Below are 55,963 nucleotides of genomic sequence, written 5' to 3' on the forward strand. Positions count from 1 at the left end.
CTTCCGTTTCTAAAAATCCGACTTATCTACCCCTACGTTTAATTTAGCCCGACACAACTACCCCCCCGTTTCTAAAAATCCGACTCACCTACCCCTACGTTAAATTTAGCCCGACACACCTACCCATTTTTTAAAGATTTTTTTATTAGTGTTTTTAGACTGGCTTAACTGTACCTCTGATAAAAAGCAATCGTTTTTAATCATCTTTTGTTGTGTAAGAAGATAACGTAATGAAACAACATGATGTTATTTCCATGTAAGATACCGTGCTGTTTGTATTATTTGATCAGCTTTAACAATATTATGATGCTATGAAGGGCGTTACAAAGACAGACTGGAAAGTATTCAATGAAGAAAGTTACTAGAAAATTCCTGTTCAGGTTACCATTTCACGCTGTGGCTTTCTAATATCAGGTAGTGCCCTGTTCAAAAGAATTCGGTCACTAGCAAGTAGGTTGAATCTGTGTATCCTGAATAAGCTCTGTGACTTGGATTGCTCATGAGGTAGTATGACAACCGGTTTACCCCTTTCTCCTTGTGATGGGTTGGGATCAAAATTGTTCTCGTTTAAAACTTCGTCAGTTGAATTTGGATGAGAAGGGCCAGGCAACGAATTTCCAACATATTGTTCAACAATGTGAATGCCTCGACAGTCTGTATACTCTCTTTGGTTTTTTCCCAACCTGATTAGTATAGCGATATCCTCATTTTCCAAGTTCCATCCTAAATCACCGTGCCTTGCTCTTCGCCTGTCTGCTAGCCATAGAATAAACAAACTTGCAACTACAGCAATCAGTAGTTTAAAACACCGTGCAAACCGCATTTCACGAAGCCTTCTTGAAAAGAGCTTGAGAACAAAGTTTTCGTTTCCAGGATCGACAGTTCCAACTTACTCACATATTCTTAATATTTTCTCTCATTGAAGGGGCAGGAACCTCCAATCTTCAGCGTGAATGGGCAATACTTTACGGTTGATCCATCTATCACAATGATCTCACTTTAGAAATTTTCAAGAGAATATGCATTTCTCAACATCTCAAGGTAAACAGTGCCATAGTCATCATCGTTATGGGTGGAATCCAGCAGAATAATTCCTGTAATAACTTTAAAATATAGTTATATTACATTTATTATCTCTGTGCGCGTAAGATCTTGTACGAGCACACATTTTTCATTTCACCCTACCGTATTTTTCACCATGACAACGCATCTCCATTGGGGTAATTTTATTCTATTAAATTTAGCGTAATACCTCAGTTTGTTGTCAGATAAATTGTGAGTGGCCATTTAGCAAACCAATAATTCTGGGCCCATAATCTGTTGAAAACAAAGATCAGAAGCACTATACAAACATGCACTCATTATCTTATTACTTCCAGAGCTCGTGAATAGATCCATTATATCTAATATAATTATATGTTACATAGCTACAGAACTTTACCACTTGCAGCAACGATTATATAAGTAGAAGTGTGCGACAGAGTTTCTTGCCAATTTACAGTAGCAGACGAAAGGGAGAAAGGGAAAAACAAAAACACCTAGGCTAAAAAGCATTCTTTTGTGTTAGTGCAGTCATAGATAAAGGCGACTGGTTCATTATGTCCATAAGTGAAGTAACAGGGTGTAACGAAGTCATCGAAATACAACATTTAATTATATTTTATCTTGTTTGTTTGTTTTCTTTCTATTCAAACTATATATTCTGTTTGTCGTCCGTTTTCATAAAAGTATACCGTATAAATATAATAATTCAAGTGTCATTGACATTTCCTTGAATTCTATTTTTATGTTGTACTTTACATCCTACTTGTTGCTTATTGGATGAACTTCATGCGTAGAACATCGCGCCATACATTTCCATGAATATGAAATGTTCCTGCGTGAGATATTCAATAACTTATATCCGAAGCTCATCTGTCGGAAATACTATGTTTCCCTCAATTATGTAAAATCTATAAAAGAATGCCCTTTTGTTACCAAAAAGTTAGTTCTCTCTCGCTCTGTCTCGTTCTCTCCAGTTCCAGTTCTAGTTCTCATTCTAGTGTTATCTTATCTACAAGTGCTGTTCAATTCATCTTATTGAGTGAGTTTAATCTATTTTATAACTATTGTGAGTGCTTCTCATCGCTTCTTGTGGGACCGACAAGCCCTGTTGCCTCTATTCTTTTTTCTTACAACGTTTGACATCTTTGTTTCATCTTCGCTACAGCGTTGGCGGCAAGACTAAATTCGCATAATTCCATTTTGTATTTCTGTTTCCATTTATGCCCTATAACTGTGTATTCTTTTATTATCCTTTTGGCCTATTAGAGTAAAATATATTCGGCATTGTGGTAACGCATCACGAGTTCATTACTATTATTATTATTATTATTATTAATATCAATTTGCCTTAACAACGTAAAGTCATTCTTCCCAAAAAAGAATGCTTTACAATGGGAAGCTGACGCAGATATTTTGGGTACCTTTTCTACGAATTTTTCAACATGGTCTCCGCGAGTTGACTCGACCGTTCGTATTCCCAGCGGCACACGATTCTTGCGTTGTGATTGGCTTTCCAACTGTGATGCCAGTAGCCACCCCCACCGAATAAAAGCAGCAATTCAGCTGTTCATGTGTCGTCTGTGTTGCGTCGTCTGCATTGTATGAAATTTCAAAAATTACCCACAAAATAACTTTTAAAAATTACCCTGTTTATTCTACCAATAAAAATTAGGAAAACTGAGCGACAGTGAGCAACAAGAAAAAATAAAGGAATTTCAGAGAGGGGGAATCTACAGAAAAGGTTTGAAATAGCTTAATAGGCTAATGCTGGGGGTATGGAAGAATAATATTTGGTCGTGAATCTATAATTTTAAAATAGTTTTTTAATCCAAAAAGAAAAACACACTAGAACATCTAATCAGTTTCTTAGGTTTGTTTCCTCTGTTTCTGGAGTAAATGTTACTCAATGTCAACCTAACGAGGAGAACCAACCTGATCTGTTTGATGGCTTGAGATGAACAGTAGAACAGTCAATTTAAACTTGCAGTAAGTACATCGGTTCATAATTTGGTGCTATATTTTACATTAATCATTATAATTTTGTAGGAATATATGCCTTAACAGAAAAGTTGAAAAACAATCATTGAAGTAAACTTAATTTCAATGAAGCTACTTGAATCCCAGGCAATGGTTGAAAAAAAGAAGAGTTATGAAATAGGTGCAGATTTCTTCTTGTTGAAGGTAAAACCCAACCTAGTGTTGCAGAAGCAAAAATGAAAAAAGTGAAAATGGAACCAAATCACTTCGTTAAAGGAATTTTCACTTGGCAAACAAACGGAACTGATAGGTTTACAGACAAAGTTTATAACAACTGATGTATCTAATATAAGTTTTTTCTTGTATAAGCTCCTAAACTAAAACGTTATATGTTTTTCTTAATTATAATATCTTGTCGGAATGACTTTCGTGTGATCGACACTTCCTTGTTCTTAAAAAGATTTCAAGCAGAGGTGTTTGGGGCTCCTGTTGAAATATTCGAATAGAAGTACTTGGAAAGTCTAGTATGTCATAAAAAGCCCTGCAATCAAAATTGACATCTTTCACTACAACTCCTTTGGATCGAGGGCAAGCAATTATGCGTTTCCTATGAAATACGATAATATAAGTAGGGGAGACTGGGGTGAGCCGGGCCGGTGGGTGAAGCGGGACAGCTGACAAAAAAACAGTAAACATTGATTAAAAATTTCCAAAAAAATTATATATTATTGGTTTTGGTGTTTCCTATTTAGGGTAAAAGTTTTAAACGAATAAGTAAAAAAATACAAAAGTTATTAAGAAAATAAAAAAAAACGGTATTTTTTCCTAAAATTTTTCGCCGCCATTTAGTGGTTTTCTTCGCAATACTACAAATAGTTAATATTTTATACATACAAACATGTTGTTTATCAATTTCTCTATCGTTTGCAAAAAAAAATTTATTTTAGGACCGATTATTTTGGGACGAAATTGTATTTTTACCAAAAGACTTTTTTGGGGGCTGGTTGGGACAGCAGATGTGCATGAAATGGAACAGTAGTGGGTGTGGTTAAGGGCGGAGCTACAAAAAAAGCACTATATTAATTAGTAAAAAAATTACCTATTATTATATTTATTGTTTTAAATAAAATTTCTTTAATGTTTTTAACGTTACCCACGTCACCTCAGACGTTTTTCACAGAATATTAGAAACCAAATATCGATTTTAGTAATCGATTTCCTAAGCCCGGCCCCTTCATTTTTTTCCCCTATCAGTTTATAAGGAAGCTCTTGTGCTGTAAGGAAAATTATTCATTTAGATCTAAATAGCAAATACAACTTTTCTAAAATAAAGAGTTCATTTAGTAGTATCCTGCTGATCTATTACAATTTTTTAAATGTATTTTATAAGTATACACTGAGGCTGTCCTACATTACCCATCCTGGTGTCCCAGTTCACCTAACACCACAGGCTCCTCCCTCAAATTTTTCAAAACTCTTAAATTCTGTAGACGGCACATAATTTCTTCTAAAATTCTGAAAAAATTTCAAAGCATTGAAGAGAAACAGGCATGGGAAGGTTCTTTGCAAATAGCTGAAGGTGTTAAGGTAAACTTTCTATTTGGCAAAAAAAAATTTAGGATCTTCAAACGTGTTACAATAGGTAAAAGACGACGTGAATTGCTAGCTAAGTCACTTTAAAAACGAGATAAAATCAAATAACAAAGAAAAAAGAAGTGGACGAACACATCGAAGAACAGAAAAAGAGAAAAGCCAGCATTAAGAAAAGGAAAAATGAAAAGAAGGAACCTACACTAATGAAAAAAGGCCAATTTGTCGTATGAATGACCGATACCGATTCTTGGATGAGTTAACTCGTGTTCTATTATGTGATAAACGTTGTGATAGTTAAGTATAAAAATACACTGGCAGGCCTTCCATGATAGTGGAAAATTTGAAGAAAAAAATCTTGGATTCATTTTAAAAGGTTTAGTGACTTAATCATTAACATTAATCACAGACACATCACATTAATCAACTTAACATTAATCACAGACTCTCATAAAAGAAAGGTCTTTCATGGTAGAAAATAATTAAAACTGATTTTTCATAATTAGTAACTTTGTTAGCGTCAAGCTCAAAGCTTCCTCAAATTTCAGTGTAGTATGCGATGTATAATTTGGTAACCAATTGCTCCTTGAAAATGTGCATAAGCGGAAAACAAGACATAAAGCACATCAGAAATCATTTATCAATGCTATTCCTATCAACATTATATATCAAACGATAAAAATAATGAACTAGTCTTCATGTTACCATATCTTCGTTCCCAGAACCAGTGATCAGTCGAATCAATTTGAAATCGGATTGGAATGAAACCCGAATAGAATAACGCTTTCATTTGATTCGAAGAATCAAAAATCAGAATAGATCAAGATTTTTGGTTTAAAATCCCAATCAAAAGTCAAAATCAAGGTAGAAACAGTTAAAGTTAATGTCTGCGTAAGACTGCATTTAGTAAGAGTAGTTATATAACAGAAATTGAAATGAAAGCTAAAGTTCATGCTAGCATTAGCTTTTAGCAAAGTGTAAAGTTTGCTAAAATTTGTGAAAAAATAAAAGTCAGTGACTGGAATCGAATCCGGGACTGCCACATCACAGTCTGATGTTCATCCACAGAACCATTCCGTTATGAGCAAGTTGTAAAACGGTCAAAAGTATAAAAGTTTTCAGCATGGCCAACTATAATAACGGCCTATCAGCGCGCAACACCTCCAACGCCTAAAACTAAAATTGCCAGAGGAGTATAATACCCCAAATCAAATTCCACTTGCCGCAGCTTCATTCCAACCGTTCCGATTTCCTTGGATTCTGCCACTGATTGGTAAAGGAGGCGATATACTACCAGCTAGATACCAGGCTTTATATCAACAGAACGGGCTAGTGGACAAAACTGCGGATTGCTGAGCGAGAGACCCGAGTTCGAAATTAGCCTCAGTCATTTCTTTTTCCCTTTCCTACCGTAAGCTGGCAACGCGCGGCGCTAAGTTCCACTTTCCACTGTTTTTTTCATACATTTCAATTCTGCATAAGTTACCAAATATTTGAAAATGGAACTCGGTTTGGGGTATTATATTATATACGCCCCTCTGGCAATACAGTTTTAGGCGCTGGAGGAATTGCGCGCTCATAGGCCGTTATTATAATAGGCCATAGTTTTCAGATTACAAATGCAGCGCGTCTGGAAATTCTAATTCGTCTGCTATTTAACGGAGTAAACAAACAGCTTTGTGACGTAGCCCACAATATTATTAAACGTTTCCGTGTTGGAAAAAAGAGCTAATAAAAATAATTTACTTGTATAAATTTTGTTTAAAAAACCTACAATCAGAATTTAAAAATCAAACCAAATTCTGGGGGAAAAAATCGCAAGAATCAAGCAAAATTGATTGGAATCGCGGATTCGAATCAAAAGTAGATACGAATCAAAATTGATTCGGGGGATCATTGCCCAGCACCTACCAAATGCCCCGCGGAAATCATTCAATTTTCGTCCTTACCATGAAGCTCTTTCCTTTGTCCGCGAGAGGCACTGCAATCAGAATAGGGATTCAGCTTTTTCTGCGTCAGGAGGGATAGAGCTAAAAGCATAGCCAAGCAAGACCACGAACCAGTGTTCTTTATCACAAAAGGTTATCGATGTTCTTTGCCAAATGATATGATATTTTTGGAAATTTACCTAAAGGCTTGGATTTAAATTCAAACATTAATACGATATGTTGTCAGTTTTACGCCCTACCCGATGAAACATGCTACGCACAATGATTTGGATTCGGCAATAATAGGGTATAGGATTCCGCAAATAAAAAGGGTAAAAGCAACGTTGTGTGCTCAATAAACGATCAAATCGAAACAAATTGTGCGGAATCCTATAAAACATAAGCATGTGACATCGTACAGCTTAGGAACTTTGAACGAGGATTCCGTTGAAGAGTAGGCTACTAGGTAGCAAGCTGTATTACGACACCCTTCCATAAACCAATTTTGGGTTTAATCCCCGGGTCGTTCAACTAAAATGGCGGAGTTTTCCTTGGCAATCATGGCAATATGGTTGGTCGGAATGCAGTCCAGGAAAAATCTGGATAGTCGAGAATTTTCTAATTTTATGAAGGCAACGACGACCCATGGGTTGCAACAGTACTCATTTCATGGTTGGTTATTCATATGAATTTTTTCAATATAATTCGTCGTACAGATAATACCAAAAAGAAAGGCGTAATGCAAATCGGCTTTAGAGATGGATGATATTTCGACAACAGATTCAGAAAGGAATAAAAGAAGTCTTGCCAGGAAAGGGAAACCAACATTCGACAACAGGATGAGTCCCCACCACCTCATCTACCTTCTTTGCCTCTTCCTTCTCGTATAGGTTATTACTAAGTTTCATTCACAAAATATACAAAACAAAACAATCCTTTCTATCAGTTTTCCCAGTTCCGCTTAGAGTTTTAGACTTCATCTTATTTATGGAAACGGGGTAATATGGTATATATAGAAACAGAAAAATCCGGTCATTAATATTTAATGTTTCGTAGCCATTAATTGCAGTTTGGAGACGGTGGACAGGTTGGAAACTAGGCAGGGAAAATCTTCATTGAATATATTGTAATCTACTTCATAGTATTATAAAAATATTTAAGCTGATCAAATAATGAAAACAATAGGGTAAGCGGAATTATCTTGTTTTCTCATCTTATCTTCCGAGCAAAAATATGATTAAAAATGAATGCTGCTTATCAGAGGTAGACTGAATCCAGTCTAAATACATTTTTAAAAAGTCCTGTAACAAAGGGGTAGATGCGTCGGGATTGTAAAGAAGCCGAATACATTACTTTAACTTTTTCTCGCTTTTGCTTCAGTAGTGAACACAATTCTGGACATGTCAATTGCAACATCATATACGCAGTGCAGCTGACCCAAATGAACACCTGCAGCTGACTCACGCAGACGATACGACCTCAACATCACGCCACGTCGAACGGCATCTTTTAATGGGCTGCCGCGTGAACGCACAAGCTCCGCCTACTCACGCCACTTTTGCAACATGCAAAGTTTCGTGATGAACCCAGCAGTTGACGGAAATCAGACAAGTAGTTGCAGCCGTGCCAAGTAGTTGCCTTAAGCCTATCTTCCTTGCCTTAGTGAGTAGTATTGTGCCTTAGTTAATTAAGTTTCCATACTTAACCCTTTGAGTAAAATCTCGTTCTCGTCCCAAGCGCCTGAACTCTTGTCGTATACCGCTTGTGTGGAAGCTGAATTCCAGGTTCGCCTTGTGTCGTTTCTCTTTCATTCTTTCACTCGTGAATTCACGGTAAGACTCAGTTTAGTTGTTCCCTCTTCTAACTAGTTTTCCCAAATGTTCTTTCTCATCTTTTGCTCTCTTGTGTTTTTGATTCTTGTGTCTTAGCTATAATAAACACAAACGTCATTGTGGGTAAAAACGCCTCTGAGTTCAATATCTTTTTATTTGTCTTAATTCCTAAAGTCAGTCTTCCCACACGGGAAGATGCTTTACAGGATCTATTAAACGAAGGGGTAGGTAAGTCGGATATTTCAAAGGAAGGGGTAGGAGTGTCGGACTGTTTTTAAAGAAGGAGTAGGTGTGTCGGAGTGTATTAACCGCAGGGGTAGGTGTGTCGATCAACTTCCAGTGAAGGAGTACGAATGTCGGACTGTATTAATCGAAAGGGTGGGTATGCCGGACTGTATTAATCAAAGGGGTAGGTGTGTCGGACTGTATTATTCGAAAGGGTAGGTATGTCGGGCTGTATTAATCAAAGGGGTAGGTATGTCGGACGGTATGAATCAAAGGGGTAGGTGTGTCGGACTGTAGTAATCGAAAGGGTACGTATGTCGGACTGTATGAATCAAAGGGGTAGGTGTGTCGGACTGTATTAATCGAAAGGGTAGGTATGTTGATCAGTGTTCAGGAAGGGGTAGTTTTTTCGGCCTCAGTTAAACAAATGGGTAGATAAGACGGTTTTTTAAAAATAAATTTTTAAAAGGGTAGCTGTGACGGGAGCGTTTTTAAATTTTTTATTGGGTACATATGTCGGGGTAGCTTTGTCGGGAGATGTTTTTCCATTTTCTGTAAGGGTAGGTCTGTCGGGGTAGGTTTGTCGTTTTGGGGGGTACGTCTGTCGAAACCGCTGGGTACTTATGACGGGGGGTAGCACTGTCTCTATCCCCCCGTGCTCCACGGCTCGCTCTCTTCGGCCGGATTGGCGGCTGACACGGGGTGGAGTAGTATCTTCTTCCTGCTCCATCTCCGGCGCGGGTAGTACTTCCACGTCGTCGGGCTGGTCCTCACGTAATTCCAAGGGGTGTAGGGATTAAATCGCTCGGTTAATCAAGTTCCCGTTAGGGGTCTTGACCGTTACCGATCGAATCAACCCGTCTCTGCTGGAAATAAGTTCTTTCACTACACCGACTGTCCACATAAGCTGTTTTGTGTTGTCATCGTGTATGATGACAACTTCGCCTACTCGGATCTTGCGTCCAGGCCCTCCCTTGCAGTGAAAATTGTCTACTCGGAGCAAGTAGTCATTGACAAATCCCTCGCAGGTGTCCTTGACATATTCTCTGCGTAGACGGTCAATTTCGATGAGTCTTGCGTTGGTTGGGTCGGGAGTCAGTAGGTTAATTGCTGGCTCCTGCGGAGTGCAATTAGATTGTCTGTTGTTCAGAAATTGATTTGGAGTGATTGGAAGTGGATCATCGCTCCCCTCTGCCACATAAATGAGTGGCCTTGCGTTCACAACGCTTTCTGTCTCAATCAGACTAGCTTCCAACTCGTCGTATTCCAGACACGCACTGCCATTGAAACGCCGTAGTAGGTCTTTCATTGTCCTAACCATGCGTTCCCAAAAGCCTCCCCACCATTGGGCTAGGCTGGCGGAGAAGATCCACTCTGTTTTACGCTTGGCTAAGAGGTCAATTTGGATGTTTGTAGTACAAAGGCCCTGCGAAATCCACACCCGTGATTTGGAAGGCTTTCGCTTGTTTCAAGCGATTCAGTGGTAGAGGTGCAGCCACCTCTGTAAATGGCGATGAAGTTAGCCGTTGGCACTTGACGCAGGCATGCCAAACTGACTTAGCCTGTTGACGTCCTTTATTGATCCAAAATCTTTCCCTGAAATCGGAGAGGGTAGTTTTCACTCCGGCGTGTTTAAGTGAGACGTGCCTGTCCGCGATGAGCAATTTAACGACTGGATGATGAGAGGGCAGCAGTATGGCAGGTTCAATGTCCCTGTCTCTTAGTGCCAACTCGACCCTTTCGGTTACTCTGATCACCTTGTCTCTAACATTTCACACGGATCGGAGTTTGGCAATTTTCTCCTTGTGGTGTGGTTGCCTTCCCTCTTGTAGGTTTTGGAACGTGTTTGGAAATGCTTCTTTTTGGAGCTGCCTGTAGATAAGTAGCTCCGCCTTCGTCAGTTCCTCTACTGTTAGATGGCCTACCAGTATTTCCTTTTCGTCTCCTATCTTGATTGGAGTTTTTATTTGCGTTCTTGCTGGGGCGATTCTTAGACATGAACCTAAGCATCCAGGCGGTTCGTCGAAGTAGGCGATTCCATGATGGAATTCGTTCCAGCTGCCATTCCATTGAGGTAGCTGTTTCCACGGTGGCCATCGACATGATGACGGTTTTTGCTTTGGCTTCCGCTTCGATCTTTTCGTAGATGCTCGTCTCTCCTGCATCGGGTGTTGCATCCGGCCATTCTGTTTCTTTGTATAGCCATGGTGGACCATTCCACCATAGCTCGGAGTGTACCAGCGTTGCCGCTGACGCTCCCCGCGAGGCAAGATCCGCAGGATTGTGTATGCCCGAGCAGTGCCGCCACCAACTTACTCCAGACAGCTTTCTGATAGCTTCCACTTGGTTCCTAACAAATGGTTTTCGTCTGTTAGGGTCTCCTCTGATCCACCCAAGTGCTACCAACGAGTCTGTTCAAAGTATGGTTCGCCATGTTGAGTTTAGCCTCCTGGAAGATGGCTTTTGTTTCCTGAATCCTGTTTTTGGCTGTGGGGATGCTGTCGGCGCCACCAAGGTAGTCGTCGACATAAATTTGCTCATTCAGCTGCTTCATTGTAGTGGAGTACAGTGGCTCCATTCCATCCAAATGCTTGTTGAGGGTAACCCTTAGCAAGAATAGGCTGGCACTTAGTCCAAATGGAACTCGTTTCCATTTGTAAGCGACTAAAGGGGAGCCAGGCGTTTCTGGCTCCATTACCCACAGAAATCGTACTGCCTCTGAATCTTTAGCGTGCAGGGCGATATTTAAAAACGCTTTTTCAATATCTATCCATCCATCTATCCAGCTATCCATGCGATTCGATTTAATCGAAATCGTATAAGAACGGCTAGTAGATCTGGATTCAGGTTCGGGCCGGTTTCTAGGACGTCGTTGAGGCTTGGTCCAAATTTGGACTTAGCCGCTCCGTCAAAGATCAATCGAATTTTTGTTGTAGTTTTCTCCTGTCGGATGACAGGATGATGTGGCAGTTAAGTGTGGAGTCCGTCGTAGTTTAGGTCTGCCTTTTCTACGAAATTCTGGACTCTTAGTTCCTCGATCTCCTGATGGGAAGCAGATAGAAGCCCTGGCGTTCTTTTGAGTCTGTTTAAAAGACTCTCCAGTCTTCCTTTTGCCATCAGGAAATTTTTCCCCAACCACCACGTATCCGTTTTCCAGGGGATTGGGGTGCAGCATCACCCATCCTTTTTACGGGTAATTTGTCTCCAAAGGAGCCTAGAGGATCGTCTGGCTCCACTGCATCGCAATGTGTTCCAGTTTCCAAAACAAGGATAGGCCAAAGTCCGTCTGCCGTTTTCATTCTTCTTTTACAATCTTCTTTTTTTCTTTTTTGATTGTGCAGTTAACTATGGAAATTTCTTCTATAGACGTCGAGTTGGGAGATGAAGCTTCCCTTGTCTCCTGTCCATCCGACATTTTCTCCTTTTCTTCGGGGGGGGGGGGGGGGGGGGGGGGGGGGGGTGTAAAAGTGTTGTTTGAATTAAGGCAGGCGGCTGCATATGAAGCTACTGTTTGGGCTGAGAAGCTGCTGCATTGCAGCATTTGCTGGATTAGTGCTTTGCTTTTTTTTCGAATTTTTTTCCTTAGAAGGGCCAGCTATCATCCGTCCAAGCTTTGTGTTGTAGGCCCTTAATCCGCACGGGCTTTGGATAGCTGCTTCGTTGGGGATGATTTCAAACATCTGGTCGACTCCTATCAAAATCCCGACATCCTTTTCTTGGCTGTTTGTCTCAATCCTGTCGTCAGCCATCTTTTCATTGTCCAGTCACAGTCTTCATGCGAATTTTGTGTGGGCATATGGACCAGTGTCTCCAATGTAGTCCGTCTCCAGTGCTGTAATTTTGACGAGTGGGGCACCGTGCCAAGTTCTCCTAAATGTCAGCTCGACTGAATTGGTCTTCTCCACTGGATTGGGTTTTCGTTGTTTGAAAAGTCTGGTACCGATGTTCTCCACTGCTACCACTTTAAGGTCCAACAATTTTGAGATAGATCTTGTGACCCAAGATCTATGGCTGCCGTCGTCGATAAATAAAAATGGCTCTTGTTTGTTTGCCATTTGGGCCTACTACATTTACTGTAGCTGTCTTCCCCACGCGATCACCGGGGGCGGTTGCGCTTGCAGCAGACGCGTAACATTTGTGATTATATTATTAATTAATTAACATTAACAGTTTGGTGCGCGAAGCGTGTCTGCTTTTTGTCGCAGAGAGCTGTGTGGTGGATAGCTTGACAATTCTTGCAAGTGTAGTTTGTGGTGCAGTTCAGAGTTTCGTGATTTGCACTGCACACTGATTGCTTAGCAATGATGGCCTTTTTTTCTTTTAGGTTCATTGGACAAACTGTGGGATAGTGAACTTCCCCGCAAAAAATGCATGGTCTTGTGCATTCTCGCATGATAAAGTTGTCCTGTCTCCTAACAGGTGTATTTGACGGTGGCACAAATTGTCTGGAATTCTTGCTTGTGTGTGGAGCTGGTTGTGACCTGGCTTCAATCGCCAGCTGTGATGCTGTGGCAGCATGTAGTTGTTTTGCTGGACTTGGCGGTGTTGACTGCTGTGGCGTTTTTGTGGTTTCCGATTTCCATCGGCTGTACCTTTCCGCTGCGTCAATTTGATCCCTGATGAAATCCAATAGGGATGTGATGTCCGTGATGTCGTTCACTTCGGAGCTCGACCATTCTTTCTGCAATTCTGCAGGAAGCAATTTCATTAATTTTGTGCCGAGGAGTCCTCCAAATGTTTATTTTCGAACCCCGAGGGTTTCCAAGGCATTAATATGAGACTGGACTGTGAGTTGGAGTTTTCTCAGCGCCGATACATCTGCCATTGTTTTACCAGGAGCGAGGTTGTCAAACTTGCATAAATGAGTTTGAATTAAAGCCTTTGGCTTAGCGTAGACTCTTTTTAGCTCTGCAATGGCAATTTTGTAGTTTGCAGCAGTATGTTCGAGATTTTCCACGCACAAGTACGCTTCCCCCTTCAAGTATTCTTTTAAGTAATCGAATTTTTGAACATCCGACATTGTGGACGAGTGAATGGAGGCATTGAAGCTCTCCCAAAATGATGTCCACTCAAGAATATCTCCTTTAAAGTGTTTGATTTGTCTGTGGGGAAGACGTGTCGCTTGTTGAACTGAAGCTGCTGCTGCTGCTACTTGAACTGGTGCCTGGTTTTCGCCATAATTTGTTGTATTTGTAAGGCGTAGGCTTGCTGCTGTTGGTGGATCTGATTTGCGAAGAGTTGCTGCTGTTGAGTGAGCCGGTCTTGAAGCAATCTGCTTCTGTCCTCTTCTATCTGGCGTTGTTCCTTTCTCTGCAGCTCTTGAAATTCCAAGTCTTGTTGTCTTTTATACTCGTCTTGTTTGTTTTTAACGAAGGCGAGTATAATGCTCATTTCTTCTTCTACTTCGGCTACCGTGGAGTAATCTTGTTCAATTTGCTACTCGGTAGCGTTTGTAGTTTGCAAGGCCCAACGTACTTGGTCCCTTGCTTTAATAAATTTCTGGTAACGTTGCTGAGGAGTTCTGTGTCCGTGACAATGTCGTTATCCAGTTCCGTGGTCATCTTAAGATCCTTGTATCCCTTAATCTTCTACATTGTCCTAGTAAGGTGGCCTTTCATGCCCACTCGTGTTGCTGCAACTGATCGTGACATTTTTTTTTGTTGCTGGAATTGGAAAGTTGATTCTTCTTTACAATCCTCAGCGGGGTTCACTCCTGGATTTCCCTTGAAGAAGTGAAGAAAAAGAAAAAGAATAACTTGGAAAGTTTTGCTTTTGGTGCTTCCACTAAATAGTGAGTGAATGGAAAGGGAGCAGCGCTGACGCCGTGCTCCAATCAGTGCGCGTATTTTTTGAACTCCACTGGTTGAGGTTTCTCCTCCTTGCTACGTCATAAAATTTTTTGAAAAGTGGAAGCTTAAATTTTTTGCATTTAGTTAGCTTTCGGTAACTTTCAAGCGAATAAACCGACCTTGTTGTCAGTAAAAATAAGAAAAATGTCAAGATTTTGGTTAGTTGCTAGCGCGATGCTCAATACGAAAGCATAGGAAAGGTCCATTTCAGATGATTTGAAAAATAAGGTTGCTTATTTGGCCGTCAGGCTGCATAAGGTTTTAGTTTTATGAAGAAAATGAGCAAAAAAAGGAAAAAAAATTACCATCCTTTGGTTTTTGACCGCTAGATGGTGTTTGTGTTCAGTTTCTGAACAAAAATCAAAAAAAATGAAAATAATAGAGAAGTTTCTTTTTTATTACCGCTAGATGGGGCGCACCTCTAGTTTTTGGAAAAAAGAAAAGAAATTTTGAAAAAAGTACATAAATCTCTTTTCGACCGCTAGAGGGAGCGGGCTTCCAGTTTTTGGAAAAAATAAAAGAAATTTTGAATTTTTTGAATTTTTTGGATTCTTATTTTGCTTACGACCGCTAGATGGCGTAAGCTTGCAGTTCTGAAAGGAAACTAAGTTTTTTGGAAAAAGGAAAATTAGAGTTTGTAATTTTGAGCGCTAGATGGCGCTAGTTTTCTAATGGAAAGAAAAGAAAGTAATTAGTGGGAGTTTAGGTCTAGAGCCCAACTCCAAAAAAAAAGATGTGAGAAAGTTTATTCTTTTGGTGGAGTACGCTTAAGCCGTTTCTCCTGCTTAAAGAAGTGAAAAGGTTAGTGATCAAATATATTATTGTAACATAGGAAATATTACAACTTGTTATAAAGATCAATAAGATCCCTTTGATCGGCATCAATCTGCAGGATGTCTTTGCCTTCTTCTTCCTCTTCTTCAGCTGCGCGCTCCACTACTCTGGATGGTGCCAGCACCGGGGTAGAATCTTCAATTGGAGCGTCCAATGGATTTTCGTTGGGGGAGAATATTGCTATCCTCCAAAAAGGGAGGATGGGTAAGTGAAAATGAAAAGGAACGAACAGCAACAAGATGGCCGATACACGCGGCGAGGTGAAGCAGTGTATTTGAAAGTTTGAGAGAAAAAAAAAGAAGAAAAAGGCAAAAATTGGAGGTGGAGTTATCAATGGCCGCCGACCACGCAACCGAAATTGCAAAAGGGAAAAAAAAAATTTCCCCCCTACTCAACCGTAACCTTACTTGAAGTAAATGGAAGGGGAGATGAAAAAAGAAAAAACGCGTTTCTCAAAGGGAGAAAGTAAAAAAAAAAATTACCAAAAAATTCAAAATTTGAAAAAGGGACGACCAAATTAATGGCCACCGACCACGTGTTTGCCCTAACAGTTAAAAGACAAAAGGGAAAAAAAGGTTTCTTAGGTGCCTACACACTCCACACGTGGTGAAAGAAAAAAAATTTCACATGGTAGCTCAATGAGTGGTGAAAGGCGAAACAGAAAAAAATTCACAAGCCTAACTAAACACGTGGTGAAGCAGCAAAAAAAGTTTCACACGCTTAAGCTAACACGTGTTCAAAAAAGGGAGAATTCCCACGCGGTATCTAGAGACTAAAAGGGGTGAGCCCAGAAAAACTTCCGCACAGTACACAACAAGTAAATACTTAAAGTAAGAAAGTTTAACTTAAATTCAGAATACTTAAACGGTTTCGAAGGACCATGAAGGGAAATAGTCAGCCCGTGTTCTGACTTTTACCGTTAACAAGTTGAAGTTGAAGAATTGAAGACACGGGAGGCACTGGTGATACTTGTTGTTCACTGTAGGAGATATATTTTGCGACTGAATGCCCCTTGCCCTCTCTTGCTAGACGGCCAATAGGCCTAGGGCGGGGCCTACATACAAGGAAAATGTACAACGGTGGCCCTCTATCGAGGTCCAAACAATTCAAAAGCATGAAAACGGCTGGGCAGCCTTGTGCGGCGTCCAGACCGCGTCGTCGGCTGTTGGGAACTCAATATATTCCCAACAAAGGCTAACAACGTGCCATAGCTGATGATGTATTGCTGTGACGAAACGAGGAATTCGGTTGCCTGGCAACGCGTGATAGAAAACTGGCTTGTTCAAACCGCATCATCACGAGATTCACGCTCGTCACATGCACGTTGATTAATGCTGGGCTCATATGACAAACGATGCCTCACTGTATTTCCTTAGCTGAGCGGGGAAATCAATCGGTTTTCGTTTGTTTTTGCCAGTATATAATAAACGTTGATGTTACACAACGCGTAATAGTTTGGCACTGAACACACTGAGAATCCAGTTATTCCTGCGCATTCCTTCGTCTCAGTTATCCGCCAGTTAAATTCGTGGAAAAAGAAACAATGACGGGGGGATAAAGGAAAAGGAGGAGCGTGGAAGGTATTCAGTGCTTCTGTCAACGATAGCAGCTGACGAGTTTCTTCGTGAGGTTTTAATAACATTATGCGAAGAATATTATGCCAGCATCCTGTCTGATCCTGGCATTGGAATCAATTGCCATTCGCTACAACCGGTAGCTACTATAAGAATATTTTTTTTTATAATTAAGTGTGCGCCAAAAATCGTTTTAGTTTTGTTGGTATGATTGATTATCAGTTTAGCACAAAGTCAACACAGTCACACACACATATACACAGAAAAACGTCTAAGAGAAGGTGCGTAGGTTTTAAATTGAGAAGAAGGTGAGACGGTGGTTATGGAATTTGACGTTGGAACGTCGAATTTGCCCACAAAACCAACACCAGTTCGAAGAAGATGTCCATCAAGATTGTGGGTGGGTGGAAAGCATTTACCTGCGCTAGCTGGAGCGTAAAAAGATTAGCCGTCAAGCTATAAAGGGTTTGATATTGACGCCCACACGTTTGCCTGGTAAAAAAACGCCAACTTCCAACGCCAATTTGGCGTTGGAAGTTTTCGAGTCTTAAGACTGAAAGGTTTGGCATACGATTTGCAACATGGGAAAGTCAATCAACAAATTAGGTCTACTTAGACTTCATGATCAAGGAATATCGTGCTGGTGAGCTATCAAATTCCAAGTGTAATGGCAGGCGCGTTGCATCGTGACATGACACGGACGATAAATGACGTCAAGTGAATTGACTTGATACGTCTAATTTATTAAGACTATTACTCGGGGATCCAGATACTATCATAATGCATGTGTCATTATCAGAGTCGCAATATCCTGTTCGTGTCATCTTTGTAGTCGCCGTTGTTATGATGCATGAATACCGGCCCATTAGTCACCGGCACGTATCCACAGGCCAAGTCAGCCGGCAGTTGTTTTTCGTACCGAACGTAGTCGTCATTTCGCAGACAACTCTTCGCTTTAATATTCAAGGAAAACTTATCCATCCACTCATTCACCTGTGCATCGTCAGCCAGCCGGTGGGACGAGGCGAGCCAACTCAGAATGGTTAAAGAAAATGAAACAAGTTTTTCAACAGAAGTCGGTCTCATGTCCCATCCAACAGGGATTTGTCCCGTTCTAGAGACACATGCGATGAAAGTGGCCCGAATATTTCGATGTGTCCAACGTTTACATGTTGTCTGCAACGTAGGGCTTCCGACGAAATGGCACATTTGAGAAATGCATTTAAAGTAAAATAGAGTTTTGAAAAACTAAAATTCAAGGAAGATGATGACGAGATGATCAGAAAAAAAAGAAACGGCGAGAATGAAAAAAATTCAGTCGTTGAGATACGCCTTTGCGTCTCCATATAAGGTAAAATGAGCGAATTGGGACACAGGCCCGGCTCCTGCTAATTTGGGACAACATATGCACATATCTTCGCTTCGCGAATCGCATACCAATAATGGTTCTATTGGGACATCTTATAGGGGAATTATAAACTAAAAGGGGGGTTATGCAATTTGTCCAAAGGGCAAATTATAAAACGTAACAATACCCGAGAAAACGATAATTGAAATCTGTGCGTATTGCTTGCGGGCGAATAACGTATACAGTGCACTACTTATAAGTTGACACCTAGACGACACAGGAAATATATAAGGTAAAATTGAAGAAACCCATTAACTAATTATATCAAACCGTAGAGAAAGTTAAGGACTACAAATTAAGTACAAGTCTGTCCCATTAAATACTAATTTTATGCCAATGTCAACAATAAGAAAAAAAAACCATTCTTGCTAATTTGGGACAGCCGACGCTAATTTGGGACACAGATATTTTCGAAAAAAACAAAACACATTTTTTTTCAAGAGTTTTACATCAATCGATGCAGAATTCAAAAATAAATCGATTGATGTGGGATATTTATACGTTTTTTGTATCCTTTTGGTAGAAATTGCAAAAAAATACTTTGAGGACTTAGATTCTAGTCTGGCCTCATCCACGCAGCTTTTTTTTTTATTAACTTACATCCCTTCACATTTTTTTTCGTAACTTCAGAGCTAACATACTCTTTGTAATTTTAAAGGTAATTTGGTATTTTTTGTCTCATCTTATGAGATAGTAAACAAGAATTTTTTAGGAAACTGTTGTCCCTTATTCGGACACTAGCTTTTTTCCAAATGTTTCTGGAATTCCAGTAGTTTTCCACGCTTTTCATGGTCTTTTTACTTTTCCTAATAGAAATTTACAAATAGGTTATTATGTTTAAGTAAAAATATTTTTTAAAAATGTTTTCCCCTTCCGGTCATAGTCCCATTTGTTTATGCTTTACGTAAAAGCACTAATTTGGGACATTGTTTGCGAAGAAAATGGGATGGCGGGATTTTTTTCCCGAAAACTCCCGAGGTAGCCCAGCGGATGAATGCTTGGCTAGGGAGACGAAGGTCTGAGGTTCAATCCTCACCATCGATGATAAATTGCTTGTTTATTAATTCGTCCAATGAATTTATGTGGCGTGAAAGATGTGCGTCTACCACGTCAAATAAAACTCTAAAAAAAGTAACATTTCCGCTTGCATTTTGGGTTTTGTTTCGAATATTGTTTATAAATAAAACTCATCAACAACAGTTAGATGGCTCAGTGGTAAAGCGCTGGCCTTATAATCGTAAGGTCTGAAGTTCAATCCCAGACAGTGGATAAATGTTAATACTTGTTTGATAAAAGGATAGGAAGCTGCATTACCAGTAAACATATGCTGACTAGTAAAAATAAATTTTAATGAGTTTTTCATTTTTCTGTTTCAAAGATGGCTTACACTACAGAGGATCTAGAGAATGTGGTCGCAACCTACATCCGTACATTATAACATGATTTTCACAAAATATTCAACAGCCATGTAGAGAAAACTTAAACAAATCTATTGGCACCAATATTGTTGATATATCTTTAGTTTAAGGTGTTCTTAGTAATTTCAAAAATATCTCACAAAACAGAAAAATTTCAAAAATGAAGATAACAAAAATTAAACGTGGTGCCAATATGGTATATATCTATCACCCTTTATGTCAGCGACCCACCGTCTTACAGCTAAGCCATTTTTAACAAAAGATGACAGAAAAGCCTAGCACGTCATTTAGTACGTAGTCTGCTGTCCCAAATTAGCGTCATGGGGCCTTATGTGAAAAACATAAAAATTGCAATTACCGATTAGGTGCATATTTTCACATGATTTGCATAAAATATTCCACAGCCATGTAGAGAAAACTTAAACAAATCTATTGATCCTAATATTATTGATATTAAAGTAGTGTGAGGTATCTTTAGTTATTTCAAAATATCTCACAAAAAAGGAAAAATAAGGAAATGAGGAAGACGAAATTTTAAAATAGTGTGTTGACAGTATAGAACCACTGTCCTTCAGGGTGACAATCGAACGTCTTACGACTATGCCATGATTAACAAGATGTAGTTAAAAAGCATAACATGTCTTCTTGTATGTAGTCTGCTGTCCCAAATTAGCGTCACGGGGGCTTATGTAAAAATAAAAGAATTTAAATCATTGGTTAGATGAATATTGTCATATGATTTTCATAAAATATTTAACAGCCCTGTGGAGAACATTTAAACGAATCTATTAATACCAAGATTTGTTGATATTGCGTTTGTTTAAAGTGTCTTTGGCGATTGTATAAAATCTCACAAAATAAGATTAAAAATTACAAGTGTTAAATAAATATTTGCACAAGAGCCCCACCTGGTATTGAACCACCAACCTTCGAGTTGGTGTTCCAACACCGTACAACTATGCCACTGTTGATTGATAATAGAAACACAACCTACCAACGTTATTTAGTTTATAGTCTGATGTCCCAAATTAGTGCCATGGGAGCTTATGTAAAAAATATGAAAATTGTCATCACAGGTTAGATGAATATTGTAAGCTGGCTAAGGTGATGAAGTTTCTGATTTATAACTGGAATTTAGGCAAACCCAGGGAAGTAATAGTAATTGGAAAAATGCTAGCTTTGGATGATTAAAATGAATTAACAATCTCTCTTGAAAAAAAAATTCGTATGGTTAAAAAAAGTGAGCTGAAATGTATAAACAATGAAATACAATCAGTCACTATGTGGGGTTGAACCACCGACTTCCAAACTTGCACGCCAAAGCCTTATGACTGTGCTATGAACGTTTTGTAATTTTTGGTATACAACTGATACAAATTAATATAGTCTGCTGTCCAGATTTAGCGTCATGGGAGCTTATGGGAAAATAGACTAAAATCAGTCAGCCATTAAATGAATAGTATATGTCTACGTTAGTAAAAAATTTTAACGCATTGTTACGAAACAGTCGACGAACATTCTTACGGCGATATTTGGTAGGATAGGGCAAGTTAAAAACAATTTTTTGGGGTTTAAAATTTCGGACATTACGGCGTATTTACGGGAAGTGCTTATGCTTTATTCTCGAAAATTTCAATCACATTTATTTTTTCGTTTTTACCGTGGAACCTATAACCTGTTGGCTACTTAAAGAGCGAAGTGTTTAATACAATTTTAAAAATCTATATTTTATGTTTTTGGGGTGAATTTCAATCGCAAGTTACCAGGCCTGAAAAATGAAGTCTCGTTTTGACAGCTCTTGTTTTGGTTGTTGAAAACATAAATTTCGCAATATTTTTCTATTGCACCCCCTTCGGTGTCTTAAGCTATTCGATTCAGAATTAAAAACTCAATCGAATGAATAAATTAGTTTTTAAAAATAAGACTGTCCAGAATTAGTAGAAATGTCCAATGAATTAGGGTTTTTGTCCGAAATTAGCAGATCGGCTTTACACGCATTCCCCATAAGAAAGGCTGTTAGCCCAAACGCTGTCCCAATTCGCTCTTTTACCCTACTTAAAGGCGGGCGTTCATTGTTGGTGAAGTAAAAATGATTTATAAACAAATTTTTTTTTTTTTTTAAAAAAAGGTCGCATTGTTGTTGATCGCAATGCGGATGGTAGAGTCAGTACCAAAACCAAGAATCGAAAACAGAGAAATTTAAATTGAGAAATAAAAAAATATTAAACCTGAGAGATATACGAAAAAAAAATGTTTCTCTGATGACACATCTACAGTTCTATTTCGAGGGCTTCTCTATAAAAGAAAAAGGGGAGCCTTTATAATAGTGTAAAGGGAGCTATAACTGCTAAGGGACACTGCACCAATCGATCTTCTCCATATAAAAAATACGATCATAGGAATAAGATCAGGTCGACTGTTCAAGAACATAATACGCTATGTCTAGTAGCCCCGTGTAATTTTACATTTTTCACAGCACTGTGGTAAACTAAACTAAAAACCTGTTCTTGTTTCTTTTTCCTCCTCGTCTGCGGGTCCTGTCATCCACTAGGGGATTCTTTAAAAAAAAAAAATAAATAAAAATGTGTGTGGTCACCTATTCATGGGCGAAGTGTACACTCATATAATATTCTACGTATCGAAAATGCAACGTAAATATTGGCCGTTTGCGTCTTTTTTTTTTGCCGTGGCGCTTGTGCCCTACTTTAAAAACACCCAGTTGGTCGCTCTTTATTTCTTTTCCACGAAAAAAAAAAAAGAGGAACTGGGTGTATGGTAACTTGCGTAGGGATCAGGGTTTTGGCGAAGCGATCGATAACAAGAGACGGAAAACAGCGAAGACGGATGATGACGTCGTCAGGACCGGTCATGCACTTGGCCTCGCCAGCCCTTCAACCTTTACTACTGTACCATTCTAGAATGGAAATCAAATTTTAAAAAAATCAAATGAAAAGAAATAAATAATAGCAAGGTATAGCCTTCCTAGGGATGCCTATTCAAATGACGTCATTCTTTTTCAACTGGCTGATCACGAACTTATTTCTTCTCATCTTGTGGGCGTAACTCTTTCTTATTTCAAAAAAAAAGAAAAGAAAATGTTTTGAACTAACCTGCGCGGGATCCGACTGCCCGTTCAACAGCTCCTTCCAATGTAACGGCTGCGCTTCGACCTTGTTTATTAATTGTCATAACAATGGCGGTGACGCGCGTGCTAGGGTCGATGCCCGGCAGGCTGAAATGCGATGCGATTTTGTTGCTCATGTTACGCAGCAAAATGCCAGTGTCGACGTTGTACAGCTGCAACCCATAGACGTTGGAGGAGCCGCTGACCAGCACGTCTTCGTCCTCGTCGTCGCCGACTTCATCTTTGCTGTCGCTATCGCCACTGCCACTCTCACTGCTGTCCTCCGTCTCTTTTTCGGCATTGCCTTTGGAACTGTTTTCGACATTTCACTTCCAGGACGCCCTTCGACAAACTCTGCAGCACGCACTGGGTCGGCGTCGGCGGCAGCCCTTCAGTTCAAAAGATATTGAACAAATAAATGAAGGCGTTTCTTTGATGGATAGCGAAATATTCAAATGAAATATTTGACAAGTGTCGCATTTTCCTGCATTATTATTTATTTGTTTATTTCTTATTTTTATTCCGTAACATTGGCATTGTATTTTATGTGTAAAAAATCAAATCAAAACAAAACGGATTGAAAGAAGGATCAAAGTTCACTGAAAAAGTGTTTCAGTTTGCAATGCTAGCAATAACAATAAGCTCTGCCAACTGGGCTTTGCTTCTCTTCTTTTTCATCTTTGTGAATTCAAGAAAAAAAACCAGCGAAATCAACAAACACGTAGGGGAGACTGGGGTGATTTGGGACACCTTTTGTTTTTGTTCCATAACTCCTTCACAAATTGCTTGATTTTATTTTTGACTGGATTTATATTTTTGCTGTACCTTTCTTTACCTCCGTGTTTTTTTTCCGAATTTTATAATAAATAATTTACGTTTTACAGATTTTTAAAGTTTTGAAAAATTTGAGGGAGGAGCCTATGGTGTTGGGTGAATTGGGACACCAGGGTGGGTGATGTGGGACACCCTAAGTTTATACTCATAAAATACATTTAAAAAATTGTAATAAATCAGTAGGATACTACTAAATATACTCTTTTTTTTTAAAGAAGTAAGTTAGTTAGAAATGTAACTTTTTTACTAATTAATGCAACGCTGTTTTTGTAGCTCCGCCTTTAACTCCACCCACTACTGTTCAATTTCAGGCACATTTGCTGTCCCAACCAGCCCCAAAAAAAGTCTTTTGGTAAAAATACAATTTCCCCTCAAAATAATGGTCCTAAAATTAAATTTTTTTTTTTTTTGCAAACGATAGAGAAATGAATAGACTACCTGTTTGTATGTATAAAATATTAACTACTTGTAGTATTGTGAAGAATAACACTAAATCGCGGCGAAAAATTTAAGGAAAAAAATACCGTTTTTTAAATTTTCTACATAACTTTTGTATTTTTTCACATATTCGTTTAAAACTTTTACCCTAAATAGGAAACACAAATACTAATAACATATATTTTTTTTTAAATTTTAAATCAATTACTTCTATTTTTCCTCTAGCTGTCCCACTTCACCCACTGTCCCGGCTCACCCCAGTCTCCCCTACCTATTATTTGATCAATCAAGGTGAGTGTTACTTATATGTGTAAAAATTGGAAGACGAATTCGAGCTCGTGTTCGCGCACAGATTAGTATACAGTCAAATACGAATCCATATGGTAAATAGAGGTATGCATAAACTAGTCGCAGCAAGAACAGTGAGATCTTTTTCTGCATTAATATAACAGATGAGAACGTAAAGATGGCCGGGAGGACGGGGGGAACGAACGGGGGAGCTTTCGAGCTTGCGAATAAAAGAGAGGACGTAAGAGAAGACAAACGAAATAAAACAAATGACAGGGGAAAAACAAAAAAATAAGCACGCGATATTGGATGTGGAATAGTCCACTCACTCATTCACAAACTGTTCGATTTCAGGCTCAAAAGCATCATGTAGGGAATTTTCATTGTTTTTCTTTGTTTCTTTTTTTTCATTTAGGACCCCAGGACCCGAGTCACTCGGTACGAAGCAGATTTTTCTACGCCAATTGAAATGTTTATAGAGAAAACGTCATAAATCTTAAATACTGATGGCCGATAGCTCCCCAAAAAAACGCAGCTCTACATCATCAACGGGAAATGGAGAGGTCAAGCTATCAACAGCGTGAACGAGACGCAAACCCGAGTATCACATTCCGTTGCTTTAAGTATCACATAATGGTCTTATGCGAACACACAAGCATCTGATTGTTTGCCTTTGGTCTGTGCCTGGCCTGTGCCTAGCACTCGTCTTCACGATTAATACCAAGTCTTTTGCTATCCCTATCGCCGCTTGTCTTTCCCCTTAAACAACCTGCTGGTATTCCCGTTGCATCCGACCGATCCATAAGCAAGAAACAAAAAACACCGTGTGGCTTACTTTTCGGCCTTTAGCTTTTATTTCCCATCCATAGACGTAGCTTTTGAACCGTAATAACAAAATTTCCAAACCGAATTTCCCATCGAAATGACCGACGTCCGAAAAGGGAAAATCCAAACGAAATCGTAGTTGAGTTAGGCAGTCGTTGTTCATTACAACGAGTGAAAATAACCACACAAATCCGCTCTGTCATCTTTGCTCAGTAAGCTGCTTGCCTTGCAGCTTTCAGCGTGAAACAGATAGAGAGGCAGAGAGAAAAAAAAGGGGGAAAACACGTCAACAGAAGAGCGCAAAAAGTGGTGGCAATTCAACTTGCTAGCCGGTAGTTGGTCGTTCTATTTCTAGGCGACAATACTCTGCCATAGCAAACACGCACACACACACACATTCACACGAAAAGAAGAGAACAAAAGAGTGATTCGGCATATAGCCTAGTACGTGAAAATAGCGACTGGGAATAGCTAGGAAGACAGACGAATGAACGACCGAAGGGAGACATCAGTCGAGACATGAAGGACAAAGAAAAGAAAAGAAACCTGTCCTTCCTGTTTCATCGTTTTTCTTTTTTTTTTTTTTTTTTTGCTAGTCTCCGTCGGTACGTAACAATGGCGTTAGAAATGCCTTGGGAAAGCAACGCATAACTACAAGGATGAAGTTTCTCGTGTTTATTGTACAGGTCGCGCAGGTATAAAACCGAGTTTGTGCATAGTCCCAGAGATGGGGCATAATGGGGGAGTTCGGGACGAACCAGGTCCATAGCCACGAAACATGTGAGGCAATAGGCTAAGAGGAGGACGGAAACAGAAAACTCTGTGGACATTCGAGCGAGCCAAAAGGAAGCTGACACGAAAGCAACGAGAATAGAACAGATCTCGGCTGCATTAGGGATGACGGAAAGAAAAAAAAAAAGTTGTTCCCAAAGAATAGAATCGATAACAAAACAAATTCAAAAAGAGTAGGCTCACTGAGACGGAAGGGCGAGGGGGGGAAGGAAAAGAGGCAAGAGAAGAATACCAGAGGGAAAAAAAAGGCCAAAGAAAGGCTAAGTAAGTAAAATGCCAGGGCTGATTCAGGTTAAACAGACGACGGGGCAACCGTAGTACTAACAGCCCAAGTCAAGCATTGGGTGCGAGGTCGAAAGAAATAGGTGCTGAGAAATTTGACTGGCGATACCACAGTCAGGAAGGAATAGACAAACAAAACGAAACGCAAAGCGCCAGAAATTTGTGATTGAATCAGCGAAAATTAAATAATCAGGATCTCAAATGCATAAAGATGCAAGTTCAAAACAGTAGGGGACAGTAGTATTGGACACCCCCTAGCGACGTGCAGCTGCTATCGGGAATGTACTCAGCACACACACTTAACTGGAATGTATAATATCCGTACCTTCTTTGGCGATTTTGAATCGACACGGCTCTTTCTGTTGGCCAATGTCGTTCAACGCCCAGCACTGAAACTCGCCGAAATCGGCGTCTCGTCGCGGAGTGTACACCAGGATGCTGGTTAATCCGAAATCGGAAGACATTTCTCGGGGCAGCAGCGTTGTCTCACGACCGTTCGACAACGTCCAGGGGAAACTCAGCGTCTCCGGATCAGCTTCTACCTGATATTTTTATTGATTCATTTTATTATTTGATCAATTTCTTAGTAAAACCGCGTATTTCTCTTTTGTCGGGTACCTGGCAACATAATTTGATGGGCTGATCACGCGATACTACCACCGTCAACGGTTTCGAACGCCGACACACCGGCGCATCTGTTGTGTACCGTCAACCCAGGACCCATCCCGCAGAGATGAAATAAATAATCAATGATCAAACAGCTTTACAACTTTAAGTCCTTGAACATTTCACGCTCCTTTTTTTTCTTCTTTCCTTTACAGCTTAAACATTTTTTGTTGCATCCTTGAAATGTTGGAATGCAATATTCAGTAGATAAATATAAAAGAAAGAAAAAAAGATAAAGACTTGCATTTCACGTGGAGATGAAAAGGTGCACTAGCCGATTCGCCCAGCCGGTTTGTCGCGATGCACGTGTAATTACCAGCTGTTTGCCGCTCTATCTGGCGGATAACCAGCGTTTGATTGGCCAAGATTGTCTCGGTTTTCTCGATTTCAACTGTTGCCCAGGAGTTTGCCCTATATCCACAACGATAACGTCGCAAAAAAAAAAAAGAAGAAATAATGCAAGACTAACGATTTATGTTGAACCCATAACATCTCCACAATGTGATATTATATAATTTATACGCGCACATATACACTTTTACTACGGACACACTTGGTGCCGTGGTCCTTTTTAAGCTGCGCGTTATAACGAAATGCAACGAACCAGAAGAATGTGAAAGAACAAAAAAAAAAAAAAAGGGACACACACACACACACACTGCATACATTGTGCATCCAGGTCAAACGTTGAATCGGCGGGTTGCTACGTGTTTGGAATTCGAGAAAGACGTTGCTGCCTTCGTGGATTTCTTCGGCGGTGAATCGCCGGCCGAGAACCAAGTTGGCGATCGGTGGATCTGCATTTTCGCATCCAGCGTGTGTACATAATTAGACGCACATACAACACATATATATATATAGCCACGCGTAATATACGGTTCATGTAATATGTACAATATGTCGGGTCTACATGTTTTTTCTAGACATCAGTTTGACGTCCGCTGGCGTTCACTTCAAATCCTTCGTAATAATAGGCTCAGTGTGGTTCATGCGCATTTCAACTTTCAATGAATAGCGAATCGTCTCAGCCCCTTTGCCCTTCTATATGGCTCGGCCCAGTGCGTCTAATGTGGAACGAAAGACCTGAGTTTGGACCGGGGCAACCCAATTTTGGCAAGACGTGTTTTCACGCACAGCACTGGCGCTTACGTGCAGAGGCCAAGTTTTGGTCGCTGTGAAGCTTCACCTCAACATCGGGACTGTGAGATAGACGGGGGGGAGGGGGGGGGTGTCTATTGTGTTCCATTTCAATGTGCGTACTCGCAGTAGAATGGCGGAGGGAAGAATCAACAAGCACATCTACCAAGCTACTGCCACTATGTATTAACGGTGGCCATTTGTTATAGATTCAACTAAAAAACGAATAGTGTGTCGGTAAGAAGGAAGCAAAAAGAAAAAAGAAAAAAAAACGAGGACTGTCTTTCGCGAACACAGAGAAAGTTGCCCTTCAGGTCGCGGTACGCTAATGAGAACCAGCACTTCATCTTATATTTCGCTGAAATAAAAACGAACGGCGCGTCCCCGCAGCCGAATTGCTCATTCGCATTGTTCGTCTTATTTGCTTGGCGCTAGTTGCCATTTGCAAAACCGACAACTCGTGAGTACTTACAGTAGACTTGCATCCGCCATTCGTCTTCGACGAAACCGCCGGCCAATAGCGGAGTCAGCGCTCGACAGGTCACAATGCGCCCGTCATCCTCGATGGCAGGGATCAGACTCAGCTTGGAAATGGTTCCGTTCACTTCGTCCGACACCTAGGCATTCAGTAGTAAAACGAGCAAATAACGTTATACAAAGGCGAAAATCAAGAGCCCGAAACACATCGACTTCAATATCACAAAGCGCATTTCAATTCCATATCTAATGATGCGGTATACGATCGCCAGATATAGGTGGGAGCTGGAGCATTCAGGGCATTTACGAGTTTTTATCTTAGCCAGCCAAGTGCTTAGCACATTAACAAGAGAAAAAAAAAATAACGCGCAGAGGGAATATGTCTAAGCCGCTCTGTTTCGGGTCTTAACCTCCCTCAGTTGGCATCGATTGTGACGTCCCAATAGAAAACCATTACGATTGCGGACAATGTAAAAATAAAGAAAAAAGAAAACATCATGTGTATTGATGGAAACAGAGTCCAAGCGGAAGCGGGGTAAGGGGGAAATAGGTGGGCGAGTGAGTCGGAATCTGCTTTCAAACGAAACTGATTATCTTTCGGAAGCAACAGTGGAACGGGACAAAACCCCCCCACCGAATTCGCAATCTACGGGAATGCTAGACATCTCCATATCCTTTGCTCTCGTTGCTCCAGCTTTAGATCTGCTTCAAGCCGGAGTGTTTGCTCAGAGTTCGCTGCGTTTCGTTGCATTCGCAATCTTGCACCACATCCGCCCCGCCCGGTACATCGGAGAGATGTCGTCGCTATTTTTAGTTCTACTTTTTGTTGTGTTGTTGTCAGGTTCTGATCTTTGATATCGTCCATCCCTGAAGCGGTGTGTGTGAGCATGCGACACGATCATATTCTCTTTTGTCATTGCCTGCCTCTCTCTCTGTCTTCTCAACTGCTTTTTTTTAATATATGTATATTTATACTTGTATATGCGAAGGGGAATTTTTCGAGCACCCGGACTCCCGTCATCCGGCGTTGACTGAACGAGTGATTTGAAAATGCTGGCCCATCGTAACTCATTCGCGCACTCACTCACACCACTTGGCTGTGACACATTAATTGAAAATTCTTCCGTTAGAACCCCCGTTTTTATTTCTAGGGAAAAAGGAAGAGAGAGAGTGGGAGAGCGGGTGGGGGAGGGGGTTGCGAAAATTTTTTGATCATCTTCTCGAACCCTCCTTCTTTACGGTCTGTTAAATACATAAGGGGCTTGCATAGCGGTATAGGCATTGACGGCGGATGTTATTCTTTCTTGCTTTTTTTTTCTCTTTCTTTCTCGTCCAACAGAACGTGAGAAGTTTGTGAGCCTTTCCTCCCAACGTCATCTCTCCCCCCTCTCGATATGAATGCCTATTTCTCTTGAACGCTCTCTCTCTTCACGACCCACGACTGAAACTTTATGGAGCGTACCAACTACGTCGGTGTTCTTCAACCGTCTTCAACTTGTATTCAGTTTCGTACCAAGCTGAACAGACGTATCCATTGCTCACTGCCTCAAACGTTTCAATTTTTTTTTTATGTGTGCCTTCTCTCTTCTTCTTCCTGGCATGGTTTTGACAGGATGCATATAACAATTTCGCCGTGTTTTAGAAGGGCTATAGAACAAGTGCGTTGATAGAGGAGAACTTACCAAAATTTTGGCGCTCGTCAGCTGGATGTTGTTCATCCACCAGGTAACTACTGGCGGCGGATTGGCGCCTGTCGCTTTGCACGTTGCGTTGCTGAGTTTTGGCCGCTTCCAAGCACAGGTCGGCTGGAATAATTTCCACTTTTTTTCGATTTCACTGATTAAACGAAAAAAAAAATTCAATTAAAAAAGGAAGTTAAAGCAGTCCTAGGAATTTCCTCTTTTGAAGAAAAATAGGAGTGGAAGATGTCGTTACGTAATTTGGCATAAATGCGTCATACATATTTTTGCATGACGACATCGGAGATGAAATCAAGCCCACGTCGAGTAGTTAATGTGAGGGGGAGGGATGTGTGTGTGCTTCGTAGATATTTAAACCTACACTCAGGCTTCTACTAACCAACAGGTTTATACAGATCTAATCGAATTTTCATAGCTTTGCCTGATGGTGATGACAGGCCATTCCACACGAAATAAGAATCTCCTGTGCACTGTATATTTTTCTCCTCCCCCCCGCCTCCCCCGTCCTTTTTTTTTTTGCCTTCTCCTCTTGAGCTCGTCCTCGGCGTTTTCCGTATACAACTTCAAGTTGCCGCCAGTTTCAATTTTAAAAAATGCGAGCGACGGAAAACGGCACGGTTCGAGTAGTATAGCGACTAACGAATAGCCTCTTTTTTTAAAATACGATATGCGAAATAAGGCACAGTTCTCGTTGAAAGGTTAATGACGAGAAAGCGGCACTGTTGAAAAAAAAAAATGACGGACGTTCTCCAGGCTCGCCACTCGTAAGTAAACAGCACGCGACGCTTTCCCTTCTTCTCTTTTTTTTTTGGCTTCTCTTCTTCCATCAAGTTGTCGCAGTCTACGTATCCAAAGCGAAAAAAGAAAATCGTCATGCTATTGCACACTGGCTACATGAGTCTTTGACTACATTCATCCCCCATCGTCCTAATAGATTTCCAAACACAACACATATATATGCATCTATACTTATAAAAATTAGCTGCTATAACGTGTCCAAAAAATGATGACTGCTTGAAGATCAACAATTACATCATCAGACAGATGCCAGGCCAGCGACGGAGGCATGCCAGAATGAACTCCATTGAATCGGAAGACCCAGAGGAAATTGCAAACTTCCCGACAGAGTTTCTTGACACCCTAAAGGTGTCAAGGATACCACCGCACATTTTGGAACTGAAAGTGGGTGCCATCATAATCCTTCTTAAGAAATCGACTCGCGTCAAGGGCTCTGCAATGGAACACGCTTGATCATCAAAACTCTTACGGACAACCTCATTCATGCAACAATAGCAGCAGGGAAAAATAAAGGCCACAATGTCTTCATCCCAAGAATGAATATGTCACCGAGTGACTGTGATCTTCCCTTCAAGCTGATCAGGAACCAATTTCCTGTGCTTTTGGCTTTCGCAATGACCACCAACAAGTCACAAGGACAGACGTTCGATAAGGTTGGTATCCATCTTCCTGAACCAGTCTTTAGCCACGGACAATTATACGTAGCATTTTCCCGCGCTACTTCTCGCCCAGGAGTAAAGGTCCTATGGACGGTAGGACCAAAGCAAGGGAAAATGCTGAAAGACGAAAGAGTTTTTACACAAAACATGGTGTTCAAGGAAGCTCTTTCTTAAAGTTATCATCAGACAACATTTAACGTCCTGATATAAAACGAGGAACTAACTTCCGCCTCGGTCTACGGACTAAAAAGGAGCAACGGGCAGGGCATAGGGGGCAGTTCCCGACGGCGCTCATCCGTGAGAATGTTTTTTTATTATTACAGAAAGCGATGAGAAATATAAATTATTCATTTATAGCATTAGCCCTCGAGCCTTTTCATCCCATTAGACCCAGTTCTGAACCACAATGTATAGGTGCAAAGCTGAATAAAAAATACACATTTCACATATGTCGCGCCAGTACCTTCCGTCTTCTTTACAAGCAACCACAAAAAATGCGCTAGCGCCACCTCTCCCCCGGCCCTGGACGGGCCCAAAGTTACTAGTATATCCATAAGCCATAGATACCCCGGCTCCCGGGAGACGGTTTTCAGAGATTCCAACCAACTGGCAGAGAGCGCATGCAACACTGCAGGCAAAAAAAAAAAAAGAAACGAAATAAAAAGGAAAAGGAAAAGGTCTAAATGGATAGTTTCCCCAAGCGCATCTTCTCAAGATTACTCCTTTTCGACTGTTGGGGTCCAACTTTTTTTTTTTTTGGGGGGGGGGGGAGTTTCCATGATAATGACAAAGTTAGTGGCCGCCATCGCAATGTTATTGAAAGATGAACGCTAGTTCTATTTGATGTGGGCTATCCGTTGCTGATCAAAGAAAGGTCGTTTCCTCTCATTGCAACTGCCAGATTTTTATTTCCCCTCTTTTTTTTTCTTTTTTTTTTTTGTATCAAACTTTGGCTTGGCCAGCGATAGCATACAGAGTGTATTCTTTCATGTTTCTCGTCGTGGAAGTGAAATTCGTCTAACGAAATGGAAGGCGTCAAGTGGCCCCGATGGATTAACGTGGATTTTTTCGGTCTTTTAAAAAGAACGCATAAACGTAGACGCTCATCCTAGCGAATGAAAAGGCGGTTGGCTCATCCAAGTCTCGCAGTAATGACACGACACACCAGTTCCAATGATGCGCTTCAGTTCTCGCAGATACGCGATCGAGAACGGGTGGAACAAAGGCGGGTTTCTGGGTCGAAACAGCGAGAGTAGTATAGCGCCTGCCGTGCTTGGATCTAAAGCTTGGGGGCTGCCTGTGCTTCAGACTTGACGAAGTAAATCATGAATTCTTTTTTTGTTTTTGATGATGATGAAAAATGACTGCTGCCACTACGTGCCACCATGTTAACTGCAATTGTACATAACCCTAGCCGTTTGTGGTTGCAACGGCAGGCGGTGCATTCTCTTATTTAATGGCACGCGCCTCTTATTGGTGTGCGATAGTTGGTATGGCTGACGGCAGGCGACGAAAGAGGCAAGCCGCTATTAGGCGATGTCCTGAAAGCCTAAGAAACGTTTTTCTTTTTTGTTTTTGTTTGTTTTTTTTTGCTTTCTTTTCAAGCTTGTAAAGCAGCCGGTGCTAACGTGACGGGCTAACGTCGTCGTTTGTTGATCTTATGGCGACACCAGCGGCCGAGTGGCCGGATCAGACGATCGTTAACAAACCTCCTACTCGGTTCGGCAATATGTACAACCAACTGGCTAGACGTTTGCTGCTGCCGTCGAATCGATTTTCAAATTTACCGAATTTTTTTGAATTTTGACACTTTTTTTTTGTGGTACCAGCGTCCGGTTACCTGTATCTTGTGCAGGGAATTTCAGCGTCAATTTTTTACAATGTGTGTGTCAGATCGTGTATGACGTGAACGATATAGCGGTCACGTCGGTCCTAAGCAGTTCCCGCATTACAACATTTTTGAAGGAGGGCAAAAGCTGACGCGCTGTATGGGCACTCACCAGGCTATCATCTCTAGGTCTAACGATGTTACGTAATACCTTTGCTCGTAAAAGCCTAATATCAAATTGCGACTCTAAAATTTTAAAAATTTACTCTGACATGAACAAGACATGAACGCACGTGGTCCTCACATGGGAAAGCCATACAGGCATATATGACCTAATTTATATGTAGGCCTGTTCCAGCCAAATCGACAAGGCCGAACTTCATCGTCTGACGTTGTGGTACGGTAACGTGATTCTTGCTTGCCCCACCACTGTTTACTTCGCGTAACTGCAGCTCGAGCAAGCTCGTATGTTTAAAAACATGCGCATTAGATTCTGTAGCTAAATTGTTGCAGCCATAACGGGCAGGAAGATGATTTTGTGAATTCCTATTACCGTCTTTTCAAACAGACATTTCAGACTACGCGTTCGTTCTGAGCAATTTAAGCAATCTTGGACTGCTGGACTCATGCACACAGCGCGAACTATAAAAGTCTGATTGACGAACTCATTACATAATAGCCGTGCGCGAAGGCGCTAACGGGAACTGTTCCCCGTATATAAAGGTACGTTATGCAAGTGGCGTGTCAAATTGGGAGAAATTCATATGCAAAAGTCAGTAATGGACGCTCAGGGAACGCTGAAGTCGACGAAATACAACGAGAAGAACTTTTAACAACAACAAAAAAAAACAGCCAAAGCTTTTAGTTGACTTACTTCGTAGATTAAGTGTGATGTTGCGTAAGACAGGAGGCGCCGGCGGCGTGACGTCGAGTTCCAGTTGGCACATGCACCCGTAGGTAGCATGGTGATCATCTTTCGATAGGCTACGTAACTGCAGGTGATAGAAGTAATCGTGATGCATTCTGTGTTCCACGCGCGACTCGACCAGCTTGCCGTTTCGGTACCAGCCAACCTTAGGGTTCGGCCCTCCTGTGTGTTTCATAATAACCCACATCTTATATTTTTACTTTCATTCCATGAACTGTAACGATCAATCTGGCAAGAGTGAAAATTCACGTGAAAGGGCGTGAAAATTTCACGAATAAATAAACGTGGAATAAAAGCCGGGAACAGGCAAAGGTGTGTAATCCATGACCTTAGTAAAATTATTAAAGGCGAAAATGTACCACCGGTAACCTCGCAAATGAGAGCCAAATCGGTCCCTTCATGGCAGACACGGTTCCGTATTGGCGAGCACTGTTGGCATAGATCACCGGAACTCTGGGTAATTCTAGGATAGTGAGAGAGAGGGAGGGGGTGAAAATCCAGAATTACAATTAGCATTCAAGCAGGATTAATTAGTCTTCCACGTCGGTCTCTTGGGTTTCCGGGGGGCTCCTCCAGTTGAGCTCCTTCAGTTCCCACTTAATACGGTCATGCTAATGGCTCTCCAAAACCGATCGATATGCAGCTCTAAACATAGATCTTGCAAAGGCTATGCCCCCGTTGGGCCTACGGGTAAAAAATGGAAGAAAACCAGCAGAAAAAAAAGAAAAATAAGAAACAAAATCAAAAAAAAAAAAAAAAACCACACTGACAGTGTACAGCCCGTGTAGACCGCAGCCGCCGTGTGTAGTCCCGGTCGTTGATCATCATTACCGTTGTTTTGCCCATAAGGATCCGCCTCAAGTAGAGCCGGAGAGATAATAAAGCTTGGTATTCAGCATCGATCGCTCTGCTGTCGAGGTTTTCCTGCCCTTAGTCTGATCTATTCTTTCTGATTTTTCCTCATTCCTCCCATCACGACTAGTTGCTATACGATAGCCCCTTTTGAGCTCTGAATCTCTGATTCTTTTCCCTGTCAAGGGCGCAAGTGAGATTGCTCTCGTTTTCCTTAGTTTTCCCTCGCTTTATTTCTACGTTTCTTGTCTGTTTTTTGTTTGTTTGTTTTTTCTTTTGTATTTTTTGTTTTTTTCATCTACAACATTTGATAACCTTAGAGCGGAACGAGAGACAGGAGAGGTTTTGGAAGTGCAATTGGTTCGAGACAGCACGTGAGCACCACGCAAAACACCACGTGCTTGTTGGGCTTTAGTATAAAAAAAAAACATATATAGTATATATATAACCTTACTTCTGAATACACAAAAAATCCGATTGATTAACAATATCTCTGTTTGCTTTCTCGTGTTTGCTCCTGGTTTACCTCGACTCTACAATTTGGCTTGCTGGTTATTAAACAGCCACAGCCTTTGAAGTCTCGTTCCTGCCCCACCCTTTTTTTTTTTTTTTTTTTCCTTTTCTTTTTTATATACTGTAGCACACACACACGGCTCTCCTGTCAGTTCGGCTCAACGAATTTTCGTCGAATTTCATTCCAATAATATTCAAAAGAAATATGCCTGGCAAAATGCGGAGCGCTTCATGTATACCGTCAACCGCAACAGAAGTTACAACGAAAAAAAAAAAGGAAAGTAATTAACCTATCAAAAACTACGCATGGATCAGTTCGTTTCAGATTGGCGCTTAGTTTTTATTTATTTATGCATCCATTCCGTGTGATTTTTTTTTTCTCACGATTAAGGCGTGGCTTTCTTAAACTTGTAAATGTTCGAGAAGCTCCACAGGCGTCCCCTCTTTGAAAATTGTGCTAGGATTTATTGCAACTCTTTAAGTTACGCTTCTCAATGTTAATCAAAAAATTTTGTTTTTGCGACATGCGATATTGTAAATATGCCAACGCGTAGCGCTTTGCTGGGCACAGGGGTTAGTATATGTAGCAACCACGGGCGGAACCGTGCGGCGGCACCGAACACCTACTTAAGCATGCACGGCACCACCAAGATGACTTTGATAAGGCAGAACAGAGGCCTTCATCGGAAATGAAAAGAGTGGGATGAAAAAATGAAATAAAATTAAAAATAGTCAAGCAGAGCAAAAGGAAAACAGAAGAACCGACAGCGCGGCGAGAAATGAAGGCGCAGTGTGAAAAGTCGGACGCTGGGGACACACGCAGTTTTTACAGCGAAAAATGTTGCGTTTCAGGCCCGTCTTCTCATAGTCTCCTGCTTTCGAGTTTTTTGGGGATGTTCAAAACGGTCGCATATTTATGATGGCCGCTAGGATATTTTATATTCTTAACGAACCATAGCCGTAAAGGTTATAACGCAAGGCACAATCGTGTGAATGTAAATGGTGAATCAATATGCATGACAAATGGGTAGATGTCTCGTCTAGTTGTGCATGCGTCACCTGAACTTATATCTGCTACACGAAATTGAGGGTATCTTTCCGTTTAGCTGTTTATTTTGTTCGTATCGCATTCAGTGTGCGGGATCAAGTGTGGCGGATATTGTAGCAATAAAAATAATTCCTTAAGGTTGACGTCAAAATCGTATCCACTTGCAACTTGACCAGCGTGGGCCCTGAATAAAACGGAATACTATGCATTTTATGCGATCGATAACTACTCGAGCTCTTAGTAATAAAGGAGGTGAAAACACACGATCGTGAATCGGGCTGCATAAATGCCCAGTTGGTCTGTTTCATTATGGTTGTCCGAAAACAACTTAGTTGGCTGTGCGTTATTTTTTTACTTCGTATTTTTTTCGCGTTTGATGAAAGGTGATATGCATCATCTCCAAAGCTTTTAAACGGAAAGCAACTTCATCTTTTTGCAAATGAGCTGGCGCTATTGACATTGAGGAAAATGTTTGCATAAGCTTGTGTTACAGCGGTCACAGCGTGTACGGCGCCACACCAATTCAACTGCATTCCATAGCAACCATGTTTCCCGACAGACAAGCCAATGGCGGCTAGCTCCACAGCGTAGAACATGCCAAACATTTTTTAAACGTTTTTCTAGGATTAAAATAACATTACAGCAAGCGAGGTGGAAGAAAAAAATAAGAAAAAAGTTTTCTCATTTTCTCGAAATAATTGATTTCCTACTTTTATGGCGAACAAAAGGCCTGATAAGCATATAGAGAGGTTTTTTTTCAAATCTTATTCCTTATGTGTAGAGCATATGTTTTGACTAGATTCCTATCCGGCCTTGAACCCTTAATTGAGTGACGTGTTTTGCTTCTATTTTTTTGTGTTTTCAATTCCTTGCAAAAAGTTGAAAAAAAAAACAAACAAAAAACTAAACAAACAACGTCCATACCCAACATGCGAAGCACCAAGAAAAAACACGAATAAATTACCAAGTTTCTTGCTTAGTAATTTCTAGTTCCACACTTGTTTTGATGCTGTCTTCCTTTTCCTTTTTTGCGACATCCCCGTGTTCCATCCCAATCACAAAATAAAAAAAAACAGATCCACGAACAATTACAGCCGAACAAAACGGATGGCGCGGTTTAGTGCGGCTAGACATTTATATGCGAATTACAAGTACTCGGTTGACTGGAGCCCGAGTTCTGTACTAGAAAGTCAATACGGCGGCATAATAGAGTACATCTTTGTGGCTTCCTGAATTACATGGAGCTAGTTTATGGGCCATTCGGAAGTCGGGTAACTTGGGCGGAAGACCGTGAATATGCGCTAGCGATTGTAGTGCTCAACGAACATCGTATTGATCGCAATCGTTTTGCATAGTTAGCGACAATTAAAATGGGCAATTTGCAAATACGGAAAACTTACGGACAACGTTGAGTTGGTATCGAACGTGACGAGTTGGAGTATGGCGAAAATCGACGCGACACCTGTAGATCCCGTCATCGTCTTCGCCAGACTTGCCGCGATCGCGATCAAAAATTGATCGCCGATCCGATCTTCGATCAAAAAATGATCGCCGATCCGATCTTTTGAGAAAGATCGGAGATCGGATCGGCGATCCCAAAAAAATGATCGCGATCCGATCTTTTTGAGCGATCAAACTTTTCGCCATCTAGCTGTCGATTTTGCAGCCACATGGTACTCTTTCACTACTATTTTTGCGAATGCCAATTGAGGGAAGCTGTTTAGTGTTCACCCTCAATGGCCGTCAGTGACTGTCGCTGTGACAGCCAATGCTAAATTCGTTAAATAGTGTAAATTTTGAGCGCTAGATGTCGTACAAAAAGATCGGTAAAAATGATCGGCCGATCTTGATCGGCGATCCGATCTTTTGAGAAAACATCAGATCGCCCGATCCGATCAAACTCAAAAGATCGGATCGGAGATCGAGATCGGAAAATTGATCGGCGCGGCAAGTCTGGTCTTCGCTAACGTTTGATGACATGAAGGCGGCACTTGATGCAGCCGATGTATCAAACTGAGCTCTTGAAGCCAATCGTTCATTCTTCCAATGCTTGGCTTGCTCGAGTGGTCGAGCACGTAAATTCACACTACGTAACCAATTCAAAACGTTTGTTTAAAAATACGAGTGATACTACGATTGAGAGAGCCTATACGTATCACACACACATTTGAGTCTGAATTGTTGAATACTTTCTTACCTATAAATTGGCTCCTTTTCTGATTCGATGTACCACAAAACAAGGTATGCACTGTCGTCTGGCCGGCTGGATAGCAGATCGCATTCTAATTTTGTCGTATATCCAGCAAGGCTGTTGCCTGTGAAACATTCTGAAGGGACATAGCCTCCAGTAACTCTATGGAGTTCGAAAGCCATCCTTGGAGGTGCATATCTCCTTCAGAGAGGGCTCGCTGAACTCCTCTGGCCTCTTACACGCCCTGTGCCACTGAGCTCAGGTAGTCATCGACATACATCTTCGTTTCTACCGCTTCTATAACCTTTGGGTCGGTGGCAAAGTCGGCGGTTGCCCTGCGAGTCAGACTTACGGCAATAAAGTGGGAGCAGGTGGCTCCAAAGGGTAAACGTTTAAATTCACATACTCGTGTGACGCCTTCTCGCTTTCGGCGCCATAGAAACCGGAAGAAACGGCAGTCTTCTTCCTTTAGCCGTATCCGGCTAAACATTGCGCCGATATCAGAGGCCCAGGCTATTTCACCCTCTCGGAATTTTACGATGACTGCCAGAAGGGGTGCTTGCATCGCCGGTCAGTTGATTATGCTATCATTTAGGCACATCTCCTTGAATTTGGCAGCTGCATCGAACATTACCCTCGTCTTCTTCCCCTTTTGAACTCCGTGATGTGCCAAGTAGTACTCCGACCCGCTTGTGGTATTCGTAAGCATCACGGCATATCCTTCCGAGAAAGTTTTCTTCCTAGCAGCACGAGAATTTTGGTCGGCATCGATCAATACATTTTTCCACTGTTTTCCAACTTTCTTTTTCATTGATTCTATTGGATCATTTCTGATGTTTCCATCGAGTGACATTTCATCCAAGTTTCTTATCTATTACTATTGGACCATTCAAATCGGAATGCACACATTTCGTTGACGACACGTTCTTGTAAAGCCAGCTGACATAACGTTTGATTTTTATTATTGGATACTAGTAACGTTGGGCCTGTCCAGGGCCGGGGTATAGGTGGCGCTAGCATATTTTTAAGCTATATTTAAGAAAATCAATCAACGCTATTTTTTCGCTGTTTACTTTTAATTCCTTTTCAAAATCAAGAGTTCCCTTTCTTGGCTGACGACCCATTCACTGTTTCTGCCCGTCCATCTTCTCAGTTTCTCTGCCCGCAAAGAAGTCAGCTGAGGTTTCCCATCGATCCCCTCTCTGCCCGTTAAACTACTTTCTGCCCGTCAACCCACACTTTGACCGTCGGCCTCTTCTCTGCTCGTCGGCTCAATCTCTGCCCGTCGGCCTACTCTTTGCCCGTCAGCCCACTCTCGGCCCCTCGACGCACTCATTGTTTCTTCCCGTCCATCTCTCACATTCTCTGCCCGCCAAGAAATCAGCTGAACTTACCCGTCAAACCACTCTCTGCCAGTCAACCCACTCTCCACCAGCGTGCTATAGGGGCACATCAACCCTTTTTTTCCTTTGCCCGTCCTTTTATCACAGTCTCCGCCCGTCAAAACGCCCGCTATAGTTGCCCGTCCATCTACTTTTTGCTTCTGTCCGTCAACCCACTTTGCCCGCCAAGAAACCCGCCGTTGTTGCCCGACGACCCCCTGTCTGCCCGCCGGCCCACTCTCTAACCGTCGGCCCGCTAAGCGCATGCTGTATGGCACATCGACCTTTTGGTTGCATTTGCCCGTCTTCTGTCACAATTTTTGTCCGCCAACATGACCGCTTTATTTGCTCGTCCATCTACTCTTTGACTCTGCCCGTCTTCCCTCGTATAGTCTATGCCCATCGTCCCATTTACTGTGCGCCAAAAATGTTCATTTTAGTCGTCCGTCCACCCACTCTTTACCTCTGCCCGTCTTCCATCCCACAGATTTTGCCCGTCACGCCATTCTTATTTCATATTTACCGCACCCGCTATCCTTACCCGTCGGCTTACCTATCGTAGCGCCCACCCGTTTTATGCTAAGCACGTGGACCGAAAAATTGCCTAAATCCGCATTCCACCCGCAATTTAGTCTTCCAATTTCCTATCCCACCAATTCACTGTAGCAGACGGCGGTTTTGGCGCCAGCCAGCCACAACATCCCACAAATTCACTACAGCCGGCGGCGCCTTCCAGCCAATCACAGCGTGACAGACAAACAAACTCCTCCCCCAATTTCCTTGTTGTTTTTATAGTATAGACAAGGTTCTTGGGCAGCGGCCAACGGTGGTACAGGGCACGACTCACGGGAAGCATCTTCACGAGTCACTTGTTGCAGGGCAGCTCACTCAGCCTTTTCCTGCGCTCTCCTTCCCAAACGTCGATAGTAGCTTTTGTTCCAAAGTGTTTTGTTTGAACATTTAACTCGAGGGGGTCGAACTGGTGCATCTACAATTGCTGCACGTTGCTCGGGAACTACCTCTACCAACGGTTCACTTTCTGCGGGAGGAACCTCATCGACACTTTCATGCTGGATGGGAACTGGAGAACGTTCCTCGTCAGTGGATTCCACAGTCGGTGCAGGTACGGGGGCAACATCATCATGCACAGCGGCATCATCATCAGGCCCAGCGGCACCGTCATCAGGTACAGCGGCGAATAGCAGTGCACAACATGCTTCATCGGATGCAACTGCCGAAGTCGGTTGTTGCAGAGCCAATCTTTCAGCCCTCTCCTGCGCTCTTTGAGCCAAAGGTCATTGATAGCTTTTGTTTCAAAGTGCTTTGTTTGGACATTTAACTCGAGGGGTCGAACGGGTGCATCTGCAACTCTTGCCCCCTGCTCGGGAACTACTTCTACCACTTGTGCACTTTCTGCGGGAGGAACTTCATCGACTCTCTCGTGCTGGATGTGAACTGGAGAATGTTTCTCGTCAGTTGATTCTACAGTCGGTGAAGGTACGGGGTGCAGGTATGTTCACAACATACTTCATCGGATGCAACTGCAGAACTCGCTTGTTGCAGAGCCAATCTCTCTGCCCTCTCTTGCGCTCCCCTCGCCAAAGGTCGTTGGTAGCTTTTGTTCCAAAGTGCTTTGTTTGGACATTTAACTCGAAGTGGTCGAAAGGGTGCATCTGCAACTGCTGCCCCTTGTTCGGGAACTACTAGCAACTATTCACTTTCTGCGGGAGGGACTTCATCGGCACTTTCGTGCTGGATGGGAACTGGAGAATGTTCCTCGTCAGTGGATTCCACAGTCGGTTCAGGCACGGGATCATCACCATAAGGCACAGCGGCACCATCATCAGGCACAGCAGCACCAACATCAGGTACAGCAGCCAATGGCAGTGCACAACATGCTTCATTAGATGCAACTGCAGAAGTCGATTGTTGCACAGCCAATCTTTCCGCACTGTCTTGCGCTCTCCTCGCCAAACGTCTTTGGTAACTTTTGTTCCAAAGTGCCTTGTTTGGCCGTTCCGCCTTTCGAACTTTCAGGACAGGGGCCTCTTGGGCTACGTCAGGATGCGCAACATATTGCTGAGGGACGATGTTATCCTCGTTAGGTGCGTGGTTATCTCCTCGATGTGCGTCGTCGGTCGAAACCATGTCTGCTTGCGCTTCGTCTGAATCACCGATTTGCACAACAGGAGCTCTTCTCTTGAAGTACGCCTTCCAACCGAACCAGACGACCGCAACAACTCCTGCTCCAACTGCCACTACGCCAATCACTCTTGCAGGAAATTTCATGTAAAAATACATTTTGAATTATTTTTCAAGCGTTTGGAATGACTTTTCAATCGTTTTGAATCACAATTCAAGCGTTGTAGGTGCCACTGATAACTTTGGGCCCGTCCAGGGCCAGAGTGTAGATGGCACTAACGTATTCTTACGCACTTTTTAAGAAAATCGATCCTCTCCATTTTTTCGCCCGTCTACTTTTTATTCTTTTCACAATCAAGAGTTCCCTTTTCTTGCCCGCCGACCCACTGTTTCTGTCCGTCCATCCCCTCACATTCTCTGCCCGTCAAGAAAACAGCTGAAGTTGTCCATCGAGTCGCTTTCTGCCCGTTAAACCACTTTCTGCCAGTCAACCCACTCTGTGCCCGTCAACCCACATTCTGCCCACAAAAATGCCTGCTTGGGGCACATCTAGCTTTTGGCATTTGCCCACCCTTTTGTCACAGTCTCCACCCGTCAAAACGCCCGCTATAGTTGTTCGTCCACCCACCTTTTGCTTCTTCCCGCTAAGATGCCTACTGTTATTGACCGTCGGCCCCCTCTCTGCCCGTCGGCCCCATCTCTGCCTGTCGGCCCCTTCTCTTCTCGTCGGCTCAATCTCTTCCCGTTGGCACCCTCTTTGCCCGTCGGCCCACTCTCTGTCCATCGCCCTCTCTCTGCCACTCGGCCCTCTCTGCCCGTCGACCCACTCTCTACCTGTCTGCCTCCTCTCGGCCCGTCGACCCACTCATTACTTCTGCTCGTCCATCCCCTCACATTCTCTGCCTGCCATAAATCAGCTGAAGTTGCCCGTCAGACCACTCACTGCCCGTCAACCCACTCTCTACACGCGTGCTGTAGGGGCACATCTACCTTTTTTGTTATTTGCCTGTCCTTTTGTCACAGTTTCCGCCCATCAAAACGTCCGCTATAATTGCCCGTCTACCCACTTTTTGCTTCGGCCCGTCAACCCACTTTGCCCGCCAAGAAACCTGTCATTGTTGCTCATCGACCCCCTGTCTGTCCGCCGGCACACCCTCTGCCCGTCGGCCTGCCAAACAGCATGATGTATGGCGCATCGATATTTTGTTTGTATTTGCCCGTCTTTTGTTGCAGTTACTGCCTGTCAAAATGCTCGCTTTATTTGCCAATCCATCCACTCTTTGCCTCTGCCCGTCTTCCACCGTATAGTCCGTCGCCCCATTTACCGTGCGCCAGAAATGTTCATTTTAGTTGCCCGTCCACCCACCCTTTGCCTCTGCCCGTCTTCCATCCCACAGTTTTTGCCCGTCACGCCACTCTTATTTCCTATTTAACGCACCCACTATCCCTGCCCGTCGGCTTACCTACTGTAGCGCCCACCCGTTTTAAGCCAAATCCTAGACTGCAAAATTGCCTAAATCCGCATTCCACTCGCAATGTAGTCTTCCAAATCCCCGTCCTACCAATTCACTGTAGCAGACGGCGGTTTTGACGTCAGCCAATCACAACATCCCGCAAATTCACTACAGTCGACGTCGGTTTCCAGCCAATCACAGCAAAAGCACAACGTGACAGACACAGAAAACTCCTCCCCAATTTCCTTGTTCTTTTAATATAGTATAGATTAGAAGGTTGTTTGCGTATTAGCAGGATGACCCCAGGAGTATTGGTGACAATCATACTCTCAGTTATTGTCACGCCGTGACACCTCCATAGGCCGTGGATGGCACCACTAACTTCACCCACCCCCAACACTTGTTAGACGCATCTCCTTTATACCAGAAATTGTCAGTTCAAACCTCGATGCAGAACGAGGTGCTACTTGTCAACAAATTTTGCTGCTTTAAAATGAATAATTAACTAAACATAAATAAAAAAAGCAATGAACTATATTATTTACAAGAATCTTAAAGCACGAGAAAATATTTTGTTCTCTAAAAATATGCATAAAAAGGGTAAATTGTGTAACAGAAGGGGTAACTAATAAAGATATACGTTTTGAAAGCTTCTTGATTTATTTCCATGACACAACTCATAGATTAAAAAAAAATAAGCCCAGATGAAGAGATACAAAGATGAAAGATGAATGAAGATGAATGATAGAGGAAAGAAATACAAATTTTAAAAAACAATAATAATGTTTAAAAATAAATAAATAATAAAAACTTGCCGGGTTTTTAAATTAAATTTGTCTCGGTGTACAGTTCATTCAGCCCAAAAAATTTAAGGGATTTTAAATTTTTTCAATGTATCTTAAGACGATAACGATCTTCGCTAAACGATAGGAAGTAATATAAATAACATTTAGGAATAATGCATTTAATGTAAACAAACAACCATTGTTGTTTACTACGTACAACTAGGTATCAGAACTTTATGATACCTGATAGTAACCACCATCTTCTTGCCCATCACCCCACCACCGGTTACATTGTCTGCTGCGACCTATTCAATTTAGTCTACCTATTGGGTTTAGCTGTTAGAACTTACAAATCTTAAAGCACTAGAGCCAACACGAAAGTGTAAAAGAGGACACGACGTTGTCATGTTGCCTCCAATACTGAAAAATAAAACTAGATGCGGCGCTGCTACTCACAATGCCGTGTATAGGTAAACACAAGACAATACGTGTTTAATAGAATAATCGTGTATTAAAAATACCACAAGTAGTTAACCGAATGAACAGATCGGAAGATAAAGAGCCTACAGTTGCTCATAAGTTACTTGGGCATATGCTACGAAGGAACGACTAAGACAAACATCGAAATGTTACTAAGAGGGAAAACTTACGCTTCAGCTGGCGAGGTTGAGGTAGCGGCTCGAAAGAAACGCTGAAGGTCTACTCGAGATAGATCTCTTCGGAATCAACTAACTACTGCGAGTTGTCGATGGCTTCTTATATGTTAGCCATCGACCGTGAGAGCCATGCGGGACAGTGTTAAAAGATAGGCGGCAATATCGGGCGGTATCGGGCGATTTTCGGCGCAATAGAGGGGTATAGGCGGGCAAATTCGGGTGGTATCGAACGAATTTGGACGATAGCTAAAAATCGGTCGGACGGTTTTAGGCCATTTCGGGCAATTCCAGACCAATCAAAATAAATATATTTTTAGCCAATGTGCCGAGACATGTCTTCATTATTTATTATATTCTTAAGGGAGTTTTAAAACTAGGTTAGTAAATGAAGGCTTTTAAGTAACAAGGGCTACAGGTATAAGACTCTAGTCTATTTGAGAAAGGAAGGCAAGAAAGGGCTTCGCTAGACGATTCGTTACAAAAGCGGTTAGGCCGTCATAACACCCGTACGGAACGGTAAGCTTGCGTTTTGTTTATGCCCAAATCCTAGCTTCATCAAGCTTCCCCGTCGCTAGCTTGAAGATTTCAAGCTAGGGATACGTTTAAGTTAGCTTGAGTTTTGGGGGGTTGCTTCAGCGCCTTAAAATTAAACTTGCGCAAGCTGTGAATTCGCAAGCTTGCCCTTTAGCTTACAAAAATTAAGCTACTGAAATAAGTTTAAGCTAGAAAAATGGGAGTTAGGAAAATATATATTATTTAGCATAAGAAATGCTTAAAACAAGCCTTAGTTATGATAGGACTTTAATCTTAAATAATTCATTTCCTTCAAAAAAATTTACAAATCATACTTAAGTTTGAAAATAAAAAACATTTAGCATAATTGGTTTAATTACTTTTGAGGGAACGAAAGTTTAACTTAATTTCGACTTCATCTTTAGGTTTTTTAAATTCTGTTTGTGACCCTGTTGTCGAAAAAAACTGAAGTATTTTTCTAGATTTCTATTGTATTTTTCGGAAATAGCAGATGTAACATCTATAGAATGTCCATTGGAAAGAACATCCGACTGTGGTGCGGAAGACCCGAGCTCAATCCCAGTCACAGCCTTCTATTTTTTTGCTTAATCTAATCTAAGCTAGCGGCGCGCGGGCCTAGGTTAGCTTGAATTTCCAAGCTTAAATCGTAAAAAATTTATGCTTGGAATTGTAAGGAACGGCCAACCATACTCCTTACCTTCCCCTCTCGTTCCCACGCTTGCAACCCTTTTCCCCCCTCTTCCGCCAACCGGTCATCTGCCGATGGCTCTGGCCTTCAAACTTGCCAATTCTTCGCATAGGTGTTACATTTACACGCAGAATATTTATTCCCGTTGGGACACCTAATCCTAAATGACCTTGCTTCTCCGTATAAATGTTGCCCTGTTTCCAGATTGTCAGTAGTGTACTTTTAACTTTCAAGCAGTGTGTTTTAAGCTTTGAGTCAGTCTACTTCTAGCCACCAGCGAGTCTACCTTTAACTTTCAGTCAGTGTGTTTCTAGCTTCAGTCTAATTCCAAGCTTCAGTTGCCATCTCGGTCAGACTGTCTCCGTAAGTCTCCTTTCGTCAATTGTCAATTTGGTCTTTGTAGAATACTCGAACACAGTGCAACAATACAATTCACTCATCACTATCTAACAATTAAAAGTAAGGAATAGATTTCGAACCTTACAGAATCGTTACCCTAGCAGAAACTTGGTGTCCAGATGGGGTCTGCGTCCGCGATACTCTAATTTTGACTCATTTTTTTGGTCAAGTTTGCGTACTGAATACGGAATCAACTTCCTTAAGTACTTTCGGTTCGTGGTCTGGTACTAGCTTAGTACAAATCCGGTATTATGGACGCAAAAAAGAAGCGAAGCGCTTAAGTCCCTGGTACCAATGTTGGGCTCATTTTTTACTGGTCTCTTGTACGCTAGCACGAAAGCCGAGCGCTACAGCCCGTGGTACGAGTATTATACTCGTCTAATACTGGCCTTTGTTATGTCTAATACGTGCCTAATATGTCCTCAGAATTTTCTGCAAAAATTGGGATTGATGTGGATACAAAAAACCAGTATTAGACTCGTTTTTTCACTGGCCTATGTTCTTACAATTTTTTTGCTTCAATGTTTTTACACCGTTGAGGAGCTTTATTATCAGTTTTGGAGGCTTCAAATACACTGACTTGTATCTTGACTAATCTTCTCTAGTTAATAAATAAATTATAAATGCGGAATAATATTGGTACAATTTTAATAACGTTTTCCGGTTTGCGCATTCAGGCATGATCCAATATTGTTTAGCATCAACCTGGCCTTTCAGACAACAGAATTGTTGTCGTCTGCTTTGGAGGAAATCGATTACGTCTAACAGGCATGCAAGGGAAAATCAATACCTAACTTTCATTCCTTTTTTTCTTTGTACGTGGACATGCAGAATTCTAGCTTAGCAATCAAATAACCTTACTAAAAGAATTGAAAATAATTTAAAAGTAACTGTGAATACAACAGAAAATGGTTTCCCCATACATGGCACTTATATAAAAAACCCGAAATTGGAAAACTGGCAACGCCCATGCTGTTCGTATGAAATTTGTACGTATTTCACAGAAATGCTTGAAGTTCTTCGACAGAGACTCACGTTATTGTTACTGTTCTGAAACGCTAAATTACACTCAGGTTGGATTTCTTATTTAATATTCTACGTCTAGTGCAGTCTTTTGCATTCGTAGTGCAAATTTAACATTACTACTGCAAAGCTTTGAGCAAGTTCAAAAGATTACTGCCACCATGGATCGTGTAGTTGACGATAACGTATTACATACTAACCACGACATAATTCAGCAGTCACACGTTGCAAGAAACATTCAGGTATACTTTTTCTTCAATGTTCTATATTATTATTAAACATTTTCTGTGGTTCTAAATGTTTATCCCTCAGGAAGGAAGACCATTTTGTGAATGGTGTGGAAGATATGTTACGATACAGGAAAATACTGAAAAGACCAAGCCTTCCAAATACAAAGAGCCTTCATTCTTTATCGTACAAACCTTAGAAAGGGCTGTGACAACAATCCATTATGTCTCTACAGCTTTGTGCCCTGTTACTGGTTATCAACGGACCACAAGTTTTTGCTATACCCACCATGTACTACATCAGAAGGCAATTTGAATCCTGCGTGTTGGGGGGGGGGAACATTTAAAAGATTTCACCACCCATTCAATACTTGGCTGGAATACGATGTTCATAATATTATGAATCCAGAGAACAAGCCTGGTAAGTTTCACTTACTTTACGTGCAATTATATTGTAATCTCTAAAATTAATTTTCATGTTGTTATTGCAGTGAGTTTTACGACAGCAAAGCATGTTGTCAAAGAGGCAGCTGCTGGTCGTCCTTTAGCCGAGGCTTTCATTTCCGATTGTGAAAGAACTTGGGGGAAAGGAAAACGTGTCTCACAAAAAAGGAAGAGGTACGGTGATGACAGTGAAGACACCAGTCCGCCTACAGTTGTTACGGCAACCAGAACAAGTTCCGTCATCAACATTATTCAAAGTAATTACATTAAGATATTTTCAAACTTAAAAATTCTAAACTATTTTACAATTCAGGTAGCAAGAGTGGCGAACCAAAGGGCCACAGCAGCGCAAACAGTATAGAATTTCAATATTTGTCGGATGATGACGTGCCTCCATCTTCACAAACAACGGTAAGAAACATATCTGCAAATCCACTTGTAGGCAAAGTCCTGAGAGATAGTTTTAATTTTCTCATTTCTTCTCAGCTGGCCGAAAAACTTCAGTGGAAGGCAGTTCCTCGCGGCGACGATAGACGGCCTGGTCTCTCAATATTTATGAACCTCATTTCAGTTCTAGGAGGTATATGGAAATGCTACATTGTATTTCATTAATTAATTTTCCTTCTTTTTATTTTAGTCGTTGCGAACGCAAAGGCGCGACAAAAAAACGAAGAAAATATTGAGATTGAGGTTTATTGGAACAGATAAAGACGTGCAGAAAGAAAAGTGGAGAAAAATACCGCGAAGAAAGAAGCATAACACCCGTTGAAGCTCAGGCAGCTAGGTGTTCGCGCAACCAGCCAACTTTTGAAGCGCCAGTACCTAGTACTATTTACGAGGCCGAACTGCAGTCCAAAATTGCTGCCTGGAAAAGAACATAAGAGATTTCAAAAAACCCATCGAATAAGTTACAAATTTCTTGTCTAAATGTCTTAAATGATGTTTTTTTTTCTGTGTCCTCGCCATGCCGTGTTGGCCACATTGCGCCTTTCTAGTCTTTGTGCCGTGTTGGTATGTTGCCAGGACGAACTGGATTTATCAGTGACTTCATGTTAAATATAAAGAAATTTGTGTTATTCTGCAGTCATTTTTTTTTCTGAAACTGTAACAATTTTATGTAGGGAGTAAAATGCATTTAAAAAATCAAACAATAGTCCCATAACGGACATGAATACGAGTATTGGGACGAGTACAGAAGATGAGCCCCGGCTGAGTCTAACGGCCGGGTATGGGAACGGCTTTTGGCTCTAACTTAAGAGGCTCACCGTTTTTTTTTTTATTTTTTTTTTTACCGTCCTCGATACCAGTCTAGGAGGCTGTTATGGCTGCAAACAAGGGGTCCAAATACCCGCCCGCTGGACCGGTCTAGGACTCTAGACGAGTCCGAAATACCAGTCTTGGAGGGGTTTTTGCCCTCTGAATTTCTGCTAGGGTAGCTTGGGGGGGTTTAGAGCGGTCGCAATCCAAGCTAACTCAAGGCTTGGGTAAGCTTAACGTTATGTACGGGTATGCATCAAGTCGAAAATAGTAACCCATATCAACCCATATCAACCCATATCAACCCATACCAACCTGGTTAACTTTCCATCATTGAATTTCCCAATGCCCTGATGATTTTACTCATACGAAAATAAAATAAAGTTCATTAAATGATTTCCTCTGAAATTTTATTTAAGAAAAGATGGATTCATTGCCAAATATTTTCATGGAAAAATTTTGCGCAAAAATGTTTCAATTGAGTTTTAGCTCTCTTTCGAAAAAAGAAATTAATTTGCGGAAAGTAAAACGCACTTTGAATTCTCGAAACTGGCAATGAAATAAGTTCTACAGGAAAAGGAGCGGCGTGACTGCGAACGCGACTGCGCAGGGACTGAGGAAGCTTGCTTAGTACAACTGGCGACTGATTGTAAAGCTAGATGTGAGTTCTGAGCGCAACGTACGTACTTTTCATGGAGATTCTAGTTATGCAGCCGATTTGAAAAAGCAGTTGAGCATGTTGTGTTTCACGTGTGTTGCAATAAAAATCATGTTGTTTTCTATAGGTCGGAGGCCGCCCAGATGGCCTAGGTTAAGAGACGAGAGAGTGGAAACCGTTATAATGAGCGGATTATTTCCGTAAGGAGGCCTATGGGTGATGGGGGATCACCCACTCCATCCATTACGGAAATATTCGTGAGTGTGTACCCCTCCCCCTGCGAACTATTACACATAATGTAAGGATTATTACGCATTTATGATCGGTGCAACAATGGCCAGTGCCTTTGGTTTATGGCAATTCAGTGACAACAAACATCGATTGCTCAGTGTATTTAAATAAGATCCTTCAATGCATATAACAACCTCAGCTTATACCTGGTACACCGATGCGTTAAAAATCGTTAAGCTCAAGCCGGATTTTCGTGCACAATGTACTGAACCCACTCAAATTTACTTCGCCATGCTTTAAACCGTAAAAAAAACTTGCTGGTGTAAGATATAGTTTTAGTACTATATCATTTCAAAAATAGTGGAACAAATTTTGAAAAGTTGTGCATTTTTCCAGCTCACAACCCGTCGTTGTTTGAACTCGGAGCTGGACAGGAAGATCCTGCGGCTCCTTGGGAGTAAACTGGAGAATTCAAATAATTTCCAGTTGGTCCATATTACAGACACACGAACTTCTGTTCCCCCTAATAAACGCCACTAGCCTGTGGCATATTAACAAATGAGATATAATATTCTTACCCCCCCCCTTTAATGACGTTCTCGCGTACCTTATGACATTCTCTTCCCTTTTGGCCGTTGGCGATTGCGATTTAAATCCACGTAGTCAGTGAAAACAAGAGTATTTTCAATTGATCGCACATCCGCTCCTTCGTCTTGATCTTCACCAGTTTGTAGGGAAAAATGGATGTCCTGCGATGACAACGCGGTATCAGCATTGGAATTGCAGGATTAACAATAAATTCCAAAAATAGGTAATGACGAATCCAAATTAGCTTCAACTTATATTTTCACGGCACAACTGGAATCATACCCAGCCAATGCATGAACGCATTAGTGCCAATATCGGTCGCCAGGTGATATGGAGTATTCTTGCATGTCATTATCGGTGCGTGATGCCACACTCTACTTCACGGGTGCTACATAATAATAAAAAATTTGAAACATTTAGTTAAGTTTTTTGTTTTAGAATTACCTTGGATGTTATTTATCACTATTTTCTGGATACTGTTCATTTATTACATTGTACAATAGTTTCGCCGAATTTAAATGAGAGTTAGTTTAAAACGGAAAATACACGATTTCGTTATCAACATGGTTTGGTACCGTAATGCACTGTATATAATAGTTGCGTGAACATCTTAATTTAGCGGCACTTAAAATGACTGGGTATGGCACCCTCTGAATAATGGGAATACTAGTAGCGAAGAGTCTGTAAGCAATTACAACTCGAAACGTTAAGCGTTGGTATGGGATTGGCCCCCCCCATTCCAATGCAAAACTGAATAGAGATGTAAGAGCTATCAGCTGATGTCACGATGGGGATCATATAGTACAGCAATATGATCTCCATCCAGGCAGGTCTGGAGGATACTAGTATGACAGTCAAGTGCTTAGCGCAAACATTTTGGCTATTTTCTCAATAATTTTAATTTTCCTAAATCCTAATTGGCAAACCGAAACTCCTATCCCTGCCGAATATTTTGAGCATTTCAATAATATAGAAATTTTAAATTGGAAATAATAGTTGCCATTAGCGGTGTAAATGCAACCTGAAAAAAATTTAAATTGCTATTCAATTACAAATGGAAAATGGATGTTAACCACATAGACGAAACAATGCCTATGATCTAACGCAATGAATCCATGCGACTCTGCTATGCAACTGAATATAGCGTATTGATATACTTCTTATTAATGCACTTATGAATAATTGTGTTCAGAAATGGCAACAAAATTTTAATCGCCTTTATCCGCTTTATGCGATGCAGAATAAAACAAATGGATTTAGTAACGGCACTATAGCTGTATTCAACATTTCATTTATTCGTACGGACGACTAGTTAATGCATAAATACATGGCAGGCAAATACTCATTTAGGAACGAGGACTGCTAACGATAAAACAAAACCTAATTATCCCGTCATAGAGCATGACAGACAGCGCAATTTTCACGATTAATAATACTGTCACGTGGATTCGGATGACATCCACGTGTTAACGATGGACAAGTGGAGTCCGAGGACATCCACGTGCTGGGGACGCCTCGTGCATCAGCCTCAACCCTTTTCTCCGCTTTCACTTCCGTAAGGTCAAGTAGAATTATCTACTTGACCATCTTACCGGAAGAGCTTACCCCTTCTACGCGCTTTCTATTCGAACGGTCACGTAGAGGTTATCTACGTGACCATCTTCTTTACTTCCCGCGTCACCCTGGCGGGTAACGACCCTTTTCTTTAAATAGGAGAGCCTACGAGTGAGACGGGGCTCTCAGTAGACAGTTGGATGCGGAGTGTTAAGTGTGGCAGAATTAATACACCGGTTCAAAAGCGCTGTGAGTCCGTCTTTTTAGTGAAGTGCGGCAGTAGCCGTCACAATTGGTGGAGACGCAGGTCGAGCCCCTAAATAGCTTCGTAAATTTGATTCCGTCATATCGCATTTGATTTCGTCCGTTTGCCGCAAACTGGTACAAGAGGTGGCCAGCAAGGCGGGAATTTCTTTTGTTGGGAAGGTTCCCTTAATTTTTTTTGCATACGGATCTTCAGTATATCACGTTTGATTTCGTTCGTTTGCCGCAAACTGGTACAAGAGGTGGCCAGCAAGGCGGGAGTTTCTTTTGGTGGGAAAGTTCCCTTATTCTTTTAGCTATTTTTCTCGTTTATTTTATTTTTACGCTGCCTCCTCGTCATTGAGATTCGAGACTAGTTGGATTCTCCAGTGTTCGCGTCGACTGATGAGACTGAGTAAACAGTCGGGGAGATATCCTACGTGCGGCCGGGCGCCAAGTAGACGGTTACATCCAGAACTATTCGATCAATCTGAACTGGTAGAAAAAGTGGAAGTGCCTGATACTAGTGTTGTTGTAACACTTCCCACACGTGACAGTGCGACAGTGCCTATAGAAGACATTCGTGGAGTAGAGCCTGAAGTAATCAGTGAACCACGAAACTCGACACCGGAAGAACCTCGATATAATCTTTATACACGGCCCAGCAACATGGCAAGTGTACAAAAATTCATAGCACCGCCGATTTTTTCGGCAAACCCGGGGGAAGATCCTATGGATTGGTTAGAACGCTTCGAGCTAGTGGCAGCGTACAATCGTTGGTCAGATGCAGACCAAGCTCGGAATTTTGCGATGTATTTGGAAGGGGCAGCCAGAAAGTGGTTTCTGGTGCATCCGCACCCTGATCACTGGGAAAATCTTCCGCTTCGCCCGAACCCGGAAGACCCAACACGACCCAATCTGCCATCAGCGACAGGGCTAAAATCTCAATTCGTAGCGGCCTTCCGGCAGGCAAATTTTGCGCTAGTACAAGAAAGCAAGCTTCGTCAACGAATACAGGGTGTAGAGGAAGACATAGTGTCGTATTTCTACGACGTAATTAATATGTGCAGGTTGGTGAACCCAACAATGTCACAGGAGCATCAACTACAACATCTATACCGCGGTCTGAAACCATCGTTATTGCAAAAAATTTAACCACATAAGCCGACATCTACGGCGGACTTTCTAGAACTGGCCAAGTTACACACGGAGGCCATGGTTCTTGCGAACCAGAAAGTGTGGGCCCAATCTTTAAGAGCGCTATCAGAGGAGCCGGAAAATACGAAACTGAACAAGAATGTGACTCAACCGACATTAACAGCAGAAATTACGAGTGCGCTGCAACAATTAAACGAGTCGGTGAAACAGTTACACTTATCTACAGGACCGGCATTCCAAATGGCTAAAATGGGTCAAAGCAAAATCAGTAGTAATGGATTCGACAGAAATAGAAGGACGACCGAGGGAAGATACGTATGCGGATTTTGTTCAAAAATAGGCCACCTGGACTATAGATGTTTCCAAAATCCAGCGTCAGCATTATACAACGGTCCAAGACAGAATCAGTGGAGACAACAAGACGAACAACAATACAACAGGCAAGCAGGACCGGTGAATTGTGTGGCGCTACATTCGAATAAAGAAGAAATACCGAATCATGAACAGCAGTTTTACGTTAATACTGTTAACATACCTTACAAAACGGACCATGGCGCAGCACAGGCAACGCAAGCATTGTCAACACATGTAAATCAAGTTAAGTGTGGTGACATCAAAACAACAGCGGTGGTGGATACAGGCGCAGCAGTCAGTGTTGTATCGCCAAAACTACTGAAACGCACACAGTACGTTATGGAAAATTGGTGCGATTCGGACATTATATTAGCGAATGGCTCCAAAGTGACGCCACTAGGAGCATCCCTGATAACCATAACCCATAACAATACAACAGCCCAAGGGAGGGCAGTGGTTATGGAAATGGATGGAATCGAGTTGTTGTTGGGGAACGATTTTCTTAAACAATTCGGGAAACTACAAATTGAATACATCGGAGACACCACGCGAGTGACATTGGGAGAGATACCCCTGAAGGAAGATTACGATCAAGGTGAAAACCTTCAAGCTCGCAGTAACATTGGTAACACAACTAGTTACATGATTCCGGCATTTTCGGTGATAACAGTGAACACAAATCACAACGAAAACAGCCCATCAACGGGGTTGTTTTCTCCCTCGACAGAGTTGTTGGTGTCTAAAAGGTCATCAACACACCAGGCTATTTTGGCGGCGGACGCGAAGTGCATACCGGTGGCAAATTTACCAGTTGTACCAGTGTGGCCAGAAGAAAAATCAATTTTGGAAACGCTACAGCCGGATACCAAGGAAATAGTTAAGTGCGAACGGGAGGAACACCCACAAGGAAGGGATGGAATAAACAAAGATGAGAATCAAGAAGCGCTATTAGAACTATTAACGGCACACCAGGAACACATGGACGAATCGACGGACGCAGAGGACAAAATAACCAAGAAAATAGAAAAGGAAGAGGTTGAACAACTGCCTGTGCAAAAAACCATAAACGCTCAAATAAATCGTCCTAAGGAACAAACGCTGGAAACAGAGGGAAACATCCAAGGAAA

The 55,963-nt window shown here is 41.7% G+C and overlaps 3 protein-coding genes and 1 long non-coding RNA gene across 4 annotated transcripts; 1 reads left to right on the forward strand and 3 right to left on the reverse strand.

Annotated features, from left to right (window-relative positions):
* Positions 1–22,795: 22,795 nt before the first annotated feature.
* Positions 22,796–26,976, reverse strand: LOC132087728 (uncharacterized). The gene is made up of 3 exons (XR_009421635.1): positions 26,881–26,976; positions 26,588–26,804; positions 22,796–23,192 (listed from the first exon to the last, which is right to left on the reverse strand). It is a non-coding gene; the product is annotated as an uncharacterized LOC132087728 (long non-coding RNA).
* Positions 26,977–27,221: 245 nt separating this feature from the next.
* Positions 27,222–34,549, reverse strand: LOC130704108 (synaptogenesis protein syg-2-like). Its single transcript, XM_059496559.1, has 6 exons — positions 34,402–34,549; positions 33,700–33,754; positions 30,225–30,378; positions 28,538–28,682; positions 27,595–27,725; positions 27,222–27,339 (listed from the first exon to the last, which is right to left on the reverse strand). Exons 1-6 carry the CDS (start codon positions 34,547–34,549, stop codon positions 27,316–27,318), a joined length of 657 nt encoding a protein of 218 aa, XP_059352542.1. The 3' UTR covers positions 27,222–27,315.
* Positions 34,550–34,796: 247 nt separating this feature from the next.
* LOC132087736 (uncharacterized) lies at positions 34,797–39,241 on the reverse strand. Its single transcript, XM_059496560.1, has 4 exons — positions 39,066–39,241; positions 38,837–38,954; positions 38,269–38,359; positions 34,797–34,918 (listed from the first exon to the last, which is right to left on the reverse strand). Exons 1-4 carry the CDS (start codon positions 39,239–39,241, stop codon positions 34,797–34,799), a joined length of 507 nt encoding a protein of 168 aa, XP_059352543.1.
* Positions 39,242–48,123: 8,882 nt separating this feature from the next.
* On the forward strand, positions 48,124–49,841 carry LOC130704301 (uncharacterized). The gene is made up of 6 exons (XM_057525780.1): positions 48,124–48,364; positions 48,435–48,770; positions 48,841–49,050; positions 49,107–49,204; positions 49,280–49,373; positions 49,431–49,841. Exons 2-6 carry the CDS (start codon positions 48,749–48,751, stop codon positions 49,499–49,501), a joined length of 495 nt encoding a protein of 164 aa, XP_057381763.1. The 5' UTR covers positions 48,124–48,364; positions 48,435–48,748; the 3' UTR covers positions 49,502–49,841.
* The last annotated feature ends 6,122 nt before the right edge of the window (positions 49,842–55,963 follow it).

This window comes from Daphnia carinata, chromosome 8, assembly GCF_022539665.2.
Source record: "Daphnia carinata strain CSIRO-1 chromosome 8, CSIRO_AGI_Dcar_HiC_V3, whole genome shotgun sequence".
Lineage (NCBI taxonomy): Eukaryota > Metazoa > Arthropoda > Branchiopoda > Diplostraca > Daphniidae > Daphnia > Daphnia carinata.

Bases quoted from the DNA above. Each gene is read 5' to 3' on its own strand.
- LOC130704108 (XM_059496559.1), bottom strand. From the start codon at position 34,549: ATGCATCACGATTACTTCTATCACCTGCAGTTACGTAGCCTATCGAAA. The intron at 33,755-34,401 runs GTAAGTCAACTA...ATTTGATATTAG, and splicing joins CATCACACTTAATCTACGAA to GCTTTTACGAGCAAAGGTAT. The intron at 27,726-28,537 runs GTAAGTACTCAC...GCGAAAATGCAG, and splicing joins ATGGCGGATGCAAGTCTACT to ATCCACCGATCGCCAACTTG.
- LOC132087736 (XM_059496560.1), bottom strand. From the start codon at position 39,241: ATGGCTTTCGAACTCCATAGAGTTACTGGAGGCTATGTCCCTTCAGAA. The intron at 38,360-38,836 runs GTTAGCGAAGAC...GATCGCGGCAAG, and splicing joins CCGCCTTCATGTCATCAAAC to TCTGGCGAAGACGATGACGG. The intron at 34,919-38,268 runs GTAAGTTTTCCG...TCACTATCCTAG, and splicing joins ATACCAACTCAACGTTGTCC to AATTACCCAGAGTTCCGGTG.
- LOC130704301 (XM_057525780.1), top strand. From the start codon at position 48,749: ATGAATCCAGAGAACAAGCCTG. The intron at 48,771-48,840 runs GTAAGTTTCACT...TTGTTATTGCAG, and splicing joins GAATCCAGAGAACAAGCCTG to TGAGTTTTACGACAGCAAAG. The intron at 49,374-49,430 runs GTATATGGAAAT...TTTTTATTTTAG, and splicing joins CCTCATTTCAGTTCTAGGAG to TCGTTGCGAACGCAAAGGCG.